Source organism: Pleurodeles waltl, chromosome 3_1 (assembly GCF_031143425.1).
Source record: "Pleurodeles waltl isolate 20211129_DDA chromosome 3_1, aPleWal1.hap1.20221129, whole genome shotgun sequence".
Taxonomy (NCBI): Eukaryota; Metazoa; Chordata; class Amphibia; order Caudata; family Salamandridae; genus Pleurodeles; species Pleurodeles waltl.
In genome coordinates this window covers 992,544,951-992,617,039 of record NC_090440.1, presented here as the reverse complement: position 1 = coordinate 992,617,039, position 72,089 = coordinate 992,544,951, and the positions used below count along the sequence as shown (strand labels likewise).

The 72,089-nt window shown below is 43.5% G+C and overlaps 1 long non-coding RNA gene across 1 annotated transcript; it reads right to left on the bottom strand.

The window, feature by feature from the left end:
- Positions 1 to 27,074: 27,074 nt before the first annotated feature.
- Positions 27,075 to 54,704, bottom strand: LOC138284885 (uncharacterized). Its single transcript, XR_011201468.1, has 2 exons — positions 48,885 to 54,704; positions 27,075 to 27,582 (listed from the first exon to the last, which is right to left on the bottom strand). It is a non-coding gene; the product is annotated as an uncharacterized lncRNA (long non-coding RNA).
- Between the last annotated feature and the right edge of the window lie 17,385 nt (positions 54,705 to 72,089).

Sequence of the window (72,089 nt, the reverse complement as noted above, 5' to 3'; positions counted from 1 at the left end):
TGTAATAAGAAATGTAGATGTATCCCTCTTTCCTTTGTTCCAAGAAGGATACGTACATCCTTGGATTTTATTTGGTGTTTACAGGTGGGGGGCACCAGCACTTATTTTTGGGAACTGGGAGTTCTTTTTTAACATCAGACTTTTACCCAGAGCACGAGAAAGGCTGGAAAGCAACAGAGCTTTTTCATGCAGAGAAAATGACAACAGCGTATCCTCAAAGTAGCTACAGAAAGGCCGACTGGGGTCGCCAGACCACACATATGTGGTTTGTTCCGAGAGGCCATATTATGATGTGCTTTGCTGGCTCAGCCAGAGCTGAGCATCTGTCCTATGCGCCTGGAGTACTTAAAGTGAATTAATTTAACCCAATATCTGCTTTATTTAAGCGCTTTAGCATAGCAAGAAAACAGCAAGTAAGGTTTGTTTCTGAGCCATGCTGTCTGAAAATCTGCTATGCTAATAAATAGCATACAACGCTGTGCACTGTGTGTGTGTGTGTGTGTGTGTGTGTGTATATATATATATATATATATATATATATATCTCCAAAATGAGAAAAGGAGCCATGTCCTTTGCCAGCAGGTCGTGACCCCCTCTAAATCTGTCCAAACTATTACTCCAGCCGAGCGAGGCATCTATCTCGTTAATCGGCAACATAAACTTGGGATAGACACCCCAGTCGGCTGGAGTAATAGTTTGGACAGATTTATATATATATAATTTGATCCTCAGGGGTATATAATTAAATAGATATCACATCTGTAGAATTGATCTACGTATTATTGTGAAGCAAGCTATCGCCCATGATGGGCAAAATTGCTGTTGAATAACGAGGGCCAGGCCAATATTGAGTATGCAGGTGTGTCACAATTAGAAAATGTTAAAATAGTTTGCCCATTGAGGGCGCTATGATAGCTATAGAACATAATTTGAAAGGATGCGGTTTTGTATTGTATTTGCATATTTAGATATAGTCAATCTTTGCGTAGTTTGCACATTAATGTATAGTAGATTTTTAATTTAAAATATTCTTAGCGATATTGCTGGACTTTGTATATATTTTTTTTTATAAATATATTGATTTTGATCATTGTGATCAGCAGATTATTAATTGTTTTCTTTATGGCATGGCCTTTTATGCCAATCCGAGTTGTTATGAACATATATGCATTGTGAAAACATTTTAAGTGAGCTTTGTATGCATGAATTGACAAACATGTTAGTATGTCTTTCATGACCATTGATCACATGAACAGTATTTAAATGGATGTTAGCAACATGGTATATATGTGAACAAGGCCAGGCTTAGCCAAAATGCCTTATGGTGGACATGCTGCAATAAAATGTGGAGAGAAGAAATTGGTGTCTGTGCCTTGTAGTTTTTGTTGGAGAGAAGGGATGGTTGAGATATATAAACCAAAGCAAACCAAAGTTTAAAGTATCATTATAGTTAGGTATGATAAATAGATCTGTGGGGTGTGTCCAGCAGCTGATGGAGTGAGACTGGCCTGCGGGGGCTCCTGGTGAGGCCCCTACATCCGACTTGTAGACGATAGCTGGCCCCAGGAGTCACTGACTCCTGCCTACACTGCTGGGATATTGGGGAACCTTCCAGGACTTTTCAAGACACAAACAACTTCGACGCCTGCCGGCCGTGCTCTCACTAACTGGGCTGTGCACTGCCTTATTCAAGTTGGCGATTCCCACGCTGGAATATCGCAGCCACCCGACTTCCTCCCCTGGGCAGTGCAGGACTGTGGGGAGTGCTTGGCGCCACCTGGGTGCCTCGTGGACCCTTGAGGCGGGTGTGGCTTGCAGGGGGCCCTTTGATGCTCGGCACCCTGCACAGCTGAGTGAAGACCCAGACATGCTGCCTGTTTTGTGTCTGACCTCGAAGGACTGTTGTGAGGTCCCCGGAGTGCTGCTGAGGCCTTGATCCCCTGTGATCGAGTGCAGAGCGACGGGTGGCCTCCTTAATGATTGAGGCCCACGCTTTGTGTGCACCTGCACCTGCTGACTGCTTTTGCTGGTGGCTCACAGCTTCTATCCCCCCTGCAGCACCTCAGCAGCTCCAGCAGTGGTGCTTCTGCAGACAGTGGGGGCTGACTCAGCACTTCTTTGGCAGCTGCTGGGGATTCGTTGGACTGCTGAAGCCCCTGCAGATTAGGAGGATGCTGTGCAGTGGTCTGTGTGGACCCCCAGAGCCTGAGGCTTGCTGCCTACATCCTAACCTGGCTATACTGCTTTTTGATCCTTTCCATCAGCCTATGGGTCCTCTTGTGCGCCCCCCGGCCTCCTATGGGCCTACCCGTTCTGCAGCACCTCTTCTGGAGCTGGACTGGCCCCCTGTGATGGTCACGGCCTCGTGCACTGCGGGGTGCTATTTTGTGGACCACTGCACAGGGCCTGGGGGAGCATCTCCCTGCTGCCGCCTGCTGTCTTCCATCGGTGATCCCTGGGGGTCTCTCGTGCTGCCAGGTGGCTCCCTTGTGATTGTAGACCTGGACTGCTGACAGATGGCTTGTGGATCTCCCCAGAGTGCCCATTATCAGGGTCTGGTGAAGATGCCTGTCTGTCTGCTTGTTCGTTGTTGCCACGTGTGCCTGCTGCCTGTAAGCCTTCTCGGACTCCTTTGTCCTGTTGGAAGTTTGTTTAATGTGTAGCCCTTCTCTGCTACAGCCGTCCCTGGGCCCTGCCTTCTTACTGTACTACAGATGCTGTGCCACAGAGGCACTTGAGGCCAACATTTACCGGAGCCTGACAAACACTTCTTGCATTTCACTATGTTGTCAGGGTTCCTCCTGTGCAATTCTTATAGCGAGTTCTCTTGTACTGCTCTAACTAACCTTCTACCGCTGCCTGATGACTTTCTTCTGGGCACTGCTAGACAAGTTGTGGGTGCATGCCAGAACGAGCTGCTACTAGTGACTGCTACCTTGCCGGCCACTCCTACCTGTTGGCGTCTCCTTACCTGAAGGCTTTGCCTTACCCCCTTCTTCTTCGTCCAGTGAAAGGCCAAGCCCTGGCTGTGGAAAGGAGGCCTAGGATCAGGTCCCAAAAATCCTCCTGGATCTAATGAAGAGATCTGCGTGTGCCCGGACTTGGTGCTGGCACCAAAGGACGAGTTGGACTCTATTCTTTTGACTAGTAAGGAATCTAAGGAAACTCTTGAACACAAAATCGACATGGTGGTGTTGGGCCTTAGGCTCCTGCAGGTCGACTATTGTAAGTTGGAGAAACACATTGCCGCTACTGAACCTACTGTACAGGAACTGGTCCCCACAACTCAGGATCTGACAGCCCGGAGAGCACCCAACCTTAGGGACAAAACATGCTCCTCATTTTACCAAGAAAAGAAAATAATGAAACACTTTCTGAAACAAACTACAGGTTTCAATACCTGTACCAACTGCTCAATTTGAAAACTGGGTCTTCCAAATCAGAAGAGGTTATCATCAATGACCAACATTTTTCAGTACGTCTCTTCATTAACTGTGAAAGTACCAACACAATATATTCCATCACCCGCCCATGTGACAAGGTAAACATAGGAAGTACAACAAGGGCCCTGAAAGAGAGAATACAAGTACACTATCGGAACATACAAAAGGATGATCTGAGACATCCATTGGTTGAACATTTTGTTGAATGCCTCCCGCTTACACGAACCTACACATTTTGTGGTCTTCTGAAACTTAAACAACATCACCCTGGGTGGCGACCTGGAACTGAACCTGAGACAATGTGAAAGTGCCATGATCATTCGCTTTGATACAGTCCGACATAGTCTCAACAAGGATGCAGAATGGCATTATTGGCTTCTTTAATGACTCAGTGGTTGTGATCTGACAAAATTGCCTTTTTCTAACGAGTACTGTGTAATCTTTATATATTTTTCTATTCTTCCAGTGAATAATGTAATATGAATTCTAATTAGATATGTACACCAAGGGGTTATACTTGACCACATGTAAATATTTTGACCCCAAGCAGACCTATACATGTATATGTCAAGACTCACACCCAATAGAACACATTCGTAAAATGTCTTCCTGGCCCTAAGGTCTAGGGATCCGTTTTGAACCATTGACATGTACAAAATATTTATGGTCCTATGAAGAAATAGGGTATCAACTTTTAGCCATGGTTGGTACCCACACTTGATATCTAGATTACACATTTTCCTCCCGTTTCTTACATCACATAGTACACAAACAACACCTGCACTTTCATTCCATGAGCTGAACCATCATATGAGGGCATGTGTCCTATATGTGGGACACAGCCAATTAAGTAGACCTTAATTATAAGCATGATCATAGATGGATCAACTATTTTATTTATTTTGATCTACAATGCCCATTTCTCGGAGCACGTAAAGACCATTGCTTTAGGAAAATTAGGGACTAATGGTAACCTTGAAACTCTACTGTTGGCTGCCATTTCTCTAATGTCTATATTTATTACGGTGACGTTACAAGCCCCAGTAGCTCTTTCATAAATGTACAAATTTTCCCCCTTTGCTATTAACCTGTTTCTCGTTCTTAACCCCTTCGCTGCCAGGCCTTTTCCCCCTCCTGTGCCGAGCCTTTTTTGGGCTATTTGGGGCAGTTTGCGCTCAGGCCCTCATAACGTTTTGTCCACATAAGCTAGCCAAGCCAAATTTGCGTCCTTTTTTCCAACATCCTTGGGATTCTAGAGGTACCCAGACTTTGTGGGTTCCCTTAAAGGAGGCCAAGAAATTAGCCAAAATACAGTGAAAATTTCGTTTTTTTAAAAGAAATGGGAAAAATGGTTGCAGAAGGAGGCTTGTGTTTTTTTCCCTGAAAATGGCATCAACAAAGGGTTTGCTGTGCTAAAATCACCAGCTTCCCAGCTTTCAGGAACAGGCAGACTTGAATCAGAAAACCCAATTTTTCAACACAAATTTGGTATTTTACTGGGACATACCCCATTTTTACATTTTTTTGTGTGTTCAGCCTCCTTCCAGTCAGTGACAGAAATGGGCGTGAAACCAATGCTGGATCCCAGAAACCTAAACATTTCTGAAAAGTAGACAAAATTCGGAATTCAGCAAGGGGTCATTGTGTAGATCCTACAAGGGTTTCCTACAGAAAATAAGAACTGAAAAAGAAAAATATTGAAATTGAGGTGAAAAAAACATCACTTTTTCTCTACGTTTTACTCTGTAACTTTTTCCTGCAATGTCAGATTTTCGAAAGCAATATACCGTTACGTCTGCTGGACTCTTCTGGTTGCGGGGATATATAGGGCTTGTAGGTTCATCAAGAATCCTAGGTACCCAGAGCCAATAAATGAGCTGCACCCTGCAGTGCATTTTCACTCTATACCGGGTATACAGCAATTCATTTGCTGAAATACAAAGAGTGAAAAATAGCTATCAAGAAAACCTTTGTATTTCCAGAAAGGGCACACGATAAGGTGTTTGAAGAGCAGTGGTTATTTGCACATCTCTGAATTCTGGGGTGACCATACTAGCATGTGAATTACAGGGCATTTCTCAAATAGATGTCTTTTTTACACACTCTCTTATATTTGGAAGGAAAAAATGTAGAGAAAGACAAGGGGCAATAACACTTGTTTTACTAATCTATGTTCCCCCAAGTCTCCCGATAGAAATGATACCTCACTTGTGTGGGTAGGCCTAGCGCCCGTGACAGGAAACGCCGCAACGTGGACACATCACATTTTTTTAAAAGAAAACAGAGGTGTTTTTTGCAAAGTGCCTAACTGTAGATTTTGGCCTCTAGCTCAGCCGGCACCTAGGGAAACCTACCAACCCTGTGCATTTTTGAAAAGTAGAGACCTACGGGCATCCAAGATGGGTGACTTGTGGGGCTCTGACCAGGTTCTGTTACCCAGAATCCTTTGCAAACCTCAAACTTTGGCTAAAAAAACACATTTTCCTCAAGTTTGGTGACAGAAAGTACTGGAATCAGAGAGGAGCCACAAATTTCCTTCCACCCAGTGTTCCCCCACGTCTCCCGATAAAAATGATACCTCACTTGTGTGGGTAGGCCTAGCGCCCGCAACAGGAAATGCCCCAAAACTCAACGTGGACACATGACATTTTTTGAAAGAAAACAGAGGTGTTTTTTGCAAAGTGCCTACCTGTAGATTTTGGCCTCTAGCTCAGCTGGCAGCTAGGGAAACCTACAAAACCTGTGCATTTTTTAAAACTAGAGACCTAGGGGAATCCAAGATGGGGTGACTTGTGGGGCTCTGATCAGGTTCTGTTACCCAGAATCCTTTGCAAACCTCAAAATTTGGCTAAAAAAACAAATTTTCCTCAAGTTTGGTGACAGAAAGTTCTGGAATCAGAGAGGAGCCACAAATTTCCTTCCACCCAGCGTTCCCCCAAGTCTCCGATACAAATGATACCTCACTTGTGTGGGTAAGCCTAGCGCCCGCGACAGGAAACGCCCCAAAACGCAACGTGGACACATCACATTTTTTGAAAGAAAACAGAGGTGTTTTTTGCAAAGTGCCTACCTGTAGATTTTGGCCTCTAGCTCAGCCGGCACCTAGGGAAACCTACCAACCCTGTGCCTTTTTGAAAAGTAGAGACCTAGGGGCATCCAAGATGGGTGACTTGTGGGGCTCTGACCAGGTTCTGTTACCCAGAATCCTTTGCAAACCTCAAACTTTGGCTAAAAAAACACATTTTCCTCAAGTTTGGTGACAGAAAGTTCTGCAATCAGAGAGGAGCCACAAATTTCCTTCCACCCAGTGTTCCCCCAAGTCTCCCGATAAAATGCTACCTCACTTGTGTGGGTGGGCCTAGCGCCCGCAACAGGAAATGCCCCAAAACTCAACGTGGACACATGACATTTTTTGAAAGAAAACAGAGGTGTTTTTTGCAAAGTGCCTACCTGTAGATTTTGGCCTCTAGCTCAGCTGGCACCTAGGGAAACCTACAAAACCTGTGCATTTGTTAAAACTAGAGACCTAGGGGAATCCAAGATGGGGTGACTTGTGGGGCTCTGACCAGGTTCTGTTACCCAGAATCCTTTGCAAACCTCAAAATTTGGCAAAAAAAAAACATTTTCCTCAAGTTTGGTGACAGAAAGTTCTGGAATCAGAGAGGAGCCACAAATTTCCTTCCACCCAGCGTTCCCCCAAGTCTCCGATACAAATGATACCTCACTTGTGTGGGTAAGCCTAGCGCCCGCGACAGGAAACGCCCCAAAACGCAACATGGACACATCACATTTTTTGAAAGAAAACAGAGGTGTTTTTTGCAAAGTGCCTACCTGTAGATTTTGGCCTCTAGCTCAGCCGGCACCTAGGGAAACCTACCAACCCTGTGCCTTTTTGAAAAGTAGAGACCTAGGGGCATCCAAGATGGGTGACTTGTGGGGCTCTGACCAGGTTCTGTTACCCAGAATCCTTTGCAAACCTCAAACTTTGGCTAAAAAAACACATTTTCCTCAAGTTTGGTGACAGAAAGTTCTGGAATCAGAGAGGAGCCACAAATTTCCTTCCACCCAGTGTTCCCCCAAGTCTCCCGATAAAATGCTACCTCACTTGTGTGGGTAGGCCTAGCGCCCGCAACAGGAAATGCCCCAAAACTCAACGTGGACACATGACATTTTTTGAAAGAAAACAGAGGTGTTTTTTGCAAAGTGCCTACCTGTAGATTTTGGCCTCTAGCTCAGCCGGCACCTAGGGACACCTACCAAACCTATGCATTTTTGAAAACTAGAGACCTAGGGGAATCCAAGATGGGGTGACTTGTGGGGCTCTGACCAGGTTCTGTTACCCAGAATCCTTTGCAAACCTCAAAATTTGGCTAACAAAACACATTTTCCTCACATTTTGGTGACAGAAAGTTCTGGAATCAGAGAGGAGCCACAAATTTCCTTCCACCCAGCGTTCCCCCAAGTCTCCCGATAACAATGATACCTCACTTGTGTGGGTAGGCCTAGCGCCCGCGACAGGAAATGCCTCAAAACGCAACATGGACACATCACATTTTTTTAAAGAAAACAGAGGTGTTTTTTGCAAAGTGCCTACCTGTAGATTTTGGCCTCTAGGTCAGCCGGCACCTAGGGAAACCTACCAAAGCTGTGCATTTGTGAAAACTAGAGACCTAGGGGAATCCAAGATGGGGTGACTTGTGGGGCTCTGACCAGGTTCTATTACCCAGAATCCTTTGCAAACCTCAAAATGTGGCTAAATAAACACATTTTCCTCACATTTTGGTGACAGAAAGTTCTGGAATCAGAGAGGAGCCACAAATTTCCTTCCACCCAGCTTTCCCCCAAGTCTCCCGATAAAAATGATATCTCACTTGTGTTGGTAGGCCTAGCGCCCGCCACAGGAAATGGCCTAAAACACAACGTGGACACATCACATTTTTTCATAGAAAACAGTGCCTACCTGTGGATTTTGGCCTCTAGCTCAGTCGGCACCTGGGGAAACCTAGCAAACCAGCGCATTTTTGAAAACTAGAAACCCAGGGGAATCCAAGATGGGTGGACTTGTGGGGCTCTGACCAGGTTCTGTTACCCAGAATCCTTTGCAAACCTCAAATTTGGCTAAAAAAACACGTTTTCCTCACATTTCGGTGACAGAAAGTTCTGGAATCCGAGAGGAGCCACAAATTTCCTTCCACCCAGCGTTCCCCCAAGTCTCCTGATAAAAATTATACCTCACTTGTGTAGGTAGGCCTAGCGCCCGCGACAGGAAATGGCCCAAAACACAACGTGGACACATCAAATTTTTTCATAGAAAACAGTGCCTACTTGTGGATTTTGGCCTCTAGCTCAGCCGGCCCCAGGGGGGGCAGAAATGGCCTAAAATAAATTCCCCCCCGCCCCTCCCCAGGAGCGACCCTTGCCTACGGGGTCGCTCCCCCTGCGTGACATTGGCGCCCAAAAAAAAATCCCCGGTGCCTAGTGGTTTCTGCCCCCTTGGGGGCAGATTGACCTAAAATCAGCCAATCTGCCCCCAAGGGGGGCAGAAATGGTCTAAATACAATTTGCCCCCCAGGGGAGCGACCCTTGCCTAATGGATCGCTCCCCATCTCTAAAAAAACAAAAACAAAAAAAAAACCACCAAAAAAGAATTTGCCCTGGCGCCAAGAGGTTTCTGCCCCCCTGGGGGCAGATCGGCCTAATAACAATAGGCTGATCTGCCCCCAGGGGGGGCAGAAATGGGCTCAAATAAATTTGATCCCCCCACCCCCTCAACCCCCCCCCCATGGGAGAGACCCTTGCCTACGGGGTCGCTCCCCCTGCGTGACATTGGCGCCCAAAAATAAATCCCCGGTGCCTAGTGGTTTCTGCCCCCCTTGGGGGCAGATTGGCGTAGCAAAAATCGGGCGATCTGCCCTAAATACAATTTTCCCCTCCAGGGGAGCGACACTCGTCCAAGGGGTCGCTCCCCATCTGTAAAACAAAAAAAAAAAATAATCCCTGGTGCCTAGTGGTTTCTGCCCCCCTTGGGGACAGATCAGCCTAATCAAAATAGGCTGATCTACCCCCCAGGGGGGCAGAAATGGCCTAAAATAATTCCCCCCCGGGGAGTGACCCTTGCCTAAGGGGTCGCTCCCCTTGCGTGAAATTCACGTAAAAAAAAAAACTCCCTGGTGTCTAGTGGTTTCTGTTTCCCTTGGGGGCAGATCGGCCTAATAACAATAGGCCGATCTGCCCCCAGGGGGGGCAGAAATGGCCTAAAATAAATTCCCCCCCAGCCCCCCCCCCCCCGGGAGAAACCCTTGCCTACGGGGTCGCTCCCCCTGCGTGACATTGGCGCAAAAAAAAAAATCCGCGGTGCCTAGTGGTTTCTGCCCCCTTGGGGGCAGATTGACCTAAAATCGGCCAATCTGCCCCCAAGGGGGGCAGAAATGGTTTAAATACAATTTGCCCCCTAGGGGAGTGACCCTTGCCTAATGGGTCGCTCCCCATCTCTGAAAAAGCAAACAAACAAAAAAAAAAAAAAATTGCCCTGGCGCCTAGAGGTTTCTGCCCCCCCGGGGGCAGATCGGCCTAATAACAATAGGCCGATCTGCCCCCGGGGGGCAGATATGGCCTAAAATAAATTTGGTCCCCACCCCCCCCAACACCCCGGGAGCGACCATTGCCTACAGGGTCGCTCCCCCTGCGTGACATTGGCGCCAAAAGAAAAATCCCCGGTGCCTAGTGGTTTCTGCCCCTTGGGGGCAGATTGACCTAAAATCGGCCAATCTGCCCCCAAGGGGGGCAGAAATGGTCTAAATACAATTTGCCCCCCAGGGGAGCGACCCTTGCGTAATGGGTCGCTCCCCATCTCTGAAAAAACAAACAAACAAAAAAAAACACAAAATAAAAATTTGCCCTGGCGCCTAGAGGTTTCTGGCCCCCCTTGGGGGCAGATCGGCCCAATAACAATAGGCCGATCTGCCCCCGGGGGGGCAGAAATGGGCTAAAATAAATTTGCCCCCCACCCCCTTAACACCCCCGGGAGCGACCCTTGCCTACGGGGTCGCTCCCCCTGCGTGACATTGGCACCAACAAAAAAAAAATCCCCGGTGCCTAGTGGTTTCTGCCCCCCTTGGGGGCAGATTGGCGTAGCAAAAATCGGCTGATCTGCCCCCAAAGGGGGCAGAAATGGCCTAAATACAATTTTCCCCTCCAGGGGAGCGACCCTTGTCCAAGGGGTCGCTCCCCATCTGTAAAACAAAAAAAACAAAAAATCCCTGGTGCCTAGTGGTTTCTGCCCCCCTTGGGGGAAGATCAGCCTAATCAAAATAGGGGGGCAGAAATGGCCTAATTATAATTTGCACCCTAGGGGAGTGACCCTTGCCCAAGGGGTCGCTCCCTTATGTCCTTTTCAAAAAAATAAATAAATCCCTGGTGTCTAGTGGGCGTTTGAAAAACCGGATTGCAAGCAATCCGGCTTTTGAAACGCTTGGAGAGACTTCAAAGGGAAGGAAATACATTTCCTTCCCTTTGAAGCCTCTCCTTGCCTCCCCCACGTGATCGAAAGAGAAATGCTCTGCATTTCTCTTTCGATCGCGCTGGAAGCTAAGCTTCCAGCGCGATAGGGGAGTCTCTGTGACATTCAGCGTGGCTTGCGCGCTGAAGTCACGGGGGATGGGGGGGGAAGGGCTTCCCCTTCCATCCCTGCCTTTGGGGGGGTTGGGGGAAGCACACAGAGGGAGCAAGAGCGCTGCCTCTGGGCTGTGTGCTGAGGACGTAGTGGTTACGTCCTCGGCACAGCAGCACTGTGCCGAAGGACGTTACCACTACGTCCTCGGCACAGAACCGGTTAAACACCTTTCCAGCATGGCCGCCGATACCACCAAACCGCAACTAGTGTCATCTGTGCTAATGAAACAAAGATAGGGTCAGGCCTCAGTCAAGATGGTGTGGGACTAACAAGCTGAGTTTCCGACGAGGGTAATAACCCAGGATGTCCTTTACCCGTATGAGACATTGCCGTATTTGCAGAAGCGGTAAGCGATTGACAAAATGGCCATGAGGCTTATCTTTTGGGGTCATTATGTAATGAAGATGGGCAAGACAGGTCCCGGCTGTTTCGTTTCATACCCTTGTATGGGACTAGCGCGTATAAGAATTCTATACTAACAAATGCCTCACTAATAGCTCAGTACCCCATTTGCAGAATCGACAAACGGGTCATTTATTATCCAACTAAGATGGGCAAGGGTTGTCCAGGTTTTTAGGGTCGAGCCTGCGTTGCATGCGCTCGCGCATGCGTATCACAGCGAGACTCTTTAGTGTTCAGAAAAGGGCTCGGAGCCCTGTCAACGTCACGTTAGTGATTTTTATTGGTTCATGGGCTTGCCTAATAAAATCTGCTTGCTTTCATTAGTCGAAGGCACGCATACGTCATGCCTTTTCCGGTGGCTAGCCCTCCTCGAGCGCAGCGACCAAGTACAGAAAACATGCGAGACTCGCTGTTTTCCATCGGGCTCGTGGACTTCTTTTTCTCTAATTTACGAGCGCGATCTCGCTTGGCAGAAGTCGAGCGCTTTACATAGTTAATTTCACTTTTTCGGGTTACCTATATAAATGCACTTTTGCCCGATAGGTGAAAAGTCGGGTTAGGAGTTTACAATGCTATCGGCTCTAACATGAGCAAACGTGAGACCTGTTGCATTGGAAATGCTTGTTTGCCTTCTGTTTCTTTCATACCCTTACATGGGTTTAGCGCACAGAAAAGTTCAGTATAAACAAATGGTGTACTAATGGCTCAATAACGCCATCTTAAACCAATTGTGGTCTCCTACTATTCAACCAAAAAGGACTATTCATATTCTCACGTAGAATTATTTTTTTGCTAGCTCAGTATATACTAATGCTTCACTAATGGTGCAATAGCGTTATTATGTATCATGTATGTTCTCGAAATAATTTTGAATGAAAGTTAATCCAATAAAGAAAATGTTCACCTTTACTTCCTTAAATAAGATTAGGGTGTATGAATGCCCAGTAGACAAAAATACTTTACTTATGGCCCAACAACTTTTACATGAATCATGGGTGTTTTTCAATCAACGTGAATACATTGATAAAATAAAAATCTATACAGGTTTCGATTAATTTATTGTCAGACTAGAAAAAATGTGTAGACATTTCTTTTTATATATAGTCTGAGAATATTGCCCAAATGTAGGGATCACTTAGATGTTTGATATTTGGTATGATGCTTCTGATCATGATCACCTTATCTGCATGCAGGAACGGAATAATTGCATTTGGTAATATACCCATTGAAAGAAATGCTACTTAACTGGACTATCTACACATTGAGCCAGCATCTGCTCCACATTTCGCGTGTTTTTAATCTGCATGGGCCACCAATGACTCTGGTAAATAACTCACTTCAGGATTTTCCTATTCCATCATATATTTCTCTATAAGTTTCACGAGAGGTGTTAGACTGCACATATCTTTCCCTTTCTTTTTTCTTTCACTTTTCACTGGATACACAAGGTCCATAGAGGCACTTCTCCCTTCCCACTGACATCACGGGTGATGCAGGAGAATAAAACCACTTTTTCCAATAGTCCTTAGTAACTGATTGCCTTGTTATTATTATTACAGCCTTGAAAAAGCCCCAAGTTGCTACACCGCAGGGGGGAAAACACGAATCGGCTTACAGTGGTTTTTTATGCATAAGTGCATCAATAAACAAAAAGTTTGGATTTATACTTCTTGACTCAATGTGTCAATTCTACATATTAAACCAACATATGTAATTATACCGGACCTTCACGCATTGGATATTTAGTGGGTCTATCAATCCTTTATAGCCTTGGATCTAATGAAGAGACCTGCGTGTGCCCGGACTCAGTGCTGGCACCACAGGACAAGTTGGAATCTATCCTTTTGGCTAGTAAGGAATCTAAGGAAACTCTTGAACACAAAATCGACATGATGGTGGTGGGCCATAGGCTCCTGCAGGCCAACCATCGTAAGTTGGAGGAGCACATTGCTGCTACAGAGCTTACTTTACAGGAACTAGCCCTCACAACTCAGGATCTGACAGCCCAGAAGGAGGGGGTGGTATGTCGTGTGTGTGTGTCCTTGAGGCCTTTACAGAGGACTTTGAGGTCATGCCCATAGCAATAATTTCCATGTAGTGGGTATGCCTGAGAGATCTGAGGGTACAGACATGGTGGTTTTTCTTGAAACGTGGCTACAGGAGAAAGTGGCACCAGAGGGCTTGTCCTCCTTCTTTGCACTGTAGAGAGCCCATAGGGTTCCAGCCCGCCACCCGCCTTCTGGTGGGGTGCCTTGGCCCATAGTGGCACATCTACTACACTTCAGGGACAGAGATATATACTTAAATGTGACAGGGACCTAGGAGAGTTTCAGTTTGATAACAGTGGAGTGATGCTCTTTCCAGATTTCACATTGGCAGTTCAGAGACAAAGGGCCTCATTCCCATAAGGCCAAAAGCAAACTTTGTGAATTGGATATGACATATGCCATTCTTCACCCTGCATGCCTGTGGGTAATCACTGATCAGGGCATGACATTTTTCCTATAGGTCTGCGAGGTATGAGGCTAGCTTGACCTGAGTCCAGAATTGCAGGGGCATTGTAGATCCTCAGAATCGGCCCTGGGACAAGCAGGGATGGAGGGGGCTCTCATGTTAGGCCAGGTGCATAGAGATCACCAGAGTGCTGTTGAGGCAGCAGCATAACTCACAACTTTCAGCTCTGACCAATGTGGTGTTTGTCCGATGAGGGTGCAGTGTCTGACACAGCTTGGAATCTGACTCTACCCTGCATACCAACCATAGCTGGGACCCACCGAGGTCACTCCACAAACTGCAGATATGGTGCATTAACTCATGTCATTTTGGTGATGTCTATTTACATGCTATGCAATTTGTTCCCTTGACGTTTATCTTTTTTTTTCTCTTGTGTACCTATGAGAGAGGCCATTACACTTTCCTCAATGAGGATCAGGGAATTCCCCTCCCCTAGTGAGGCCATGGGGGCTCCTGTTGGTTTGTTCATGGTTGTGAGTGGGGGTACCTTGTCCGAGGTGCCTTTCCTCTTCTAGTGGACCGTATCTCGCTTCCACCACCCCCTGCCTAAGCTATGGGTGTATTTCTGACCCGCAGAACAATTTAGTTTTATTTCTTAGTTTGGATAGGAATTTCTTGCCTTCCTATCCTGGGGAAGTGATGTTGGTTTGTGTTGTTGTTCGTTTGGGTTTTCTGGGGCATGTGGCTGGCTGCTTTTGCTCCCTCATGCCTTGTTATGGCTCTGTGGTCCCCTCCTGGGATGCATGTGCCCCGTGGGGTGGTTTTGAGCTTTACTGTTGTCTGATGGGGGAGGATACACATAACTACAAATTCCTCTCGTGGAATGTTTGAGGCATGCACAGCATGGTCAAGCCCTACAAGATGCTTGCCTACCTGAAATGCAGGAGAGTTCATGTGGTGTTAGTGCAGAAAAGGCACCTGAATTGTAAAGCGGGCGCTGCTCTACGCAAAAGGTGATGGAGACAAGGAATATTTGCCTCTTACTTGCCTTTGTCCAGGGTACCCTGAATTGGGTGAAACCTGGAGTTAAGTTTCAGCTTACTAGCAACATGACTGATATAGAGGGGCGCTACCCTGTCTTGACGGGCTAGTTGTATGGTCAAGATATTTCTTTGGTTAAGGTTTATGCCCCCAATATTGATCAATGTTTGTTTTTAGATAGTCTGTCCCAGGCGTTGGCTCCTCTGCTTCCTCTGGCGCTCATCATTGGTGGTGATTTCATCTATATGGCAAACACTGATCTAGATTGCTCACATCTTCCACTCTGTTACTCCCCTACTGTTCACTTGGCCCTGAGGTTGACTGCTTGCCAAGGTGACCAGAGCCTTATCGATGGCTGGCGGCATGGCCATCCGTTAGATAGGAACTACTCCTTCCACACAGTCTTGCATGCACTGCATGTACGGGTTGACTCCTTCTTATGCTCTCCAGATAATCTGGGGGCCATTTCATTCATTGAATATTTTGCCTGAAACCTCTCTGACCATAATCCCATGTTGATGACAATGGAATGGTGGGGGAACATGCTCAAGTAATCCTAATTGCCGCCTAAAGGCGGTGGACCTAGAGGACCCTGCTTTGCGTGAGACAATTCAAGAGGATATTCAGCAGTACTTTGACAAGAACGCCTGCTCTACCTTCTCTACACTCGTGAAGTGGGAGGCCTTTACGGTGGTCATTAGGGGGCACTGTTTCTAAGAATCTGCAGGGGTCTGATAGACTTTCTTGTAGGACATTGCCATTCACAAGCAGACCCTCAGGGATTTAGAGCAGCTGCATCCAGAGAGACTGGACCTGCAGCAGGAGATACTAGATGCCAAGGAAAAAGTAGCGGAACGTGGATCATCTTCGCTGTTTCGTTCACGAAGCCTATATGGTCAGAGCACACGCTGAAGGCGATAGGTCTGGTCCTTTCTTCCCTTGGCTGGCTAATCCCGTCCATCGTGGCTGAATGACTTTGGGGTTGGTAACTTAGGACAGTACTCGCCAATACACCCAAGGAGAGATCAACCACTTCTTTAAAGACTACTATTCTCACTTGCATGCAGCCCATGTGGCACCACGAGTCTGCATCATTAGTAGCTGGTTGGCAACTTTACCACCTTATGAACTGACCAGGGACATAGTGGATGTGCTAGGGAAGGATATGACTGAAGAGGAGATCAAGGCTGAGGTTCGGCACTTTGCCTGTGAGAGGGTTTCAGGGATCTATGGCCTTCTGGTGAAATATTATAGTGCATATCTTGATATTCTTGGCCCCCGCTAAGTGACCTTGTACCAGCATGCATGGTCCGCCAGGACATTGCCCCCTACTCTGCGAGAGGCCCTTATAGTCCCTTTACTTAAAGCAGGGAAGCCTGCCATGGATGTGACTGCTTCCGGTCCTTGTCAATGTTGAATGTTGGCTTATAAGGTTCTTAGTGGTGTGCTGGGGCACCACTTACTTTCCCTTATTCCAGGTCTGATTCACACTGCCCAGTCTGGGTTTATACCAGGCTAGTGTACAGCTCTTAATAACAGATGCCTACTGAAGATCTAAGGGGACAGCCCGGGCTGCTCAAACAGGCTGGGTGCGTGTTCATGGACATTGAGAAGGTATTTGACAGCCTAAATTGAGGCTTTCTTTGCGTTGTCATGCTTTGGATGGGATTGGGTCACCAGTTTGTTTCTTGGACATTCTTACTATTTACAGCTCCGGTTGCCAGGATCCATATGGGTCGCACAAACTCAGAGCAGTGTGTTGTGGGATGTGGCACTAGTCAGGGCTGGCCACTCTCCCCTCTGCTTTTTGCCATTGCAGTAGAACCATTAGCTTGCGAAGCATGTGTTGACCTGTCTTTTGCTGGCATTCAGTCCCACTGGGTATCTCATTTTATTTCCCTCCACCTAGGTAATATGGGGCTTTACCTACATGATCTCTGCAATGCCCATGCAGGCCAAATCACTGGAAACATCGTAATACAGCAACGGTGAGGCTGCCGGCTAGATGACTGCCTCACAACCACCGTATTGGAGTTGTGGCAGTTCAATCACCCAACTCCCAAGCAGGTCCTGAGTGTTTTGAAGTCCCTCTTGTGTCCTTCATTTGCGTCTTACCTGGGTTGAAATTCCACTGTTTTTGACCACTGGCACAGTCCATTACTCCTGATACCTCTGCCTCTGTATTCCATTGATCTCTGATGTCTTTTGGGGGGGTGCGAGATGACTTAGGGGATGTAAGATGAATATGTTTGTTTGCTTGTGGCTTCATTTGTTTTAACAGACATTTCTGTGGTTATTATTGTTGGTCCCTTTTGAAAACTGCTTGCGTTGTTGGATGCGTTCTGCTCTTTGTTTTTCCTACCACGTTTATTCATGTCTTTTCTTTTTGCTTAACTGCTGTGAGACCTTCACAACAACTGCTATACCATTGCTGATATCCATTGTGTTTGGATTATTTTTATTGCTGTACAAACAATAGTGCTGATATTTAATGTTTATTTCAATAAAATGTGTTTTAAAGAAATGATAAAAAGATGATTTTTAAAAAAAGTCAGAAAATCACTGAAAAAAACAAAGGTTGAAGTGACCTTATAGTTACGTGAATATGTCAGTGACAACCTCAATATTTTGAACTACAAAAAAACAGAAATTCACCACTTAAAGTTAGCGGAGCTTACCATAACTTTCGACCCCCCCATGCATTGCTTATAACTTCACATGTTACATTGCTCATCACATCCTCTATGACATCATTTATGATGTCAGGTGGGAGCAATATGTCTTTTTGTGGGCAGGGACACAGAACAGAAGTATGCTCCCAGCTTGTGGGAGTTTGTTTAAACCTCCCCAGGATACAGTAAGTGATCCGGCCCTGGGGATAGGGTCCCAAAGGCTTTTAAGGGCTCAGATAGGGGACCACATGGCTTCCCTCCCCTTTTTATTTATTAATCGGCCCGGGGAATGGGGTCCCTGGATCCTTAAATGGGTCGTTGGTGGCGGGGGGCCTTGCAGTTCCCCTCCCTTTTTCAAAAAAGAAATCAGCCCCAGGTAATTGGGCACCCAGGGTCTTTCCAAGCTCGAGGAGGGAGGCCATGTGACCCCCTTCCACTTTTTTATAATATCGGTCCTAGGGGCATTTCAAGGCTCGAGGAGGGTAGCTGCGCACTCCCTCTCCTTAATGAATATACTTTGCCCCGGGGGATTGTGTCCCCTGGGCACAAAATGGGCTTAGGGAGGGGGCCTTTAATCATGAGCCCTCCACATGAATTTAAAAATAAATTGTAGCTGCATTTTTTCTTTGTTTTTGCCACCAATTTTTATTTTTTTATTTTGGCACTGGGGTGTCTGTTGTGGTACCCCCGTAGGCCCTTCAAAGGCACAGTATCCTACCCTGTCCTTTATATTATTTTTATAATTTAACTACTAGAAAGGAGACTTAGGTGGTCATTCTGACCCTGGCGGTCTTTGACCGCCAGGGCGGAGGACCGCGGGAGCACCGCCGACAGGCCGGCGGTGCTCCAATGGGGATTCCGACCGCGGCGGTAAAGCCGCGGTCGGACCGGCACCACTGGCGGGCTCCCGCCAGTGTACCGCCGCCCCATTGAATCCTCCACGGCGGCGCAGCTTGCTGCACCGCTGCGGGGATTCCGACCCCCCCTACCGCCATCCAGATCCCGGCGGTCGGACCGCCGGGATCCGGATGGCGGTAGGGAGGGTCGCGGGGCCCCTGCAGTGCCCATGCCACTGGCATGGGCATTGCAGGGGCCCCCGTAAGAGGGCCCCTACATGTATTTCACTGTCTGCTGCGCAGACAGTGAAATACGCGACGGGTGCAACTGCACCCGTCGCACAGCTTCCACTCCGCCGGCTCGATTCTGAGCCGGCTTCATCGTGGAAGCCTCTTTCCCGCTGGGCTGGCGGGCGGTCTGAAGGCGACCGCCCGCCAGCCCAGCGGGAAAGTCAGAATGACCGCCGCGGTTTTTCGACCGCGGAACGGTAATCTGACGGCGGGACTTTGGCGGGCGGCCTCCGCCGCCCGCCAAGGTCAGAATGAGGGCCTTAGTCCCCAAGACCTGTAATGGCTGCCAGCAAAATTTTTCCCATGTTGCTGGCACCCAATCCGAGTGCTTGTTCCTGCAGGAGGATGACTCATTGGCCCATGGAAAAAAGCTCCCTGGGCCAATTAGAACACTCTATTTTTTAAAATTGGGTCCGAATGACACTTGCGGGAGTCCCTTTAACCTAACCATCCAGAAATGCAAATATTTTTAAATCCTAATATCTCAAATACTACTGAATATATTTACACTAAATCACACAAACATGCTTTTTGCACCAAAGATCTAGCTGCCTGCCAAATTTGGTGTATTTCTGTTCAGCAGTTTTTGCAGTAGTGCTGTCTAAAGTCTATGGAAGGTGAATGTGAATTTTGTGTTTTGGACCCCTCCACCCCCCCTTTTTCTCGGCCCCTTCTTGGTATATCACCCCAAAACTTTCCATGCATAAACTAAACAACTCACAAACATACTCACACACATATGAATGTGTATTATATATATATATATATATATGTGTGTGTGTTTGTGTGGTAAATCAAAGGTTTAAATGATCTTATAGTTAGGAGGCATGGCAAACCAAAGGTTAAAGTGATGGTATAATCAGGAGGCATAGTAGTATCTTATTTAACATTTAAAAAAACTTAGAAAGTCTGTGAAAAAACATTAAATTGAGCAAAAATAGCAGTTAAAAATAGCATTTTAAACTCAAAACCCCACTGAAATTCCTCAGTTATAGTCAACTGATATAAATATAACTTATACACTTGCCATGCACAGTGTCATTAATGATGTCATTTCAGAAGTCACCAGTAATACTATCAATGATATCATAGAATATTTTAGAGTGATGTAATATGTGAGGTTATAAGCCGTAATCAACTGCACATATATAGTTACTTCAGTTAATTATAACTTGTGAGTTTCAATGTTTTTGTTTGAATTTAAAATAGTATTTTTGTAACTGACACGAGCAATACAAGCCTCTCCTAGAAAACCATGTGGAAGAATAAAACAGACACTGAGAACACATCGGAAACAACTAACAACCTGGCCCGAAGGAGACAGTCCCAAAAGCAAGGAGCAAATCCTTACCCATGTCAATCGTAGTTCCACTCTCCAAATGCTGTCAGCAGCCATAGTTAACCAGAACTGTCGATCCCAACTGTATTGGTTCGGCTCTGGAAATTCACCCCGCAAGATCTCAAGAAGATCTCCCACACTGGACAGGAGACTCGTGCCATTGCTCGGTTGATTCTCGTACAAGGCAAGGGTTGGGAGACCTGGAGGACCCTGTCAGTAGATCATACACCACTTCAGAGTGCTGGACTTAGTAAGCACACAGATAGGTTTGATAAGGACTCTCTAAAAAGAGAATGTGAAGCTGACAAATATTTTGGAGGCAAGTTATGAAAAGCAAGCTGTGTGGATGACTAGTGCAGCTTCCTCTCTCAAAGCATACATAGTAGGTTGTTATCTGAGGAGGAATATTTTTGATTGAGATTGGTCTGGAAAACCATATGTTTATAAACAGTCATTATTTGTAATTTTAGGTCTGGAATGACAGTTCAGGAGTCTCCATACCTTATGTGTTTAACTAAAGTAGAGCTTTTCAGAATCATACTTTGAGAGGGGCATATGCTCCACCCGCATGTTAGTCTCCATCAGTGCAGGATTTGATTAGGCGGAAAATATGTTCTTCCACTGAAAAGAGTGCTTGTAGTGCATTTTGTTTGGCTTTTGGAACAACTTATAGTCAACACAGAAAGACTGAGTTGGTTTGGGAGGGCAAGCAAATGATCATGGCTTTAGGCCTGGTCTGTGTATTATGAAATGTTGTGGAAAAGGTTGTTTTTTATACCTTTGTTATTTTATAACAGTGTGCCTGATGGTTTCCTTATGGGAAAGCTTACACTCAAAACAGAAGGCCTGAGTAGGTTATGGTGACAAACTACACGCCTGTTTGGAGAGCTAGGAAAAAGTGAAGTCCAGTACCATAGTTTCTGATCTACCTATTATGAAAGCTTGTGACAAAGGCAGTAGGCATAGCTTATTTATTGGGAAAGGAATTTGTTAGAGACAGTAGGCCTTTCACAATGTGTTGTTATCACATTATGTTATGGGTTATAGAAAGGTATTTTGTGACATCTAATTTCACAGTTTTCCATAATAGGGAAGGGTTTTGGTGTTGGCCATCCACTACGACAAACCCTAGGGGTTTTCTCTGTGATGAATCTTGTTAGGCCCTCTTGAGAGGAGTTGTAGACTGTTTAGCAAAATGTATTGTTCTATATATTTGTACGTTTATAGATGTATTCAAGATGTTTGTCATTTTGTGTGCACTTGAATAGGCCAGTGTTGGTTATAGTGTCAAGCCAAAGGTAACGGCTACGGGGCTTATCGGTTTATTGGTTGTGCTAGATTCCATAGGTTTGATCTGTTTATTATGAATTGTTATAACAAAGCCAGTAGTCATAACTTACTTTTTGTGAAAACATGGATTAAAGGTAATAGGCTTTTAATGATGGATTGTTATTACACTGTGCTTGACCCTGTAGGAAGGTATGCTATGTAGAATCTCACAGATTACTGGAGTAGGCTGTTTTTGTATAGGTGACCCACCCAAATAAACTGTGGGATAGACAATGTGCACTGCGATAGTTCCTATGAGGCTCTCTTCTGAGGAATTCTACATTGTTTTGACAACTATAATTTTGGTTGTGTTTTGTAATTTTGGCACAATATACCTAGTGGTTATTGTTGGAAAGCTGTTGTGCAACACAGTAGATCTGAGATGGTTTTGGTGATGAGCCAATGGTAAAGGTAATAGGGCTTATTGTTTGTTATGAAAAGGTATGATAAAGCACTAAGCTTGACATATTTATTTTAAAAAGCATATGCTAAAACCAATGATCAGGTATGGGTGGATTGTTATTTCTTCCTAAAGGTAGTCACTTTGGTATGTGAATTCTCACGAATTACTGTATTAGGCAAGGGTTTTAGTGATGTTAACCACAACCGTCAGTATAAAAGATTTGTGAAGTGAGAATACTTTGTTACACCCTTTTAAGAGAGATAGTATTTTGCTTCGCCAAATGTAATTTTGTGTACATTTTTATTTTATGTCTGTATGTCTGTTGGTTGCCTTGTGAAAAACCTTCAGTTCAAAATAGTAGGCTTGAGACAGTTATGGTGACAAACCAACGATAATGGTTATATGCTCGATTGATTCCGTAGGAAGAGGTATTTCAGATGCCGTAGGTCTGATCTGTTTATTATTAAAAGCTATGACATAGGCAATAGGCCTGACTTCTTTACTATATAACACATATGTTAAGGCCAATACGCTTTTAAGGATAGATTGTTTTTGCGCTGGGTTAAAGGTTGCAGTCAGGTATTGTTTTACACAAGACCTCTCTCAAATTATCTTTGAAGGGAAGGATTTTGGGTGGATCTTGTAATAAAAAACATTAAATAATACATACATCATACATATAAATATACATCAAAATAGCTACCTAGAGGGTTTTTGGGTCAGCCTGCTTCTGTCATTGGTTTGTTTCAGTGTCATTTACATTCTGTTTCCACCCATGACAAAGTACTACCTGGGGTAATGGTTCCGCCCACATCAGACACTGCCCTTTGCACAGTGAATGACTGCATTTTCTGATCACAAATGCACAGCCATCTGAAATTGAGTGTCCTCCAGTGTCAGGGATGGTTGACCAATCCTTTAGTTTTCGGTTTCTCCTGCTATAGCTCTTGTTTCATTTGCTTTTACTCTGTTTATTTTAATTTTTCTTAAGATTATATTACAGCTTCAAATGCAGTGCTAGCTGGCCACTTGTTTGCTGCACTTTTCATCTGCAGTGAGGCCACTTCCACTAAACCAGGCAACCATTATGGAGTACTTACTTGTATTAATAGTGTATCATTGTTTAACCACTCCAAGATGGCCACCAGATTAGTTTTAAATGTAGCAGCCATGCTAGAACTTTAAAACAACAATAGACTACATACAGAACCACTGCAAAATGGACACCTGCTTCTATATTTGGCTTTATTATTGCAACAATATGTCCACTGTGGTTAAACAGCAGCATGTTTTTTTCTACTTGTATTACCTACATTTTTCTTGTATATGTTGTTGAGCTTGTATGTGTTTTACTGTGGTTATTTAAGAGTGTGAATGCAAAAATGAGTCAGAGGAAGGATGAATGGAGTGTAAAGATGAGTGACGGTGTGGATGTATGATGACTTGTGGAGTGCCTAAACTCATCAATGGCACAAAAGACACTTGCATTCGTAAGCGAGACCTATTGGCTTTGCTATTGCTACATTGGCATTTTCTAATTTGAATACCTTGCAGAATATAGCAGAGAGATCTTGTGATAAAGTACATAGCGTTTGAGTCAAATGGTGAAAACATGGGTAGTGACACATGGGAAAAGAACGTATAGTTCAGAGGGTGGGGCATTGACATAACCAAGTGGATTTTATTGGGGGGAGAAGCAACATAGACGTTAGGCCTAAACATTATTATTTACATTATGTTGGAGGGAGGGAAGGAGTTTCAATTTATCACAAGTTCATTTGGCATTCATCTTACAAAGTAATGGGTTAATTGACTTGGAAGAAACCCAGATGCCTCTCCTGCGTAGAGTGTCATTTCCCTGTCTGCTGTCTATAAACTAGCTAAGGACTCCTTTTTCCTCTATGATTCTGAAGCAAATTAGTTGCAGCATGGAAGGTTCAGTGAGACTTGGGAGACCTTTGCAAGTTGATGTAACTAACAAGAAAGTCAAAGCCTTTTTTCAGTGGCTCATTTTAAAACTGGTAAAGGGAAAGGGTCTGCTCCTGAGTCTGGGAGCGTACATTGAGTAATTTAGTTGCTGTGTGTTTTAGCCATATAATTTTTTGGGCAGGGCCAAGGTTTAGCTCCACCGTGTTTGGCATGGTTAGAGGCTGAGGGCAAGTTTGCCAGGTTTCCTGTTCTCTTTAGAATAATCCTGTGAAAATGCCAGAGCAAACCTTGAAGAGGTTGCACATCTGAAGCCTAGATATACCAGGCAGAAGATTTTTCAGCTGGGGTGACCTCCTCAGCTTTCCAAAGTCTTCTGTGAGCCTCCCCCTTATGATGCGGAGAAGACCCACTGATAGACTCGGACCTGGATGCTTCAGTGTAAATCCCTGAAGTGCGGAGGACTGAGTGTTCGCGTCCATGACATCACTGCAGAGTGATGTAAGGTCAACGAGTCTCACTGACCCTATCTTACTTTGTGACAAGTATGGGGCTGCCGCTTGTCCTTCAACCAACTGCAGGAGGTGGCAGTCCCAATCCTCCAGGAACCACACTGGCCTCCCTCCTGCCACCCGGGATGCAACCTGGTAACGTTTTTCCTAATGTAGGGTGCATATGTATGTGTTTGAATGTTTGTGTGTGCATGCTTTCAATAGGTGTGTGTGTGTTGTGTGTGTGTGCTGGGTGTGAGTATGTGTGTGGAAGAGAGTGTGTGTGTGCCTGCCCCACCCTTGTTGACATTAGGGGCCGCCACAGTTGGGGGGATGTGTTTGAGATATGCAGCCAGGATTGAGTGAGGGCCTAACAGGACTTCATTGTTGGCAGGATGACATTCTGAGTTGGACTTTGGCGTCACCGGCTTACTGATGTAACACAATGCCTAAGTGTGCAAATAGAATTTATCTGCAATACCAAGTTAAAATCACTGTAACCTAAAATATTTGGACTTTTCTCTCTTGCCCTCAGTCCAAGTTTGTACATGTAAGATTGGAACACCTCCAAATCTTTCAAACTCAGTTTTGGACCTTGTAGGAAAGCAAGGATGTGGATTGGTTAGTGTGAAGAACCTTGAAGCAGGCATGTCACCCAAGCCTGTCTCTCCATATTCAAGAAATATGGTTGATTTGGGCTGGGAGGCAAGAGCATTCAGTGGACTGTGAACTAAATGGATCTCAGGCAAATACGTTAATACCAGGCTTGTGTTGTGCAGGGTGAGTGCAGCAAGGGTGTCCGACAGGGTCCAGAGGGATTTGGGGGTGAATTATATGTTTCTACAAGAAAATTGTGTGAGGTTCCTCTTGGCTGTTTGCCAGACTAGAACTCTGATGACCCTTTCATGCATTAGCGTTAAAAGCAGCCTCCTGGTCCTCATGGGATTTCTTTGCATCACATATGGGGAGTCCAGTACTTAAGTTGTTCATGTGCACATGTTACACTGGACACAATCAGAAGATCTTGTAAACGAATCTGAGTCAACCCCGAATAATAAATAGTTGGCTAAATTTCTCATTATAAAAATCAATACTTCCAAAATGATTCACGTTTAGTGATTTGTAAATATATCAGTGATTTATTTATTTTGTGTTAAGGAATGATTGGTGAAGCAGGGTGAATACTATTGATGGGAGGGATGTGGTTTAAGCTACCTAAAATTCTACTACAAATTGCTAGGAGGAATCTTTTTTTTTTTTCACGAAGGAGGGATTTTCCAAAAATCGAAACGGACCTGGTGATGTTAAAGATTTAGTGCCTGATCTAGAGTTTAGGAGGCAGACTACTCCACCACAAACATGGCAGATATCCCATCTGCCTTATTGTAAGTGCCACAGGACAGTAAGTCTTAACCTTCCGACTTCTGTGGACCCTCACTTAATCACTACTGGAACCCGGTTACCACTGACTCACTGAATCCAGGGACCCCTACTGAGTCATTACTAGAAGCCGGGGACCCCAGCCTAAGCATTTACTATAACTTGAACCACAAAACAAGCACTCATCAAACAAATATACAAAGTCTGAAATATTGTATTTAACTCAGACAAATTAAAACAAAGCAACATTTTAATTTTAATGGGAAGGGTGGAGCTGTTCTAAATTCGATTAGGCCACTCATCCTCCATAGTATATTCTGTTTGTTGCACTTGCACTGCTCCCACGAATGAATCTCATGATACTAACCTAATTTTTACCCTAAAATTTCAAATTCCTAACACATTTACGGAATTTTATACAATTTAAAATTCGACATTTTGATGCTTTATTTAAATGGACTGTATTAATCTGTCATTATTATTTTATGCCTTAGCAGTCGCAGACCCCATGAGTAGGATTAAGGGACCACCAGGGGTCCCCGGACCACAGGTTAAGAACCACTAGGCTAGGCTACATTACACTTGTAATACGGTGGATGGGATATCTGCATGTTTGGGACTGAATATCCTGTCAGCCAAACTCCGAATCAAGCCCTCAATGAGATTGTGAAAAAGGTTTGAATCATGTAGTATTGAATTGGGCTGTTGCTCCAATGATTTTACTCTATGTCATCATGTTCAGTGGTGTTCTTAAATAAGTCAAGTGAAAAGATGAATGGAAAGTTAATAGCGCTCTTAATATGAGAACATTTTTATATGTGGAACCTTCTAGAAGAATCTCCTACATCTCAAAGGAAATATCTCCTGCAGGGATCCTTATCAAAGAGGATTAATGTCAGGTTTCCATTAAGTTGCAACGTTTATCATCTGTGGTAAACTTCATCTGAAGAATACTAATTTCTCACACACCCTTTTGGAACATAAACCGCGACAGGAAACAAAGGAGGAAAGCACTAGGCCCTTTAAAAACAAGGACATTTGAAAATGTAAGTAAATGCATTTATCGCGTTTCTCTTTTGACTCTTTTTTTTGTTTTTTTTGTCAAATACCAGGTAACTTCCAACACCCTAAAAGCTGGCGTCAGATTGATGATTTTGAATGCCTTTACACTAAGTGTAGGAGTTTTTGTCGGTGACTGACAGTGTGGCCCTTTACCTAACGTTGCAACGGGGGCGGTGGCTTTACTCAGATGGTTCACACTCTAGGATGACAGCTTCCCATAGACAGTCAAGTAAGGAAGCTCCCCCCACACGCCCCTCCGACGTGAACTGTAGCGACGCCATATTTAAAAAAATGCAATCAATTGAAGCAGTACAAATTAGTCGAGGCAAAGAATCAGTTGGATTACCATATCTTTATTCATCATTTTTATTGATCGAGTTGAGATCGAAAAATACTTCCATAGGTACCTAGGTAACCGATCAGAAGCAACTCATGCTTAGATGCAAACTAAATACGTAATTTGTAAAAAATGAAATAAAATAAAATAAATAAAAAGGCCTAAAATATGCAACAAAAGATAAAGATCAGTTTTATTAATCCTTGAGAACATTCTTCAATTAATAGGTTTCAAACAGCCACTTTCTTTTCTAATGCATAGCTGGTTCTGCAAGAATTTTAATTGACCGTTCTTGCAACCAATTTCAAAATTAACTGTCAACTAGCCACAATGCTCAAAACTGGAATTAACTTGATCCCTTAAAATATGAAATTAGATTTTTCTTGCAGGCATTCTTCTCTCCTTCTGTGGCAGCCTACTTTACCTTTATTCCCGATTTCAGAGGCGAAGCTCAATCACAGGTTCGAACCGCCACTGACTCCACGCAACTGTTTTCTCCATAGACTGTAAAAAAAAAAGCAATGCCACTGAGTTGGGTAGTAATAACATCTGATATTTCAGCAGTAGAAGACAACAGAGTGAATACATGGCCTATATTATTACAAGCAGTACTTTTCATCTCCTGATCTTTAGTAGAAGTTAAACACACTGCTTGAGTTATCCTATTAAAGACCACAACTCTCTTTTAACTGCACTTACATTTGAAATCTGGATAGATGTCCCTTCGTGAGTGTGGGAAGTCCTATGGCTAGTGAGGTAAAAGGATGTTGCATCGCCCGCCACGCAATGTGACATAGATAGGCTCTGATGTTCTAGCGCTGTGAAGGGTAGTGGATGTCAGTCGCGGTGTGTGTCGGCGAGGGATTTGCTGTGTGTTCCTCGAGACACTACTCCTGTGTCCCTCCTGCTCTGGCCTCTTCCCAGTGTCCCCAGGTAGGGGCTGACGGCTACTGCTAGCTACACTTAAGGTGTGTCAGTGTAGGGGACATCGAACTAAACCTATGTGAGGGTTGGTTGGCAAGCTTTACTTTCACACTATAGTGAGGTGTAAATCAAGACAGCATTGATTATGAGCCCTTATTATCGAAATGTGCCACACACTAAGGGGCATATTTATAATGCCCTTGGCCCAACCTGCGCCACATTAACAGCATTATTTTTTATATCAATGTGGCCCAGCAACGGAATCCCCACAACGTATTCACAGAGTGGCCCAATGCATGCATTGCGCCACTCTGTAACCCTTTTGCATACATCATGCCTGTGCCAGGCATAATGTATGCAAAGGGGGCGTTACTCCGCTAGGGGAGCTTGAAAAATGGAGTAAGGAAATCTATGAGATTTCCTTGTGTCATTTTTTCCGGCACTTTTAACGCCTGCTCAGAGCAGGCACTAAAGCATGAGGAATTACGCTGTTGCGCCCTAACCTGCGCCATGGGGCGCCGTATTTTAAATACAGCGCCCACATGGTGGCGGTATGAGGGTGTTAAGGGGCGCAGGGAAAGTGGCGCTCCACTGGGTGCAGCGGCACTTTCCATAAATCTGCCCCTGAGGGTCTCCGAGGATAGACATCAAACCCCTTACTGACTATTGGTCACATCATTTAATGGTACGATCGGCTACACTCCAGGCAGGACCCCTGCACAGCGCTTAACATAAGTGTGGGGGGCGGGGTGCTACTTTTTCTCTAATAATATCTCTCACTCCATCTTACATTTATGAACAAAATTAATGATCCTACCGCAAAAATGCAAAACAAAATTCCAAACATTTTAAACAATACGTTGTGTTAAGGGGCATTGTATTTTTGCAACAGTGCTGGTCTCAGAATATCCATTTGAGCACTTAAATGACCTCCCTCAAATCAAAAAATGTTCCTTTTTAAGTTCAATGACTTAAATGTTTACAATCATCAAAAGGCTCGGTGTTCTGGCTAATATTGGCCTTCTGACTTATGAAGCCAGCAGCGGTTCCCTCTTTGGGAATGCAAGACAAAAATATACATTTACCAGTTAGGTAGCATTGTAAGTTTGCTTTGATATTGTTCTTGCAAAAGCAAAAGTGGGCTTCAAAAGACATTTGATAAGGTACCAAAAAACATCTCCATAATGTAGGGAGAAAAACATAATTTCTGTATTTAGAATAGATTTTAACCAGTGGGAGGCCAAGGAAATTAGTCCCGCAGTCTGATTCCCTTTGCAGAAACTAATCACTCGTGACAGTGTCTCCAAAGAATAAACACATCACAACACATGGCTCGGCCTCATCAGTGCCGTTTGTTTTCGATGAGTTTTCCACCAATCAAAGGTAAAGAGAACAAAAAATGTGCAATCAGCAGCCGTCGCAGATGCAATGGTAAAACCCCTCACCCCTGTGGGCAACATTTGGTTGGAAACAACATAAAGTGTCATCAGTAAAATGAAATCCGTGGACATAAATCAACAGTTTTATATTCTTTACCAAATATCCTAGGCCAACCACCAACTAACTGCTTTCAATTAATTTCTCCTATGCGATGAAGACTGGGCACCGTGTGTGGGCACCCCGTGCCCTAAAACCAACAAGGAAAACTGGCACACCTGCTGTCTGGCTGGGTGGTGAAAGACAGTCATAGCCCGGGTGCAGTGGCCACCTTCAGTGTGTGACACCAATGATATCTATGCCTTTGGCCCTGTGCCCCAAGCGCAGTGCTCACGTGAGTACCTTTCATCCTGGGTTTTTATTTCAGTAAAAAAATACAGCATTAGACAAAAAAAAATCACGGGCAAGAAATTTGTTAGTGGAAAGTTGTGTCTTTTACTATCTTAAGAAAATGAAGTCTGGAAATGCTGGAATTCCTAAATGCATTGTTCATGACATCACTTGTGATGTCACATGAAATTACAGATAATTGGTGATATGACATTTCAAACCATCTTTGATATCAATAATGGCATCAATAAAAGCACTTGGATGATAGTGCATTGAACACAAGTGTGGCTGAAAGCCAGGGCTTCTACCCAAAATGTGCACGTAAAATCTGTCAGGAGCTAAGCAGCACAGTGTGTCAAATAAATACACCGATCCCGTGTTAAATCAACCTGACACAAGAAGTCAGTCGAAAAAAAGTACAAAAATAACCAGAGAAGGTAGGACTCTATTTATTTATTAACGTCATCGGCTTCCTTGGACTGAACAAAGCAGTTGTTAATTTGTAAGTAAAAACGTGCCTTCCTCAAAGGTTTCCTCTTAAACACGCGGCTGCTGCATTTAAATGTGTGAGCACAGAACGCTGAGGCAGCGTGATCCTGAAGCCATCTCGGGCCTCTTTAATCCATTTACAGACACTCCCTGCCCCTTCCGCTCACTCTCGCAGCTTTCTCCGTTCCCCCTTTCTTTGCCTTTCCGTCTTTCTCTTCGTCCGCCTTTCCCGTATGTGTCTTTTGCTCGCCGTAATTGCCTGAGGCAGAAAAATAAGTGCCGACCCTGAGAAATAAGTGCCGGTGCCCCGCACCAGAATCCACCGGCTCAAATTAAACACTGGAACATAGAAAGTAATTTCAGGAGAGGCTCGATAATTCACTGTAGACATTTACATATAGCTCTTGCCACCAGACACCTGCAAGTGCACAGGTTGGCGGCTGAAGGAATTTCAGAAGATTTGAGTGTATGCAGCCGAAAAGTTGAAGCTGAAACGCGCCCTTTGGAATTTAGTGTTTGGCATGGTTTCCTGCACTTTGCAGTTTTGAATTGATATCAAACTGCGCAGTGGAGCATGTTCGCCGCCACCATCTCCGCCTCCACCCGTAGCTGCGCTTAGAAGCGGCCATTACACAGCTCGCGCACTCTTCATGTCGAGGCTTGTGAAGGGAGTTACTCTGGCATCAGTGGGGCACCCACGAGAGCTTCAGTCCCCCAGATCCACCACCGACCGCCCTTTCCCACCGAGATACGAGCTGCACTTCTGTTTCCCTTACACAGCTCTCTGCATCCCTTACACAGCACAAACTGGACTGCGGTGGTAGCTTGCAATGTGGCCCTACACAGTAATATAAAATACAATGTTCGGGTTTGGTTTACATTCTGAAAAAAATGTTAATTAATAAAAGGGCAGAGTAGTTGAGGCTTCATTTTGATGAGAAAAAAATATTCACAGGTTTAAGTGAAATATATCACAGGATCCCAAGAAACATTTTCCATATGTGAAGTATAGGCTTTGCACAACTGTATGGTGTGTAATAAAAACATTCAACGCTGTGATCAATAGTCGCCAACCCTCAACAGCATCACATAATACAATACTTTTATTCTGCGTGAAGTATTCTGTTTGCATACTAGGACATTCTTTTAAAAGTACCTTAACGAGTGCATTAAATTTCTTTCACGGCGTATCTGCTTTAAATATTGTTTTTAATATCTGTAGCTCTCGCTGAAAACATTTTGTTCATTCGATTTTTTTTAATCTGTAACTGCCACTGACAACATTTTTTCAAATTATTTATGACTAAGCACAGTAAATACGGCGTTGTTTCCTCCTAATATGTATTCGTTCGCCCCTTTTTTAGTGGTACTCATTTAATGTTGTATCTTTCGCTATTAATCTAATTTTTGATAGTCTGCTGACTTGTTTATTAACTGGAATTGATTAGACCACTCTCAACCTAAGTGCTTTCCAAACTTAATGAAATGGTACAGTACTTAATAACATAATTTCAAAATAATAGCAAGGAAACCAAACAGAAAAAGACCATCGAAAAACCAGAGCAAACAGAATAAAGAGAATCTAACAGAAGGCCATTCGTTCATATTATGGTCATGCAGGTTTATTTAACTCCTGTGCATTTCATGCTGTGTGCGCACTGCACGGGAACGTACATTAAATGACACGTCTGTGTTTTTTCACTTTCATGTGTTTGGGTAGCTAATGAAGTGTGTTTCACCCTCGCTTCATTGCCTACTGAGCCTGCTATAACGCCCGAGTAGTATCTGAACATGGTCTCTGCCAGCTATTCATGGCACCTTTTCCTGGAACTCCCTGAATATGATTTGTTTTGTTCTGTACATGCCCCGATTATGTATAAATAAAGACATTATTTTATCACCATTTTCCTCCAAAAAAGCTTCGTCCCTGTACATGTTTTCTTTTACTTCAACTATAGAATTCTTGGCCAATTTTCCCCAAACTTCAGGGACAAACCCATGGTGGTCTGTGCTTACTATTTTCATGGGGTAGTAGTAGTTCAAGGGGAGGTATTTTTTCGTTTTCTACAGAGAGTAATCTTTATTGTACAGGCTCAAGAGCTCCCGCCATTGTTTGTCTGTCTGTCTATCTATCTATCTATCTATCTATCTATCTATCTATCTATCTATCTATCCTATCTATCTATCTATCTATCTATCTCATGTATGTGTATATTTATTTGTCTATCTATCTATTGCTATAATATATATATATATATATATATCGAATTAAGCTGCCACAATGGGTAAACCCCATCATTTGACAGAATGTTTCCTGGATAAGGCTTCTTGTTGCGGTATTGTGGCCGCCAGCTGTGGCTGCCCTGAAGCTCTTTGAGATGATTATTTCCAATGACATGGGCTGGTGCTCCCCATATCATTGCCATTCTCGGCACGTCGCTGTCACTGCTGCTGTAAACACGCCTATAGAGCTTCTGTAATGTATTTTTTAATAGGATTGGGCCATGTTTTCAGTCTCGCTGATATTTTACTCCCAATCGGACACATCCTAAAAATGCATCCCCTACCCCATCCATTTCACACATAAATTGCTTTGTGGCTGCTGTATGAATGTGTCCACGCTGCAATTCTCTTCCCAAGCTGGCTACTTGGAAAGGCCGTAAGCGGCCATTTTATGTGGGACCCCATACCTTACAACGACAGCCAGAAATTAATGAAGAACTACAGATGGGTGCATACAGTCTGATCAGGAATTAATTCTACATTGTTCGCATGCTACAAATACCATTACTGCACTGACTAGGTGTGCACATAACATTTTTCCTATTTTCTCACATAAAAATAAATTAATTGGAAGTTAGTCGGGTCTGATGGTTGATTGGACTAATGCATCCACTACAGGAGTCTGTCTGACTTTGTGGTCATGGTCACAGGTTCTAATTTTTGTGGGTGGACCCAGTTTTTCTTCTTTTCTCTGTTCAATAAAATATGCACCATTGAGTGGTATTCAAGTTTACCAATATTTATGTTTTCTTGCAACCCAATGTCACCAATAGAATGCACATTCGAAAAGAAATAATGTTTCATGATTCTGGACCTAATGAAGGTCTCAACTTGTTATTTGCCTTCAGACAAGGAAACACATTTTTAGGCAACCATGATACACTAACTACAGAACAACCTAACACAAATACACAGGAAATGGACAACGAAGTATCCTTGCAACCTGAGATAGGCGGCAATGTCCGGAGCACTCACTCTAACACAGACACAACACTTCAAATTCTGTAGTCGAGAATAACAAGTGCTTTTCCCTTAAAGCCAAGAGGAATCAACTCTACACACATCACTGAGCAGATCCATTGTCACACCATTCCGGAATTGCATTTGTCACCGAGAAAACCCCAGGATCGTGTGGAACCTATTTCTAGACTTGCGAGAAAGCTATGAGGCCACACAAACAGCCAGAAATGCTCAGGACAATGCTAACCTCATGACATGACAACCTGCATATAAATTGAACACATTATTCAAACTATTAATTTGGCTAAATATCAGGCTGTTGTGATCAGCAATTATTCAGAAGGGTCCAGTGATTTCATTGTCTTCCATTCTTCCTTTGTTGCATCAAGCACATAGCTCTTTTGTGCTCGAAGCATGGCAGAGAGATTGATGTTTAGAGGTGCTGCTAGCTGTAACTGCACTCGTAGATTTTATTTTAACCTTCAAAATCTTCCACTCACACAGCATTTCTGTGAGTTCTCAATGCATAGGATCTGGCTTCCATGAGTGTCATTCTATAATTTGAACCTCTCATCCTCTGTGCTGGCATCAAACTCTGATGACTCCCTGTACCTAGTTGGAATTTATACAATCATGTCTACCTTTCACCGTCTGTTCTTAAGATGAAAGCAGACCTCTTTGTCTTCTCCTTTGTGATGTGGGTTGTCCAGCTACCTGCAATGTATTACCGCAACTTTTCACAGCGTTACAGGCAAAAAATGTCACATCCTAGTGATAACTTGGCATTTTTTTCTAGATCTCCCTTTAATGTAAATGATGCCCTTCACCAGTCGTGGAATATTATTTTGACTAAGTTGCCTGCTTGGTTTAGGCCGTGATGGTTTTTCATATAAGACCAGAACGCAAAGGGTTAAATGAGTTCAGTGCGAAACATCCCTCTGTCTATAGGCTTTGTGAGCTTCTGCCTTGTTGTTTTCCGATGTAAGGTGACTTCTGCTCGGAATATGTCAGGAATTCAGCTGTGATCTTTTGCAGGACTTGGTATAATTTTTCTCCTTGTTCCCCCTCCTCCGCAACTTTCTTTCCCACATCCCATCCTTTTCTCCCTATGCTCACTCAGTCGTACATATATGTATATATATTTTTTTCTTTACAATAAGACTTTTTATTGCAGTATTGAGGCTCACCCTCTAAGTCTCGAACAACCCCCTCCACCTCAGGCCCAGTGTATGCCGTACAGACACATCCAAGGCCGTGACCTTCAAAAGGGCTGCTTTAGAATGTGTATGGGGATCAGACTGATGCTGAAAAATACCATTAATATCGGGATTGCACACCAGGGCACAAACTGATGCATACACAGCTGAATTTTCACACCCAAAGAGTGCCTGTGACACGATGGCAAGTGCACTTGAGCGTTCGCCCTCATCTGTCAGTTTATTTTTAGCCCCAGTTCATTAATGTTTTATTTGGAACCTGCCTGAGGAAGTGACAGTTGTCAGGAAAACTTGCAAACAATTTATTGGCCTAATTAAAGTATGCATTAATTACTTCCTTTAGAAAAATATTTATATTATTTTCAACAAATTATATTTATATGCTGTTCAATAAATGTTATTTATATTTTGTTCAATAAATGATATTTGTATTTTGTCCGGCTCATAAAAATGCAGAATCCGATCCTTTCTCCCTGTCTTTCTGGCTCCATGCTCATTCTCGGCCTTTCACATCAATGCAGTCTGATCGTAGGGTCACTGGTGCTCTCATCCCCGTGTAATTAATATAGGTGTGAACAAAGGCACCGATACAGACCACAATCTGCCATGACTCAGGCTCCCAATCTTATGGCATTTTGTTGGCTTATCCACGTTTGTTTATATCAACGCATAGTGTGTGCTCTGTAAAAATATCGATGTGTAGCCAGTATACTTCCATGTCCTGCACCTTGTAGCGCACTCTCGGTATAAGCACTTGTAATGCAATACGCGCGCCTAGAAGCATTCCTAAGGCAGAACGAACATGCACAACCGCTGCTTCTTAAGAAAAATGCATTTCTCTTTTTAACTTCGGGCGCTGTCAGTCTGCACAAACGTTGGCTGCAGCTCATGACTGACAGCAATGTGAGCCGCACAACCGAAGACAAACTTACCGCATACTTCTGCTTTTAAAAAATAAATACAGACAGGGAATCCTGTTATGTTTAATATGTATTATTGTTTGAAAATCTGTAGCAATGGGACGTTGATCACAGCTTATTTTCGTCTCCTTGAGAGTGAAAACCTGGCGTTACCTCTTGTTCCGTGGCTTCACGAGCCAGTGTTGAGCTGTTCACGGGGCGCCGTGCCTGGACCTCCGTTTGGAGGTTGGTATAGGTAAGTGGAGCCGAGGCAGTGTAAAAACCTATTTCTAACACACATCTGCACCCTCCCCCCACCCCCCTCGTTGTTCCGGTCAATCTTCACAGACACCGTATCTTCCAATAACGCGTTTAAGGTAATATGACCCTGACGTTTGCAAATCGCCCCTCAAAGCGCAATTCTTTAGCAACTGCGTCATTTCACGCTTTTACGCTCTAAAAGCTTTTTTGCCTTACCTGAGTTTACAGCGTTTACATTTCATGGGGTTTCGACAGCAGGAGCGTGGCTCTCGTATGCTTGATCATTAAGATTGGGGGGTGGCGAGCTTCACGTTATCCAACAATCACACTGGCATACAATGTAAAATACATTATACGACTAGCAGTGCGCACGAGAGGGGCCAAAGGGGCAGCAGAAAGGGAGACAAATGCGAATTGGCAGGGGTACTAAGTGAGAGAAAATACAATATTTTGTAAAGTAACCAACATTGTTGAAGACTTCCAAAGCAAGGGAGAGTGTGTGTGCGTTTTTGTCTGTGTTTATGTAAAAAAAAAAACACGTTGTGAAATCCGACAGGCACCTTACCATACCCAACTTAAAGCACCTGCAAACAACTATTTTCCAGAAAAGACATCTTGGGGGGGAGTAACGCACCCAACAACCCCCTGAAGCTACGCCCCTGGATCATTGGTGCAGCCAGTGCCCTGCACCAAGGCCCAAGGCCTACACAGGCTACTGGTATTTTTGAGGCCACAATCCAGAATTTATTAAAAACAGAGTCCATCTGGGGCGTCACTGTTCAGGGAGGATGGGTGGTGTTTGAAGGGAGTGGAGGGAATGGAGGGAAAGAGAGAAGTGGAGAAGAGAGGGGAAAGGGATGACAGTGTCAGAGAGGGTAGAAAAAAGAAAGGGGAGGAGGAGAGGAATAAATAAAGATATGGGGAAAGGGGCTACGGATAAAAAAGAAAGGAGACGAGAATGAGCCAGGGGCAGTGGCCACTGAACAGCGGCAGCGGGGCGGGACCGGACATTGTGCGAAGGGCTGGGGGGTCGGGTCTTAATAAATAAATAAATAAATGTAAAAAAACGACAACAAAAAACTTCCCTTCGAGGGGAGAAGTGTTCGTCTCCCCTCCGTCCTCTTCCGGCTGCACAGACTCCCAGCCAAGCACAACGCTGTGTTGTGATTGGTCTGAGCAGCCTGCTTCGCCGCTCAGACTGGCAATGGGAGCCTGCGCATGTTCTCTATTCGGCTGTGCTAAACAGCCGGGCAGAGAACATGCAAAGTGTGCATGTGGCCGAACACGGCCGGCCAAAAAGACATACACACTTTGTGTGCACATAGCCCTCCTCGGGCCCCTCCCTCCACCCAGCCCCACCCCGCCCTACAAGGATAAATCACATGATATTAACGTAGTGTACGTTATTGTCATTTGATTTTTCCTTTTTGGGAAAACCAGTGGGGCGACGCTCCTTCGCCTTAGCGGAGGAGCTGCCCCTGGCCAGAGGTGCACGTGAGGAGAAGGTTGTCAGGGAGGAAGGAGATAAAAGTGAGTGAGGGACAGAAGCGTCAACCACAGCCATCAGAATTAAGAAGCCACGCATAATGAGGGCCTAGAAGGAGGATATGGAAGATCGGTCCTTGCCTCCCAGAACCACCATCTTCTCTGTGACTGAGCACTGAACCAGCCCTCATCTCTCCAACCCTACTCTGTCCTCCACAGACCCTTCTTCAACCTCGCTGACCCTCCTATCACAGCCGAAGTGGTCCTGCCTGTAACTCCGAACTACACCCACTCTCATCCTATGTGCATCTATTTCCTTTGTACCACACTTCAATTTGTTGCAGCTGAGTTCGCGCCACACAATATTTATACAGGTGTGTAGAAGTGCACCTAAAGAAACTGGAAAATATATTCTCGGTGTAAGTGACCAAATCAGTAAACACATTTCAGTACTAAGCATATTTTATTCTCTATATTTTCACATTGTCCAGTTAACACCGAGAGGTTGGTGAAGGCCAAGGTGACAGCTGTTCACTAGATTTTGAGTCATTAAATCCTGAAATGAAAATTCAGGTCTTTGGAAATGTATAGAGGAACATATGGTCTGCATTACAGTCCCAATGTATTTTTCATTATCGCTTCCTAAATCTGTAATATGTACAAAATATAGACAGTTGGTGTTTTTTGCTGATGTTCGTAAACATCGCTTCCTGTACAAGCCTAAGAAAATCAGGAAGAAATATGCCGAAATGAGATTGCCATTACTGTTCAATATTTCCTCCTGTTTATGAACTGACAGTCACAAAATAAGGCATACCATGCAGTAACACCGTTACCACAAATGTCTCCTCTTTTTTGTTGCTCAGTGTTACCAGCCAGCCTTCTGCATGTAGTAGCGACTCACAGAAGTACTGCTCAATATGGCAGTAATACTGCATCACTGATGCAGTGATTGAGAATCACACATGCAATTTTACAACGTTCCTCTAAATAAGTGTTGATAGGTAAATGTGTGAGAGTCAGATTAGCAAACCTTTTTGCACATAACCCAGTGTGAGAGTCAGATTTTGCACATAACCCAGTGTGAGAGTCAGATTAGCAAACCTTTTTGCACACAACCCAGTGTGAGAGCCAGATTAGCAAACCTTTTTGCACACAACCCAGTGTGAGAGTCAGATTAGCAAACCTTTTTGCGCATAACCCAGTCTGAGAGTCAGATTAGCAAACCTTTTTGCGCATAACCCAGTGTGAGAGTCAGATTAGCAAACCTTTGTGCACATAACCCAGTCTGGCGGATAGCTAAGTGACCCTGACCAAGGTATTGGACTCGGTGAGGGTATCACACGGCCCAATGTGGCGCCACACCTACTACAGAAATGTGCTGAGGCCAGGAGTTTTATTACCACACTGTCAAATTTAAACTGAAAAGTGTATTTAGAAGCATTATCAGAATGTAAAATGCAGTATTTTTGAAGTGTGCGTCTGTTTTCTTTACAGAGTCAGTCAGTGTGCCTACCCCAGAAATTGTAATAGTTTTCATATTATATGTAGGGCTCCCTGTTTTATGGCATTTATTTTCTCAACATTTTTGTCTGTATTTATCCATATTTATTTTTTGGCCATCTAATTGATGTTTTTCCATATTAATTTTGTGTTTTAAGAGTAAATGGAGACGGAAAATTGAATATTTCTGCATTTATTTAAGTGATAATTACACACACATACTTTGATACCTGTCACGTTTTTAGCTAATTAAGCAGGCAAATTTAACATAACGCTACTCCATCGGGTAAGTATTTGCATTTTATATAAATATTTGTTAACATATGCCTGTATTTAGAGAACTTAAATTTGATGCTGTGTTTTTTAACTCTCTATGACGTCTATCCGGTCAACTGTTGGCATAGAATTCATGAAGGACAGCACAGAGAGTCACTCAAAGAAAGCAAACCTTTCTGTATTTTTCCTTTTTAAAAAAAAAAAAAATACAGACAGGAAACACGTTGTATTCATCTGTAAAAAACAGTAAAAATGTAAAACTGGGAGCCTTAATTATATGTTGATTAGTTTGAAGGCCGATGCTACATTAAAGCCACTGTGATTAGTTGCCTTTCAGCATCACCACAAACAGCCACAAGGGGGTGCAAGGTCACACAAATTTGTTTCAAAAAAGGCAATTGTTGCTAGGGGAAAGGGAGTGCACAAACAGTAAATTCTTACTTTGTCCTGGGCACCCAAACTTCCTGCACTGGTGCTGTTGATTTAAGAAAGGGGGAGTTTGAAAGGGGCTTTTTCGAATTATTGAGAAAAATCATACAGCATAGCCTGTGGAGTCACATTCATTTGTTTCCAAAAGATTAGACTTTCCCAATTCTCTCCGGCATCATATGTTGAAGGCTGAGCTTTTCTTGAAGGAGAAAGTCACAACAAATTCTCTAGATGCAATAGTCTTACAGTCCCTCATCGCATCCATACGGCCACCCACACAATTTAGTCAGATACTATATCTTGGTCTTCCCTCTAGCCACAACCGGCCATTATGGACAGGCAGCAAATATAGTGGCTGAGTTCCTCGCTTGGCCGACAAGCACAAATACAGTGGCAGCTCACTCCCTGAAAGGAGTGATAGTGAAACCTCTGTTTTTCTTCAGGCCTTCCTTCTGTCAAGAACCATTTTTCAAGTGAGCAAACTCAACAAATATATCTCAATGTCTTTATTATTCCATTTGCTTATGCTTGTGATTCTCCAACCCCACACCATGCTGCCACAATTTACGTAAAGGAGGCTGTGCTTTTGTATTGTTGGCAACTACACTCTGGAACTATCACTGCACCAAGACCTGATGTTATAATATCCCCAACCTCAGACTTGTATCTATCTCTATAACCATGATAGATTTCTCCCCAAACAACATATGCTCCATTGTGGAGAAAGCCTTTTCTGTGGGCCTCTATGAAATACAGTGGTTATCCCTTTTCTTTTCCATTCTGAAAAGGCACTTACTCCTGCCTTGAGGAAGTGTGCTTGTTTCCAGAGTGAGGTGCTGCCGCCAAACATTTTGGCACGCATTCAAAAATGTCCATATTTGTGTGTTTCAATTGAATTTAGCATAGATATCCTCCCTTTCCCACTCCGTAATTTATGATTGTGTGGAATCGGCCTCTCTACAACATACTACAATATTCTTCGATCTCAAAGAAAGATTAGTTGGGCCCACTTTGAATGTATTATTTGAATCATGGCGTGATTTTGAAAAGATAGAAGCACTCCATTTTTTTTCAAACATCATTCTCAGTATGAAACCTCAGATGTATATTTATAGTTTTCCTCTCTATATTTTTTTTATATTTTCACTTCGCATATAATCAATGTTATATTTCGCTATTTTCTGTATGAACATTTGTTTTTTGAAGATTTGTGATCGTTTGTCTGTAAGATCATCCACCAGTCAATCGGGAATATAATTAGCAAATTCAATGATATCATGAATTGTCAATGATGGCTTTCATAATGATGTTAGTTGCTCGTATCATTCTTGCCAGCAATACATCAAAAGAATTAAGGTTATATTGGTCTCTTACTTCAGGTTTTCTTAATTTCCGGTGTTTGTTACATAACGTTAAGATAGTTTTAACTGAATTTTATTAAATTTAATTTACAGTTTTAGTAAAACGCTTGCGTTTTTGTCATATTTTGCATTATAAGTAGAAGTGCTACTGTCACAATTTTTTTTCCAAGGGTTTCACTTATTTTCTTTTAATATCGCTCACAGAATTCGAAGCAGTGGCTGCTAATGGCAAATTGTTGGCTGTGTCATTGCCAAGTACCAATGACATCAACTTTAAACTTTTGTAGGTTAAGGGCTACAATTATTTAACCAGTATTAATTCACTAAATATATATAAACATGCAGGAGTGACTCCTCTGCTGAAACGGAGGAGCGTCATCCTGCTGCTTTCAGTTGAAGAAAAATAAAATGATAATAACGGATCATTATTATCATTTTATTTTTAGCTGAGGCAGCAGGATAGGGCGGGACTTGAGGGGGCTGGAGTGAGGAGCGGTTTGTGCAGATTAAGTGCGCATGTATGTTTGGCCAGCAGCGGTGGGCCGCCAAACCGGCATGCGTACTTTGCATTTCTCCACCTGGCTGAATGGAACAGCCGGGAAGAGGAAGTCCACTCCCTCTGAGAGCGCCGAAGCAGGGCGCTCAGATCAATCACGTGGCTACTGTCATGCTGGTGACCACAGCTTGTTGATTGGTGGAGGGGAGCCTGGGAGCCTGTGCGAGGAGACGGAGGAGACAGACCCGGTGGACAAGGTAAGTGTTTTTTTTAAATATAGATTTTTTTTTTATCTCCGCCCCACCACCTCTGTTCCGTGGCAGCCGCCACTGTAAACATGTATAAATGTATAGATATGTATGTGTAGATATATGTGTGTGCTCTAGCATCACAGTACTATGTAGTAAAGAATACAAGAGACTATCTTTGGGTTGACGTCTGAAGAATGTTTACTTGTTTGTCAGGTTTAGGAGGACACGGCAAGGAAGAAGAAAATGTTACTGTACGTTCTGAGAAAGCTGCTTTTTATTGTGTACCACTGAGATATCCACGGTACCTCCACAGGGCTCTATTAGTGCATAAATAAAACATAAAATGCTGAACGGATCTTAGTCAACTTTGGGATTCCATAAAAGCATACATTAGCCTAAATCTCTTTTTGAGATCTGTAAAATTGAATTTAATGGATTTAAAGGTTTTTCCCCAAAAAGTATTTTTACTGTTCCTTTGAACAATATGTTTAATCAGATTTGATTTTACCCCACAGACTGAGGATGTGATTGGTTAAAAGCTGATAAAGGAGCCACCATATTGTCTTTGCGAATCCCACCACAGATTTAAAAGTACCTGAAAAACATACAGAGCGTCAAACTGTATGGCCCACTTTCTAAGGTTTTGCCAGAACACCACAGTTGTGATAGACACGGGGTACGGTTATACCAGCTTGCAGTTCTACTGCATTGCTGCAAGTCTGGTAATGAGGATGAAAATTATCACGAGAATCAATGTACGCACACCGATTTCCATGGATTGTTCCACTAATCTGTGCATTTTTCCCATGGACTTTTGAACAGGTCTTTCCAGGCGCAATGAGCTTGTGGGGAAATGCAAAGAAGCATTGTTCACGCACAATCTCTTGAAGTACCGCTGTTGTGGAATCCTCTGCCTTTGCCAAAATTGGAACTGCATTGAACCTCATAATACGTTCCTGCGCCTGGCACCACGCTGACATGTTTGCTAATGTCTTCTGCTAATACATGCACACACATTCTCCCTCTCTGTCACATCATAAATGTGTCACGTGAGACTTACATCTTACTCACGCATCACGCTCCCTGCACATATTCCTGGATCTTACTAAGAAATTAGCAAAGCCTTTGGTGGGGTGAGTGGGTGAGGGCTACCAGAAGACCGGGAGCGGAATGCGAGCTAGGGTTGAGTGGGCACCTTAACTGGCAGCATTAACATCATTCTGCCCCCGTATTTCCATTGATTTACGTCATATGTCACTATGCTGTGGCATGTCAAACTGTGTGAACTCTCTTGTTTGCAGGCTTTCACAACCAGTTAGATCCATGTAAACCATTGCATAGAAATCATGTTGTTAGATCAATTTATCAAGGTATTACTTTCTTCAAACAAATATGATTTCTACTATGCCTGGCTAACAAAATACACTTAGCCTGGCTAACAAAGTACACTTAATGTGAACTCTCACCCCTCCATCCTTCTGTCCATCTGTTTCTACAGTCATTCGACAAACGTCTGTCTGACCCAGCCAGCCACCCGTCCTATGCAACCCATCAGTCTATCCATTCAGCCTATGCACCTGTCTGTCTATCCACTCAGCCTATGCACCCACCCTTCCAGCGCATCTGCCAATCCATTGATTCATCCACCCATTCATCAATGCAGGCTATTCACTGCAAGCAGCAGTGATTAAGGCAGCAGTGAATGCTGCAATGCAGTTGCGACTTTCCTTTGTACTCTGTACCATGCCTTTCATAAACACCACCCCGTAAGGAAATACAACTCTTTTTCATTGGATGAAGGACAGTGTGTCTTTATTTGGACACTAAATTAACAAGCATTGGCAAAGACAATAGGTCTCTCCTTTAAGACCTTTTGGCTCTACCAATGTATTTATTAGTATATATGTAGATCGTACCTAGCTAGTAAGCAACGGAGCGTGGTACATTACTTGTGGTAGTGGGAGATGCAATTCATACATTACATTTCTTTTGGCACAGGGAGATTAAGTTATTTGCCCAAATTCACACTAGGTGCTGTCAACCTCGGAGGCCCGGTTTCGAACCGGTGTCCCCAGGCTTCAAACTGTCAGCTCTAGCTAGGCCACATCTCCTCTCCAATACCTTTACTTCATGATGTACAGCATTGTCAAAATTGATGATTGTGTACAACATGAAAAAAGGAAAATAAAAAAGACGGATTTTTAAGGTACCTGAACAGAGATGGATCGGTAAATAAAATTAATATATGAAAATTAAGTTGCGTGAAAATACATCGATTTGTAAAGTGGAAGAAGTGGCAGTAATTTGATGCCTGACTCTCTAAAAAAATAAGCACAAATTATTTTCAGGTCGCAGGGGTGCTGCAGGGACGACGACTGAGGAGCAGGGCAGGAAGCAGGTGAGAAGAAGAGAACGGAAGCACATGTGGGAGGGAGCAACAAGGAGGGCAGGAGAAGATGCACACTAGGGAGAGACCTATACATCGCCAAAGGGAGAAACACATGGGCAAGGGTAACACTGGGGGCAAGGGTAACACTGGGGGCGAGGGGAGAGAATTACATGGAGAGAGAAAGCAATATGTAGAGTGGGGGAGGAAAGCACGAGACAGCTGGCAAAAAACATATTCACTCTCATGGAGTGCATAGGCAAAAAGAAAAAAATAGTCCCCTAAAAGTGAACAGTGGAAGGACACATGTAAGGAGACTATGCTCCAAGGGAGAGACAAACACAAGATGGACAGGGCAAACAATCCACAAGAGGCAATGAAATAGCAGCAACAATGGAGCCAAATATGATGAGCAATGGACGGGCATAAGCCCACTGTAAGTTATTGGTGAACTGACAATAGATCTTTTGCAACCAGTGTTGTCTGGCCGCATGACCTAAAGAAAACGTAACAACATCCGTCAGGAGTAAATACATCATATTTTCTATTCTCACTGTATATATTAACAAAGAACAGTTTTTTTTAACATTGATTTGTAACACAATAGAAAGTAACAATTATAGCATCTATCAATGCGCTTTTTTGAAAAATGTTCAGGATTTGGGACTTTTGAAGGTCAGACTGCGTCAGTTGGAGTCTGAAACCACCCCTGCCAATTTCATACATGTAAGTGCCACGTGTGAGCACGGAGGCAGGCACTTTGCTTTGTTTCTACAGCACTCAGTTTGACTATTTTCTGGAAACAAAATGGCCGCTCCTCCCATGAGGCAGAGAGACTTTCAGGGAGTTGAAGAGATTTTCCTTTAGGCTAACGACTCTGGACTGACAGGAGTGATGTAAAACTAGTCAAATGTCAGGCAGGTCAGAGAGCCTTTAAAAGACATCCGCCTACGAGGAACCTCCTGATTTCCATATAGGCCTGAACACCATTGCTCCTCTAAGGGAGACAGGTACGGAGGATTGAAGCATATGTTGTATGTTGTTTTGCAAAAAATGTGATTTTAAACTGCCTTCCACCTCATGGTTAAATGTACCATTTTTGCACCAAGGAACACGGGATAATCTTTTCCTGTACACTCAGGGGATGCATGGGAGTGATCTGTGCTATTCAATAAAGTATGGCAGATGTTCTTTTACAAGTAGCTCGTCATTCAATTGCACTCACAACCTACTCTGACTAGCACAATTTTTTTTAAATATTTTTATATGTTGACTTGAATTTATGCGAGTTAATTAGTTCCGTTGGATTGCGTCATTTCTGTCTGGGGCATTTTGAAAATCTGTCAGTTTAGAATGTCCGACGTGCTCTATGGCTGTTTATTGGCTTTGCCTGGGCTCTATAGCAAATGCTTGCTTTTTACCAGGTATTATGTAAAGCGTGCTACCGTGAATTTACAGTTTCTCACACTGCAACATTTTCGATTTGTTATTCCCCTTACTCGTTTAGATACATTTAATTGACCCCAGAACGGTGAAAGGATGAACTGGCCCTGGTGGGATTAAGACCTACGTGTTTCAGACAGAGTTATGCAACTGAGATGTTATAGTATTAAGCTACCCAGAATGCTATTTCACTGGTCCTTAAGATTCTCACGATCCCTGTAACTACGGAAAAGTTGCATTTATATTTTTGCTTTCCTTTTGTTCTCTTTTGTCGCTTTGCAACTCTTCTGCTCATTTAAAATTTCTAAATTGATATCTGTGCTTAACAAAAAGTACAAAAGTAGTTGCTTTGGGTACCGATTAATGTTATTATTATTACACAAGTAAATTTGAATATACACGTTATAAGTAATTCAACTTTGTAGAGATTGGTAGTGATTAAGTTAACATCATTTTACAAAAATTGTCAAGCGATTGATGAGGATCTGCTTTTCAATGCAGGAATTTATTCTCACTCAGCACATTTTGGCAATATTATACCTAGGAGGGAATATTGCTTTCTTGGGGAATCAATATTTTCCTGCGGCACACCTCATTTGCAGTCTATATTTTCATAAATATATAGCTGATTCTGCACTGCTGCAAGGCTGTATTTAATTTCCCTTGAGGGCTTGGTTTTCCATCAGTCCGGCAAGGCAGTGGCCCGAACTGTAGGGACATAGGAACCATTTCGTCATAGGCCGTTTCCTCTGACAGGCATTTAAGGCCTTTATCATCAATATTTCGAATATAGAGCAAATCTGATTTAGACTGGAGTTTCAGTAGTGATAAGCAGTCTGTTTTGGGGCCTAAAACGAAGCCTGTATAGCCTTGTACCGCAGAGTAGGCCATACATATAGCCTTTATTTTAGCATTTAAAGCTTGGTGATACAAATATTCAGTTTATGGTTCCCTGTGTGCTTTTCGTGTCCACTATTTACATTGAAATTAATCAAAGGTGAGTAATCTCGGAGTGATAAACCCCAGCCTCCTATATGTATTATTATTATGTATTAGTTTCCACAATTTTAAATCTTTAAATCAGGAAACGTGAGATGTCTTTTATGTTTATTTTATTACAGAGGAGACCACCGGTACCCTACATTTCCCGAACAGAACCCATTACCCTTTATCCCTCTTAACTGTAACACTTACCTATACCATTCCCATTTTTAGGGGGCCCTCGTACCCCATTTTCCTTGACACTATAACTTATCTTTGACATTGCTTTTATTATTGATGGCTGTTGTTACCTGACCTTCCTCTTTTCTGTATTCAATTCTTTAACTTCCCATTTCAATCACCTTGAGATTCTTGTAACACAAAATAATGAACCTAAGACATAGAAATGTCAATGTTTTAAAATTTGTATAAGTAAATGTGCATCACAGAAACCACCCCATGAGAAATCGGAACACATAAATTGTGATGTCCTGATGATAATATAGATATTGAGACATCAGCAAAGTGAAAACACAAATCAATATTTTAATACTTGGTAAAAGTCTTGATAATCAGAGTTATAGTGCCTACGCAACATTATCAAATGTACCCCTTTACTCAACAGAGGAGATTGTATAGACAAGTGAATTTTAAAGCTAAAAATATCTTGATGTTTATGGGTATTTTCAGGTATTCTTATGGTTTTCAGGGTGATATAACATTATTTTATTTTTTTAGGGAACATTGTGACCTTCTTGTTTCTACAATTACAATGCAGGCAGGAAATTGGTTTTAAATGCATTTGATAAGGAACTTATTTATTTCAAAGATCTATAAAATCAGTAAGTAGAATTTCACCTTTTCGAAAGATGAAACTAAGGGCCAGATAAAAAAAAGTCACTTTGCAACTGCAAACCCTGTGATTTGAAAAATCACGGAATTACAATCTCAAAATATTTTTTTATGTACAAAAGCCCTTTTTCAAGTCTGAAATTTCTTTCTGATGCGTAAAAAGACTTTTGCGATACTTTCAAAATCGCAAAGAGGTGGAACGTGCAAGGGGTGCAGCCACCGTATTTCTGATTCAGAAAGGAAATCAATGTTTTACGACCACAAGTGCGCTTGCAAGCTATTGATGAGGTACTGATCCCAAGCTGGGGTCGTAACTGATTTGCTAAGGAGAATCGGTGAACTTAGGGTACTTTCCCCTTTGGGAATTGTGTTGTCAGTCTGAGGGGAGTAGGCAGTGTTCCAAAGAGCCACTGCTCAGTTTTCCATAATGAAAAACATTTTTATTTAAAATCAGCACTGAATTCTTTAAGGAGCAAGGGTTATGCCAAAAAATATATTCTGTTTTAAAATTCAATAATAGGTATGATTGTCTGCTGTCCCTTGCAGACCACCATTCCTGTGAATGCAGCCAATCACAAGTGATAGCAAATTGTGATATGCATCATGAATATGAATTAGGGAGGTCGTACTGGGACCACCAGCAATTCCATATTTTGAGACTCAACTTACTAATAAAAAAATAGGTTTGCAAAATACGATCTAATTCACAAAAAGCCAGTGCGCAATTTGAGACCACTTTTTGCAACTGGAATAATAGTACACCAGACTCTAGATTTAGTATAAGTGCTGACTGAATAAAACGTTTGGGGGTCTTTCCTTTTGTTGGTAACCACACAATTCCTCACCCATCCACTCTCCTGTCATGACATCACATCCTTAATTATGGATTTTGAATACACTGCTTTTTTTGCATTAACTTGTCTCCAGCTTATGCTGCCTAACAACAGAATAAGGTTATTTGATAAGGTATTGAGTACCCACAAAATGGCGGTCATTTGTTTCCAATTACTTGTGGAAGGCCTAAGGTTGAGCACGTAATTTTCAACACCTGTATAGCTGAACAAAGTCAATGAACTTTTTAAACAAAATGCCAAGTTTCCCATCTGCTCCTGAAGCATCATAGGTTCACTTTGCCATTCCGACCCATTCCTGGCATCTGGCATTCCCATTGAATATGAATGTAATGTTGGCATAGGTTTTCAAAACATCACAAATTTGCTATATTCATGACTTTTTAACTCTCCTCACTCCTAATAAAGACTATACACAGTACAAATGTAGATATGAAGATCTCACAATCAATAGCATCAGCGGAGAATGGAGGACCTGATTTAGAATTCAGTCAGCGGGTTACTTTGTCACAAATGTAATGGACCACCTTATTTCAAATGTATTATATTCTAAGCACTCGTAATAGGGTGGACAGGATACCTGTCACTATTGTGAAGGCGTAACCCATTCCCCTGAAATCTAAATCAGGTCCTTATTCTTCTTTGTGGTCTTTATACTTTTTGAAAGGTTTAAAAACATAGTCTGTTTTTACCTCTGCTGTAGGGACAGTGGAGCTGGTCGGGCAGTCTGATGTCCACTCTTCTCCTGATTTGAACCTCAGGGCATCTTCTGCTCTCTCTGTAATACCAGCAGTAGAAGAGGGTTTGTGGCTGCATTGGTGGGTGTCTGCACCTAGTTCTCGGGTTTGATCCATTTATAGAGTCGTTCCATTGGCTAGCATCTCAGCTGGAAAAAGAAACAGAATCAAAGTAGAACTCATGAGGCTGTTGCTTTATTTTTTTACCTGCATGAAAATCACAAGTAGGCCTCCAGGGTGTTTGTCTATGAGCTGAAACATGCTTCACAGATATATGAGCCACCTGACCGTGGTGTATATTTGTGTATTTATTTCTAGAGCCACTGTCTCTGAAAAGAATCCAATCTGGTGCAATGTATAGACAGAATAAATGGTGATGTCTGCGCATTGCCAGTCTAAAATTCCATTGAGTTGTTCTGTTGACAGAGTAAATCACAAGACCCAGGGCAGAATGGTCTATTAATGACCACAGATCCACAACATTGCATTATTGGCTTGTATGTTACAATAAAATACACCTTTTCTGTGTGTAAAATCGTGATTTGTGCCCTTATGGTCATCGTATAGCCACAATGTAAAGAAATAGTCTGTAAGCTTCTGAATTGTACTACAGTATTGTGTTATTTTCAGCCAGCCCAACATCTGGGGGATTGGCAGTGATGTAAATATGATATAACCCTGTCAGCTGCCTATATTGACCTATATATTGTGTCTGCTTGTTAGCCGTTCTGTTTTTCCCTTGTTAATGTATCCTGTTGCTCATTTGTACTCTCTGTCTCCCAGCCGCAGCTCCTCCCTTTGTTCGCTATCTCACTAGTGTTTAATAGAAGTTAACGGCGATGATTATAAAATGTGTGGAGAAAAAAAGTCCAAAACCCTGAAATTCCCAAAATACCACATCGTAGTGCTATAAAAACAGAAAAAATAAACACCCAAATACAAATTTAAATCACATTGAAAAAATGTATTGTCTCATTTGTGTTGTGGTGTACGGATATATTTTAAGAGAGAGTTAAGTTTATAATTGTGTGCTCATGTGTTTTATGTTTGATGGGATTTTTTGGTCCAGATCTACAAGAAAGTGGCGCATCAATCCTGATGCGTCACTTTTCTTTCGCCGCCCTTAGTCCCACTAATGTCACCATGGTAGCGCTGTATTTGCAACACAGCGCACATTAGCAGAATAGCATCAGAATTTATGAACGCTATTGGTGCTTTGCTGGATTAGTGCTATTAATTATGGCGCTAGTCCAGCAAGGCACTAGGGAGGCCCATAGGTTATTATGGGCCCGTCACTTTCACATCTGCAATGTGCAGGCGTTAAAAATGATGGAAAAAATGACGCAGTGAAGTCTTGTAGATTTCACTGCGCCATTTTTTGCTGCCTCCCTGTGGGGGAACGCCCTCCTTGCGTACATTAAGCCTGCGCAAGCATAATGTGGCACAAGGGAATGCTAACGTTGTGCCACTTTGTAAATATGGCACGTCAGAAATGCCTACCTAATGCCACATTAGCATAAACAATGATGCTAATGCCCTTTGTATCTTAACTGATACATTTCAGTACTGCTTAGATTTTTTAAAAGTTGTATACTTCCTGTTTTTCAATTAATTTTCATTTTTTGATCTGAATAATTGCGTAGTAAGCAGGCTTTTGTACTGCACAGTATAAAGGTGTGCTGATGAATACGCATTTCTTCCATTTCTTTGGTGATCTTTATTTGTTGAGGTGAATGTACTTTGAGAGAAAATGATCACTCAGTTTTGAATGTACATATGTTGGTGTGATCGTCCTCTAGTTTGGGATCAGTGGGTTGTCTTTTGGAAAATGAATGACTTGGACTTAATCCCTGCTCTGTTACCATAATGGACTAGCACTTTGGCGGGTGAGTACTTGGCTATATTGAGTATTGCATATTCCATTCTAGTTTGCTGACACTCAGCATGACTTTGCTCATTCTGTGCTGTAAGGGGTTTGTCTCTAAAACGACCAATTGTTGTCATTTTAGATGTGCTCACTAAACCAGACAATTCTAGGCGTTAATCAAACCTGGCGAAATTTGATATGAAGAGTTTTTGCCACGTGTTGTAGAAGAGGTTGAATGGACAGCCAATCGTCATGGAAGTGGTTCTAACGAGAGTCTTGTGCTAAAATAGTATTCAAAGCCAATTAAAAACAAGTTTAAAGTGTGTAATTCATGTTCAATTTTAACCAGACTTGCAATGTGTATGTGGCCACCAGCAACACTCACTTCTCATCACATGCGTTTATGGAGCATTTTTTCAACTATTGAGCAGATGGTACTGTAGTGACATTGAGGAGAAATATATTATATTGGCATAAACGCAGAAAACACCAATCACTTTTGTGTTTTAACAGCAGCAATCGTACGGGAGACATGAAAGCACGCTGACCTGCAGTGTAATCATATTAGGGACATGAAAACCCACTACTTTACCATGCAGTCTTAAGTGGGACATGAAAAAGCACTATGTACAGTGTAGTCCTAATGGGCACATGAGAAAAACACCTACTTGCTAATCAGTTCAATGTGGGATAAGAAAAAACGTTGACTTTCAATGCAAACCTATAGGGGCTGTAGAAGAACACTGAAGATCAGTGTAGCCCTATCGGAGACGTGAAAGAACACGGCATAAAGAGAAGACCCAAGCGAGATATGGAAAACCGCTGACTTTCAATGCAATGCAATTTTATCTGTGGCATAGTGGGCCAAAAATCATAATTTTACTGCATAGTTTTAGGTATATATTGGTTTAAAAAGCATCAGGCTTTACAGACAGCTTCTGAAGATAAATTTTCTGGGTAGATGACTGAAGCCCCCCCACTTCACTCATTCCGGGAAGCAGACCCTTGTCCTCCAGCCCACCAGAGAATTCCCTCTGCCCTTATGACCATTCCGACTCTCAACCGAAGAGAGCAGTCAAGGGGATTGCCCCACACCGAAAGCTGTAAAAACATAATGGTGCTTTTGCCTTTGAAAATGCAGCAGCCTGGTAGGTATCTCCCTGATCGGAGCCACTACCCTGCCTCTGATTTGTGTAATACACTGTATAACGCCACACTTTCTAAGTCATATTTAGTAGCAGAGGAAGGCATCACGATGAGCCCTTGGGACAAGGTTAACCCTTAAGGGAACTTCTACCAGAAGGGCTGGGATGATGTGTAGAGTACACATCTATTTGAACCCCGAGCATGCAATTGTGGGTGCTTATTAAATTCAAGGGTACCTTGGTTAGGCGACCAGTCAGTAGGCCATGATCTTGCAGGGAAACGACTACATGGCATATTTACAAAATAATGATGCAGCCCGGCGCCGCAAGCCATCTTGTAGTGCCGAGCTACGCCATTAGGAAAGTGCAGGGATGCGTCGTATTTACAGCAATATGACGCATCCCTGTACTTTCCTCAGTATTGGTGCACAATTGGCAGCCTAGGGCCAACGCAGGCACCCTTGCACCCTGGTGCAAGGGTGCCTGAATTGCAGGGATGATTGCTTATGTGCAGGAAGGGACACCTTGCTGCACATAAACAATTATAGATGGTGTTTTCCTCCTTCTATAAAGCTATTTCTCCTTGTTGTGCCATGTTTACACCACCCCTGGGGTGGGTGGGAATCTGACACATTCCCAGCCTTGTAAATCTGGGAATGCATCAGATTCCATGGGGTTTGCATGAGAATGCCCCTTTCACACACAGTAATGCGTGGAAGGGGGTTAAAATGTACATGGCCATGAAAAGCCACGCAAGGTGACTTTGCATGGCCTTGTAAATATGGGTCAGCACACTGCGCCACTGGAGTATCAAAAAAGTGTCACTTTGGTGGCACTAGGAGCTTGTAAATGTGCCCCTATGTCTGTTACCAGGCGCATTACAAGTCACCCATGGATCACAGTGGCTGGCTCTGCAAGTCAGGCTGTAGATTGAAGTGGGCCAGGAACAAGCCATACCTCATAGATATACAGATATGTAAATACATTTACATAAGTTTAATCCAAACTGAACTCATTAAATCTAGGTTGGGTCTGAACTCTGTTCAGACATCTCTACCCCGTGGATACCGTTTCACTAAAATATAGGGGTAGTGGAAGTGGTATGTGCAATATTCCCTCTCCTTGATGATTTCACAGGGCTTACTCATTGTTCCACCTTTCACCCCAGTGATTTACTTCTAATGACCTGGGGAGAGCTATAAGTGGACACCAAATGCAGGAATACCAGTTTCTGATCCTTTCTCCGAACCCTGAGACAGGAGCTGCAGGGCAGTGGCAAGGGTACCTGAGGGAATTCAGGCAAACAAACCAGCTGGTACGAGTGAGGGGTAGTAGCTGCTACCTCTTGCTACTCCTAATTGATGTCCAAACCCATTTAACAGGAATAGAGATGATCACATTCTTCCGTGGTGCTAGGCGAGGGGGTGTTAAAGAATCCTTGCCCAGAATTCTATCAGAACAAGCAGAATGTTTGAAAGGACCTGTAACAAAACCATTTCACAGACCACAGAACACACCAGGTGAATACCATCTATGCCATAGCCTAATTGCACTCAGGAGAACCAGGCAAACTTTTATCGTTTAAACCGATGGTTGCAACACAGCACCCACGATGATATAGGCTAGATATGTGTTTGGCCGCCGCTTGTCTCTTTCTAGGAGGCATATAGAAGCAAGTCAAAAACAGTATTTTTTTGTTTTATCCTAGCCCTTTGAATGGCTGCTGCTATAAAATGTTGCTATTATATAGATGTTATATAAATGTATTCTGCAAAAAAATGTATATTATATTATAGTATATTATATCTATATTATATTTCATTTATATAAATTGTAGATCATTTACTTTTATTGTATATCATAGATAGACAATAGATAGATAGATAGATGGATAGATAGATAGATAGACAATGTGGACATGGTAGCGTCTAATATATTATTACATTTCTTGTTACTTATTGAAGAAGATTGTTATGTCAAAAGTGTATCATGTGCCAGGAGTAGGTTTGTATAGTATAGGCTGAGATAACCTATCTCACCTCCTGTACCCTGTATTTAAGAAAAATCTTTCAACAATGCCACACTAAACAGTAACTACGTTTTACATCACAGTAGTGAGTGTGGTAATTTATCCTAGTCATAGGACATTATTTTTTTAAAATATAGATTAATCTACTTGTAGGCCTAGTTTCATTCTGGTCTTTCCTCCAGCTAATTAGTCTATGATCATGATAATGCATTTAGATAATTAGAGCCAGAGGCGCTCTGCTAAGCTTTACCATTGTAATTTCTTTAATCACCTTCTTCTTCATGAAAAGTAAACAAAACCTGGGCATTCTAATTGAAATAAGGTACATTGTTAGATAGACCTTGGAGACCGCATTTTATTAAATATCCTTCCTCTATAGACAGAATGTCTGTTTGAAAAAGCAAGACCTGTTTTTGCTAAAAACATTATATTCTTCACCACCTAATTGCATATTTGTTCTATTTTAATAAATTGTTTTAGCTAAAACCTACCTTCTTAACTACATAATTCAATATTTTCTTTTCTTTCTACTATAAACACTAAAATGACATAGTCAAATGTATCATTCACTATTATGTGTAAACATTTCAGTTTGAAACAAACACATATTTTTCTTAACAAGTGCACATAATTAGAATGTATTATTTAAAAAAAATATAATAATTGGTAAGATTGTAAAATGATCCCATATGACCATTTTTTTTTTTTTTTTAGTCATTTGCAAACTGCATGGTCTTCGCCCTAATGGTTTATAGTATCCTATCTCAATAACACAGCAATATAGGTTCACGGATATATATATATATATATATATATATATATATATATATATATATATATATATATATATATATACATATATATATATATATATATATACATATACACACACATATGGTGCCGACTCCATTGTGTCTCTGTCTTTGTACATGTATGTATTGATCTATACATACTTGCCATGCCAGTGAATATGAATGTAGCCCAACAATGTTATTTAGAGCAGCTACACCAGTAAGTCCACATTAACACATTACCACAGTGTAAAGCTCAAATCCGATGTTATTACCACACCACATCACATCTAAATGGCCATGAGAAAAACAATGTTTTCTACCTCGTAACTTGCATATTGCAAAGAAATGGCACAGGGAGACAAGCCTGCTAATAGTCTTAGGGCCTTTTCAGTTTCATTTTAGTGCACTGCACAAATGTTCAAATGCTCTTGCGTCCTGCTTTGCCTTATTTTTTAAACAATACATATGAAAAAGCGCCACGGCGTAAACACCATACATGCGGAGTGCAATGTCTTATTTATTACCGTTGTTGATTGAGGTGGGAGGCATGATGACCTGCTTCAGGCTTCACCTCCCATGAGTCATGACTCCTCCCACGCTCAGCAATGGTAATAAACCTCATATTACATCGGTGTATACATACACATCCTACCTCAGGTGCTCACCTCTCGAATGGATTCACATCCTCCCACGAGCTCATGGCCTCGCGCTTGCAGTGGGTCCCGGGGGGAGCGCTCAGTTCCGGTCTCCAGGAGCCCTCGAGGTGATGGGGGGATACTTGGTCCAGCTGAGGGTCTGAGCTCCTCTCTTAGCATTCACCGCGTGCCTTAATTGTATGACATTAAATCAAGGTCCACTGTGAACACGCAGAGCTGAAGCCAGGGGGCAGGACGGGGCTCGAGGCGCGGGCCCCGGTGAACTCAGACTGCGAGGAGAGGGAGCGGGCACCGAGGAGACGCGCAGAGGCAAGGGCTGCGCAATGGTGGCTGAAGAGTAGGCAAGCACTGAAGAGAGACAGGGAACGAGGAGAAACGGGGGACAGAAGCTTCGAACGAAGGAGAGGGACAACCTCTAGCGAGACAGGAGACAATATGGATAATGTCTGGTGAGACAAGCAGTAAGAAGCGCGAGGGAGAACAGGCAGCAGGGGCATGCACTGAAAAAGAGGCAAAAGAGAGGAATAGGCAAGGAGAGGACACCCATCGAAGAGTGTGGACGAGAGATAAAGACAAGGGATGACGCAGGAGACAGCTACTGGAGTGAGAGACTGGTTGGAACAAAGGACAGACCGTCAGAGACAAACAAAGCAGGCATGGAAGGCCCCAGAGGCAAAAGTAGACAGTCACCGTCGCTGATGAACAGTTGAGCAGGCAGGCGGACATGCAGAAATGCAGTAGGAGCAAGTCCGACACATGAATCCAGAGAGAAGAGGCCATCGTTAAAGTTATGCGATAAATCTGCACCTGGAATTACCTCAATATCACGAATAATGCCCTAAGCAATGGGGGATAGCGCTAGAAATCGATGTGCCGCACTGATTTCCATATCATTCCTACATTGCACTGGGGGCCATTTCTAGGGTCTCTAGGTCTGTGCTGACGAGTATGCCCACACAAAACACCCACGGGAATTTACATGCGGTTAATACTACGTACACAATTGACCTCAGTATTTGTTATACTGATATGGTCAGCAACTCCCAGTTAGGCCCTGCTCAGTATTAAGAGGCCATTCAGGATAGCGGCCAACACTGGCACACACGAAGCGTCCAGACCGTCGGCTCGAGACAGGCAGACAGTACTGCCTGCACCAGTCTCTGTCTGCAGCGGCCTGGCCTGCCTGCATCAGTCTATCTACCTGGCGGACAGACAGACAAACAGACGGATCGCATATACTTACATTACATACAGGAAGGAGAAATAATCGCAGGCAGACAGACAAGCATGCAGATACACAGACAGCACAAGACACACAGACCCAAGAGACGAGGCGGGAGAAAGAGCAGCACGAAGACCAGCAGGCGGATGCAAACATACACACATACAGCGCATCCTTACATATAGGCAGGCAGTAACAAAGAGAGCGAGAACTAATGTCCACTAGATAGGCAGGTAGAGGGACTGACAGAGGCAGGCAAGGCCTGCTGGTTGGACAGGTCCGCTGACAGACAGATAAGTTCAGGTACATAGATGGTTGCAGGAAGGTAGACCTGCGCAGGCAGGCATAGACAGGTGCGCACAGAGAGACTGGTGCAGACACACAGACTCTGGTGCAGGCAGAGAGACTGCAGACACACAGACAGGTGCGCACAGAGAGACTGGCGGAGGCACACAGACTCTGGTACAGGCAGAGAGACTGCAGACACACAGACAGGTGCGCACAGAGAGACTGGTGCAGGCACACAGAATCTGGTGCAGGCAGAGACTGGTGCAGACACACAGACTCTGGTGCAGGCAGAGAGACTGGTGCAGACACAGACTCTGGTGCAGGCAGACACAGAGACTGGTGCAGACACACAGGTACTGACACAGGCTCACAGAATGTGGTGCAGACAGAGAGACTGGTGCAGACATAGACCGGTGCGGACAGAGACATTGATGCAGACACACAGACTCTGGTGCTGACAGACAGAGAGACTGGAGCAGACACACAGACTCTGGTGCAGGCAGAGAGACTGCAGACACACAGACTCTGGTGCTGGCAGACAGAGAGACTGGAGCAGACACACAGACTCTGGTGGAGGCAGAGAGACTGCAGACACACAGACTCTGGTGCTGGCTGACAGAGAGACTGGTGCCGAAACACAGACTCTGGTGCAGGCTCAGAGACTCTGGTGTAGACAGAGACTGGTGCAGACACACAGACTCTGATGCAGACTCACAGACTCTGGTGCTGGCAGACAGAGAGACTGATGCAGACACACAGATTCTGGTGCAGGCAGAGAGACAGGTGCAGACACATACACTCTGGTACAGACTCACAGACTCTGGTGCAGGCAGACAGAGAGACTGGTGCAGACACACAGACTCTGGTGCAGGCAGGCAGAGAGACAGGTGCAGACACATACACTCTGGTACAGACTCACAGACTCTGGTGCAGGCAGACAGAGAGACTGGTGCAGACACACAGACTGGTGCAGGCAGGCAGAGAGACAGGTGCAGACACAAAAACTCTGCTGCAGACTCACAGACTCTGGTGCAGGCAGACAGAGAGACTGGTGCAGACAAACAGATTCTGGTGCAGGCAGGCAGAGAGACAGATACAGACCTTCAGACTCTGGTGCAGGACGATAGAGAGACCGGTGCAGATACACAGACTCTGTTGCAGTCACACACTCTGGTACAGGCAGGCAGACTGGCTCAGAAAAACTGGTGCAGGCAGACTCGGACTGGGAGAGGCAGAGTGGTACAGACATTTTGGCGCAGACACACAGACAGGCTGGCAGAGGGACGTGCGTAGAATGCTCATGGCGAAGAAGGAGCGGTGTCCGGTACCACGTTACACCTGGAAAACAGAGCGAGCAGAGTTCATAGACGATTAGAGCGGGAACTAAGGAGTGAGGAATGGAGAAGGGAATGAGGGGAGGATGATTGGGAAGTAACAGAGACGACGGGAATAAAATAGATTAGGGGATTGATTAGCGGAGAAGAGGAAAGAAAAGAAGAAGCGATAGAAAAAGATAGCAGAGCAGAAGAGAAGAGAAAAGGGGACGTTAGAAAGGGATCAAAAAGGAGCGGAAGTGAAAAGGGAAAAAAGAAAAGAAGGAGAGTAAGAGTAAAGGATTGGAAGAAAAGGATGGATTAGAAATGGGTAAAATGAGAGAAAGCAAAAGGGACATATTAGAAACAAAAATAAAAGAGCAAGTATGGTGGAGGAAGGGTGAAGAATGTGAAGAAAAAAGTGCTGAAGGAAGGAATCCAGGGTCGGAGGATGAAAGAGAAAATTAAAATGGAAGTGATGGAATGGAAGGAGGGAAGGGTATAGCAGAAATAAGTCATTAGAGGAAAGGAGAGAGACACATGAGAGGAAAGGTAGGCAGCTCAGGGCGAAGGGGAGCAAGTGTGTAAAGAGTGAGTACTGCAGCATCATGTTTCTGAGAGCAGCTCCTGGGGACTCACGAACACCTCCGGGTACTTGCCTACATCTCCAGGTTACTCACTTGCAGCTTCGGGGGACTCTCATGCAGCCGCAGGGGACTCGCATGCAATGTCTATAGGCTCCTACCCACATCCCAGGTACTAAGATGCAACAACCCTCAGGTACTGACAGGTATATGCCAGGTGCTTATACACATCTCCAGAGTATTCATAAGCAGCTCCAGGCTCCCCTGTACTCGCACACAGCTCTGTGGTACTTGCACACTCCATGGTACTCTCATGAACCGCCAGGAAACTGGTGTGCAGCTGTAGGGCACATCCAAGCACCTCCGTGGTACTCACAAGCATCTCCGTGGTATTCAAATGCAGCTCCAGGGGTCTCAGGTGCAGATCCCTGGTACTCACACTCAGATCCCATTTACTCACATTCAGTGCTATAGTACTTCTGAGCAATTCTAGGGTTCTCGCGTGCAGTCACCACATACACAATTGCAGCTCGGGGGTACTCGTGAGCAGCTCAGGTTACTCAGATAAAGCTTTGGGGGAGCAGGGGAGGTGTCGCAGGCAGGTCCCATGTACTCACAGCAGCTGCAGGATGCTCTCAAGCACATTATGTGCTCAAAGGTACTCCGGGGCACTCACTGACTGCTCCATGGAACTTTCAGGTATTTCAGCCAGTGTACTCACACTCCAGGGTATATAATTACATACACCGTGAATGTATTCCAGCTACATTTTAATTACGTGCACGTTAATCACATGTATGTCCTAGTTACTCCCATACAGTTCCCAGAAAGCCACATGCATTTTAATGGCGCTCGCATGCAACTACCAGATACTTACCTTCAGTGGTTGCTACTTGTACGTAGCTGTATGCTGCGTTCACGCAGAAACATGATACATGTATGATACATATATACACTGGGCTAAGGAGCAGCTGAAAGTTTCTCACATGCACATCATCCTCCATGCATACCTATGGTACTCGTGTATATTTCCATGTACAAATAGGCCGCTCACAGGTGCCCAGACGCAGCTGCATCGTGCTCAGGTGCACAGCCTTACCCCTCGCATGCATTTCTGTGGCACTCGTGTGCTGCTAACGGATACGCACAGCAGCTCCGCGGAATTAGTGTGAATATCCGGGGCACTCAGATGCCGCTCGCGCGGGTACTCACCTGCAGCATCACGGCATCATCTGCATTTCCACGGTGCTGGTCTGCGGCTCGCGCCCGCTCATGCAGCTTCATCGTACTCACGTGCACGTCCTGAGGAGCCGCGCGCCGCACCTGCGGGACCTTGGAATCACGCTTCTGGCGCACCTCAGCCGTCAGCCCGGGGGATGCAGGAGGGTTGTCGCAGGACCTTTCTCGTGTGAATCGCTCTCATGCTCCCGCTCGTTGTGTCCCCTCCCACAGACGCCGTCTCTGCTGCCCCGCGGCCCTCAGCCTCCCGCCCCGCAGCCTTCTGCTGTCTCCTGCACCTACTTGCCTTGTCCTGCAGTCCCCTCGCTACAGCCCCCCCCCCAGTCTCGTCGACAGCCACTTACCCAGAAGCCCCCCGCTTTCTTGTAGCCTCATTGTGTCATGAAGCCTCTCTGAGACCGGCCTTCTCCTCAGCCCCCCTCCTCCTGTACCGTATGTCCTCTCTGCAGTTTCCTGCTGTCCCGCGGCCCTCTTTGCAGCCTTCTGCGGACCCCTTCTGCAGACCCCCCGTCAGTTCGTTCCCTCCCTCTCCTCATCGGCATCTTCCCCCGCTGTTCGTAGTCTCTCCCGGTCCAAACGCCTCTTCCCCTGCAGCGTCCCACTGATGCTAGGACCCTTCTCTGCAGCCTCCCTCCGTCCGGTGTCCTCCTACTCTCCTCAGCAGCCTCCACCCTCTGCCCTGCAGCCTCCCAGGGTACCACAGAATTCCTCTCGCCCGCCCCTCTCTCCTCCTCTGCAGCCTCCCTCCCACTGTCCTGCAGCCTTCTTGGGTACCACGGAATGCTTCGCCCCCTCCCCCCTCCTCCAGCCCGGGACACGAGGACCAGTCACATCAGCCGGCTGCCCCTCTGCCTGCCTTTGGGGGAGGGGCCGGGCTCAGCATCTTAAACCGGCTCCTTCCTTTGTGTTCTGCTGCAGCCCCCTCTCTCGCACGCGTGTCTTACACCATTGCTTCAGCTGCTGACAGCCCCCCACTTTCCATCTGCCTCTTCAAGTGCCGGGTGGGGGAGGAGCCCTGTTCAAAGCACAGCTCACGATGCTGAAAGGTCTTGGTTGGGGCTGCGTTTCCCCCTCCCCCAACCCCCTGCACCTGCTGGGGTGACCTGCCACCAGAGAATATTGAGTGCAAATGGAACCAAAAGTCGGGGTGACAAAGAGGACCCTCGCTCTCTGTTCCTTTTCCCCACCCAAAGCGACGCCTCACTGCGGCTGAACTAAATTTCCTCTACCCGGGGCCTAGCTGTGCCAGGGAGAGAACCTGCACATTTGGATGAAAGAGCTTTTTTGGTGTGCGCGCGTGTGTGGTTGGGGGGGGGGGGGGGGGGGGGGGGGGTGGTGATAGGGCAGGGGAGGTAGAGTTGAGGCGGCAAAAATATCACCGTTTGAGAGTCCGTTCGACACCTTTGATAGAAAATGTGGTACCATGGGCCCTTCCCCCTCGTCATGAATCCCTTCAAGCTTCCACACTGATCGGCAGCCCTCCACCCCACACAATCTTCCTCACCATTTCTGCATAAATCACCTGGCAATAAGGAATGGAATATACTACGGTTGGCATCGAAGTCCTCTCGTCGCTTTCTTTAAAGTAGTCCTTTAGAGTAAAAAAATGCGGCATTGTCCTCCATTTTCTTTTTTTCGGCCCGAAAATGTCCTCAAACGCTTTCTTTTTAAATTTTTCTCCAAGCCGTTTTTTCTGCTTTCCCTCCTCACAAGGCATGTCCCTCTCTTCTCCGGCAAGGATGTAGGGTGCTTTTCTTTTCTCTGCACTGTCCCCCTCGACGTTTGCACGGCTGAGTATGGTGGAAGCAGTGATGCTGCAGAAACGTCTAGAAGCCGAAGGCAGGGGAGGCGGTGGCACCGACAGTGGCGTAAAGATGTCGCGTGCTCCAATTTATGTGGGCATTGCTTTTGACCCCCTCCCTTCTCGGCCTCCCCCTCGCCCCGACCTAGCAGATGATCCGGCCTGTCAGGTTAAGACGAGGGTCCCAGCTGCTCCAGCTTAAGAGGGGCTCCTGGGACATCCTGCGACAACCCCAGATGGGCACATGCAAATTTTCTGGACAGACGAAAAAAGGGCATCAAGATCCTATTCAGAAGAAAGGGGGGTGGGTGACAGGGGGCGGCATCCCGTTTTTTATGCCATTGTAGATATTTGATATCCAGTTGGGCCTACCTCAACGGTTGACCGTCGGAGAGCTTATCCGTTTTCCGTTTATGCAAACTGAAGAGGGCTCTTCAGAAAAATCCATCATGGTAGCAGGAAAATTCTGCTTTTGCACCTTAGTGAAAAACTGTACCTAACGGCATGTAAATTGCACACAAATGTGGCTATGGAAACCTAATTTCCCTTTTGACAAAAAACTGTATCTATTGCTCTCTGTCTTCCAACCTGTGGTCTCATATTAGCTTACATGTTTAGAACATCCATAGTGCAGGTTTATCTCCATAACCCCACAAAGGCTAAAAATCGCATGGTGAAAAGGAAATGATGGTATTTCCAATGCGTAAGCTTTGGATGGTGTAATGATGCGCAACATAATTGTGTTATTTCAGTTTATTTCTTTGTGGATCAATTTTTATTTTTAAATTGAACAATTTGAAATTAACTTAAAGAGACTTTGTGTGTTTGGGTGCACACACACTCACATATATATTTAATGGAAAAAACTACTGTAAGAGATGTTAGATAAAAAGCCTAATTACAACTGAAATTGACCATCTACAATTATCGTAATCACCTCAAGCCCAGGGTTGGAATATCTGTTTTTTTTCTTATGGTTTGCATCTTCATGTATTATTATCAGAGGGTGGCAATAACCTAATTTATAGTTTTAATGTCTTAACTATAACTTTCCTTAATGCTCATTTTTTGAGTTATTTTTTTGGTTTTAATTCTATATTATTTGTTATTTTTCAGAAAGTGCACACAGTATTTGATCTGTGGATATGGATTCCTGGTATAGGAACCACTAGTGATCACAATAACTATAAATCTCGAGGTGGTTTGTGAGCATAACATGATCGTAATCAGCGTTTGGTTCATGATGCTATTTCTTTGGGGTTGAGGGAGGTGTGTGCTGTCATCCCTAGTATGGTTCATTCAGATAGCTGCTAGTTGCGTTACCCTAAAGGTTTTTGTAATGCTTAGCTCGTGAACCCACGGACCTTTTCCGAGCACCATGGAATGCCTGTCAGAGAATAAAAATATATGTGTGTGTGTGTGTGTGTGTATATATATATATTTATTTATATATATATATATATATATATATATATACATATATATATATATATATATATATATATATATATATATATATAAAAAAAACAATTTTTTGTGTATGGTTGGATGAGACTGTTTATAGAGTGGGAAGTATTGGCTGTTGTGTGTGAGATTTAGCGGGTGCCCCAGCCATTTGGAACTCATGGTGGGTTTGGAGGATCTTATTCTGTATATATATATATATATATATATATATATATATATACACACCCACACACACACACACAGAAGTGTAATATACTATTTATTACCCTTTGTTGTGTGTGGAGAGTGGTGATAATTCAGGAAGTACAAAGCCTTGAGTGGAATTTGCTGCACATCCCTTCCATCAACAATGTTCATAATATATGGTTTACATTATGGCATTTTTCATATGTATTTGTTTTACAAAATGCATTTAACAGAAACCAGAATGCAAGGAACTACAGGCCATATATATGAAGCCATTTAGCATTTATTAACAGACCAATTAACTATTTCAGGCTGGTAAGAAATGCCAAATGAGTTTTTCATATGTTCCAAAGCAGAAATGCGGTAGCAAATTGGAATTTCTACTCTATAGAAATCGCAATTTGTGGTTACCAAAATAGGAAATCGTAAATAGGGAATTCCTGTTTGCGATTGGTATAACCATGTGCAAAATATAAAAAGGCACCCAAAACTGCAGTTTTGGCAGGGCCACAGAGTGCCCACTTAGCCCTAGGGCACTCGAGCGCTTTACATGTGCACCACTTTATTGGGGGCGGGGGGGTTAAGGAGGGCCTTAGGCCCATAGGTACCCTTGGTTTAGCATTTCCAAATTTGTGATTCAGAAATTACAAATTTGGAAATGCAAAACCGTTCGTACCTATGGGCCTTGGGTTTTTTGTTCTTAGTGCATTTTGTTTGATTGGTATGCATTCCCCAACAAGATGGCTTTGATTGAGGAGATGAACACATTTCTGTTTGTCGGTGCAGTTCAGCTTTTCAGCTTCTACTTTTCCACCAAAAGTACTTAATTCACCAGTCTCCCCAACCCAGCCTGCACATACATGGCGCTCTCTGCTTTTCATCACTGCATTAAATAACATAATGGAGCAGCCAGGACTAGTATTAGAAGGACGTTTTCTTGATATAATCTCTGTGCATTCCTCAAGCTGTGCGGCACTAATATACCTTATTATGTAGTCAGTCATAACATTAACGTCAACAAGGGATGGGTTGTGATATCCCATTCCCAAAAGCGAGGTACTGGAGATGGCAAATTGACCTTGGTTCGCTGTTGCAATAGTTGACTGCCTACATTACATGGCTGCACTGATGTCGGTGGACTGTTGCACGTTATTCGCTTATTTGTATGTCGCAAAATAGACATTTATACTGCAAGAAAAGTGCTAAAACGGATGGTTAAAATTATGTTTCTGCTATTGCTTCCTGCATAATTTGTGAACACTGGTGCAAACCATGCAGTCTGGCTGGACCCTGGTATCATGTCTGGAAAAATAGATTTTGCACCAACACAAGTCTTTAATATGCCCATGATTTTTTAGCTCCATGTTTGTAGACCCTACTGCCCAGCCCCTTGTCTCCCTCCTCTCTCCTAGCACCCCTTAGTTTCCGTCTCCATCACGAAGTCTCATATATTTCCTCACAACCAGTGCTGTCCTGCGCTCTGTATCCCTCCCCATCCTATGTCCTCCAGATCTGCCACCCCTTATTTCTCAGCATCAACCTCAAGACCCAGCTACCCACTGCCTCCCTCCCCCTCTCTCTCTGCCCTCCGTGTGGTTCCAAGCTCCATCTCCCAGCCCCCACTATCTGTGAGCCCCTACTGCCTCCCAGCATGCACCTGCTGCCGGCTTCTGTTATAACTTAGCCCTAGTATCTACCGGGCCCCGAGGTCTTTTCACACCCCCTCGGTTTCTCGCACTCTCTCTCTCTCTCATCATAACTCCTCCCTTATTTCCAGATTCAATTTTTTAGGCCTTATTTTCTCCCAACATTTCCCATCTTCAGCCCTCCTCTATCTCCCAGCATCTACCAAATGCCTCACTACCTGACAGCTGCCCCCTCCAGCAGTTTACTGAGTCTGTACCTTCTAAGCTGCAAGGCCGGATTACTGGGAATGGACTGATCTGCAGGAGAATTATGTATTAAGCTTCTCTGAAAGGAGGAAGCACACTTTTAGAAAAATGTGACCTTAAATGAGTAGAGGAAGGCTGTAGCTGTCTCCCCGTGCCTCTGTGGCGCTGCCCGTCCAGGCCCCCAGGGTGGAACCCCTTTGACTCAGCGCTCATGTGTCTTATTTTATCATTACTTGGGAAGGCCACGTAATATTTCTTGTGCTGGTGACCCATTTCATGAATATTTGGACAAAAGACCTTTTATTCATTTAAGTTTTATATTGAGCACACTATGTCAAGCGCAAAAGAATGAGACTTTAGTGCAGCGTATCACTACAATGTATATATAAAGCTTAACATAGGGAAGCTAAAAATCCTTTCTGAAAATCAATAGTACGGATAGCAATTGTCACAGAAAGTGGGCACAAAAGGAGCGCAGTAGAATACTGTATAAAGATTTGTACATATTCAAAACTAAATACTAGGGTCACCTATAGATGAAGGGATGGGAGTGAGAATGCAGTTAAATATTCAAATATTAGGATTTAGCGCAGAAGCTGACATGTCGAGAGCGAAGATGGAGCTACAGAGGTAATTTTCGGGGGCGTAGCTCGGCCAGTAAGACTGGGGTGGGGGGTGAGCTTCAGATTTCCCAACAGTCCCGCTGGGCTATCCTCTAAAAATACATTATATGAGAAGTAAGACATGAGGAGGGCTTAAGGTGAAACGAAAAGAGAGAGGAATGACCATTGTTAGGGGTACCTAAAACACAATATTTTTCAAACTAACAATTTTTAAGGCCTTCAAGACCGACACAAGAGTGTGTGTGTGCATGTTCTTGTCAGTGTGGCCATGTAAAAATCCCAGGTGAAATCCGGCAGACACCACACTATACCCAACTGAAAGCACTTGTACCTAACTATTTACTATATAATACATTTATTAGGGGGGTGTGTAACACCGCAAACACTCCTCTGAAACTATGCCTCTGGTAGTTTTATAGTTGGATAGGAGAAGTTAATTCCTCTCCTAAACATAATGTGCAAATGAGCCCTCCTCAGTTCTGGTGGAATGCACATCACCAGACCGTACAGCTCCAGAAGGAGCCAATTGAGTGATCTCAAGACCAGTGAGATGCATTCAGATTTCTTTGTGTTTGTGATTTGTCTTGTTGTAGAGTTCAGTGCTTTTGGAGTCTTTAACCTAGATTTAGGAAAAAAGCCTGGTGAGTAAGATGTACTGTTGTCCATTCTGGGGTTAAACAAACACTGGACTATTGTTTGCAGATCCTGTTCAGAAATCAGGTATTGGGGTTCCAAATGTTGCGCAACACCATAGAGTGTTTCCTGCAATGTTGCTTACATGACTTATTAGTGAGAGTTGGTTATTGAGCCTAAAATCCAGGGGCTCAGCTTTACTTACTGCTGTTGGCTAACTCCACAGTGTTTGAGTCCAGTAGCTATATGGAGACAGGCATCATGCTGGCTGGGAGCAGGAGAAGGAATTCAGGTTTGTGAGGTTTAGGATTTAGAAAGTGTTTGGATAGAAAGGTCTCTGTTATTTCTAGGCCTTTCTTTAGATCAACAGTGTTTTGTTCAGATCTAATTTTGAGATAGAGCTCAAAATGGTAAGCACATTGATGAATATTAAGAACTAGTTTTCTACTTTTACCCAAGCTTTTTATGTAGGGGGTCAAATTGGGGTGGGAAATTGGTATTGAATACTGCAGAACAACTCTACAAAAATGGTTCCAAAGGCTTTGGCTTGGATCGAGACCACTACGAGGTGTAAGATTGATTCACAGTTCTGGAGGCAGTATAATATATTCTCTCATAAAGTCATAAGGGGTGCTACTTTAAAAGTATGTCTTTTTTGTAAAATGGATTCTCTATTATACACCCTCTCGTGTCAGGAAAATGTTTCCTTCAGTCTCGGGGGAATGCTTTAGATGGAAACTCAGGTTGGGAGATTGTTCACATGTGTGTTGTACCTTTCGGGTCTTAGCAGAGTTTTGGGGCAGAGTGTTCCAGTGGCTCAGCATTAAAGTACAGGAGTCTTCAACTCCGGACCCCTGTGGGGCTCTTTTTGGAATCTCCAGCTGTCCAAATATATCTATTCAATCAAAACAGATCTTTTTCATTGCTTCTTTAATAGCAAAGTCACTAATATTACAACAATAGAGAACAGTGCCCCCCCATCATACGAACTTTGGGAACGCAAGATGAAATGAGTACGGTCAAAACAACAACTTTATGTTCAGAGAACAGGTGCAATTCAGAAGCATCGCAGCATCTGGGGGGAGGCATGAGCCATAAAAGTCCCGAGGAGATCATAGGGATAAACTGGTGCATATTTATATATGTATGTATACGTAGGTATGTTTATGTATTACTATGTGTGTTTAATCAATTCCAATCATGTTGACATTACATATGAATTTTGTTCTTATGGAAACCTTTTTATCTTCTCTACCTGCAAAATATATCAAATAAAGCATTACAAAAAAACTAGTTTGCTCATATTTTCATTGAGTGGCTCAACGTGTAACTTAAGTAGTGTAGGCACCAGAATGGAGCCTTGTGCCACACCAGGAGAGGAAGGTGAAGTATCCGCGGAGAAGTTTCCCATTTGAACAGTCTTAGATCTGTTTTCCAGAAAAAAACTTATAGCTTAATGGATAGTTCCATCCATTCCCATCCTTTCCTGGAATATGTTGAGAAGGGCCTTGTGGTGGACCCTTTGAGATGTTGCTATAATTTGAAGAGAACTAGTAGCCGTGACTCTCCTTTGTCTATAATCTTTAATACATCATCAACAACTTGTAGGGTTGCTGTTTCAGTGCTTCATCCTTCAATGAAAACTGCTTGGTTTGAGTATAATAGTACAGTAGTAGTTGCACTTCTTAATTTGAAAATTTAGGGCCTGATTTAGAACTCTGCTGATGGGTTACTCCTTCACAACAGTGACAGATATCCTGTCTGCCAAAATCTAAATCCCATAGCATTGATACTCAAAGTACGGCTTGGGTGGCGCATGCGGACCTCCTGACCTTATAATTGAGTGAAATTTCAATAATTTTACACAAAATTCTGTGTAATTGCAGGAGATGCAAATCCATCAATTTGCAGTCTATTTAAGGTTGAAACTTTATTCTATTCTTTATATTCTTGCAGTCCTATATAGGCCTACCAGTGCTGCCCAAGACAATGAAGAAGTCGGACAGTGGTTACAAAAATCAGCTCGTAATTTGAAATTCACAAAACAAAGCAATTTATGTAGGTGTAATTTAAATTTTGCCCAGGCCTAATCCAAACCTGCAGTCTATCACTTAGATAACATTGACAGTTCTGCGCTCAAGACCATCACGAGTGGTGTTCCACAAGCAGTATGGATGGCCAGGTGAGAAGGGTGGTGGCAGGTAGCGTAGCTCAGTGATGGGCAAAGGATGTCAAACTTGGGCTTTTTCATGAGTAACAAATGGATCCTATGAGATCAAAGAAAGGGGCATGGATGAACCATATAAATTCCCCTTTCCAAGATGGTGATCTGTCCATAGGATTATATCTAAGGTTCTCAATTACAGATAAAGGGCAGTCTGTTCCTATTTGAAATATCTATAAGGAGACATTTACATGTGATGGATGACTCGTGACTAATTTGTTCCCTTATTTGTCAATTAACTCTTCATTTACTAGCTACTATTTATTTGCCTGATTTTTGTTTCTTTCAGTTGGAATGTCTACTCGGTCAACTTCTGCATGTAGCCTTCCTTGATGGTTTTTGATTGGTTCCTCTACTCTGATGTTGGGGGTGAGTTTGAGGATGTTGGTGCCTTAGTATTAACTTGTATGTCAATCTTCATGTTCATTTAAAGTACAAGATTTCCAAGGTTTTTTTTTTGTTACACTTTGTGTTTTTTCCGGCTAACAGGTACCTACTGATGGAGGCACTTTACAGCTTTCATGTACACTGTTAAGTGCAGGGTATTACTTTGGCTACTGAGAAGGGTTGCCTTTTTCTCAGGCAATGAAGAAGAGGACTCATCAGAATTTAGGGCCAGATGTATCAAGCCTTTTAGCATTCGCAAACGGTGCGAATGCCCGTTTGCGAATGCAAAAATGCCTTTCAGTATTTATAAGAGGCATTCGCAACTCAAATTTAAGGAATCGCTAAAATAGCGATTCCTTAAATTTGCAAGCCCATTTAGAGAATCGCAAATTGCGATTCTCTAAATAAGAAATCGCAAATAAGGAATCCTTATTTGCGATTTCTAAACCACATGTATCAAGCAATTCCTTAATGCAAATTTGGCATTAAGGAATCGCAATTACCACCAAGTATGTGCAAATTTTAAAAATGCATTAAAATGCATTTTTAAAATTGACTGTAATACACACATGCCCATTTGGCATGTGTGCACCTTACATGTCCATAAAAACGTTTTGGGGTGCAACAGAGGGAGCCTTAGGCCCCCAGCACCCTGGGGTTTTGCATTTCCAAAATTGCGAATTCCAGTTAGGAATTCGCTATTTGGGGAATGCAAAAAAACACAAATATGGGCCTACAGGCCCACAGGTGCGAATGGGGGCTGTATCGTAATTTGCGATTCGGTAATAGCATTTGCGATTTTTAAGAAATCGCTATTAGCGAATCGTAAATATGATGCAGCTCTTAGGGTGTAGGGTGGGTACTGTTTTTTTGGGTGGTAAGGGCATTTTTAGATTTTAGGGTTGGTATCGGTTTTGGAGTGGAAAGGAGGTTTTAGATTTTAAGGTGGGCAAGGGGTTTTGAGAGTGAAGGGCATTATTAGGTTTGAGGGTGGGTATGGGTTTTGGAGTGGTAAGGGATTTTTAGGTTTTAGAATGGGTATGGGTTTTTGGGTAGTAAGGGCCTTTTTAGGCCTTAGGGCGGGTACAGTTTTTTGGGTAGTAAGGGCATTTTTAGTTTTTGGTGTGGGTATGGTTTTTGGGTGGTAAGGGCATTTTTAGGTTTTAGGATGGGTATGGGTTTTTGGGTGGTAAGGACATTTTTAGGTTTTAGGGTGGGTATGGGTTTTTGTGCGGTAAGGGCATTTTTAGGTTTTAGGGTGGGTATGGGTTTTTAGGTGGAAAGAGGTTTTTAGGTTTTATAATGGTTATGGGTTTTTGGGTGGTAAAGGGTTTTTAGGTTTTAGGGAGGGTAGGGGTTTTGGGTGGCAAGAAAGTTTTTTGGGTGGGTATGGGTTTTTGGGCGATATGAGCATTTTTAGGATTTAGGGTGGTTATGGGTTTTTGGGAGGCAAGGGATTTTTAGGTTTTAGGGTGGGTGTGGGTTTTGGGTGGTAAGGACCTTTTTAGCCTTTAGGGTGTTATGGGTTTTTGGGTGGTAAGGGCATTTTTAGGGTTTAGGGTGGGTATGGGTTTTTGGGTGGTAAGGGGTTTTTAGGGTTGGTATGGGATTTAGGGTGGTAAGGTTATTTTTGTGCTTTAGGGTGGCTATGGGTTATTGGGAGTTAAGGGGTTTTTAGGTTCTAGGGTGGGTTATGGATTTTTGGGTGTCAATGTGATTATATATATATATATATATATATATATATATATATATATACATATATATATATATATATATATATATATATATATAAAAACGCTCTTTCTATAGAAACTGGGTCCTAACTATAACTACCTAGTGGCAACAGTCACTAGATGATATATATATATATATATATATATATATGGGTTATACTTACCACTTTAGTTTTTACCACGCATATGTCTTTACCAACCATGCTTTTACAACAACATTTTCATGGTAAAGGCATATGCGTGGTTAAAAACTTTCATTATAAATGCATGCATGGTAAACGCATGTGTGGTTCCGTCATACATCCTGTTAAGGGCCTCTCCTAAATATATTGAATCATTTAAGTATGTATTAATGTTTGGTACCAAAATCCGAGCATAAAACATTAATATTTTACCACCTTTTCAAAGGAGGTGGTAAGCCATTCGCAAATGGAAAGGAGTCCCCAAGGGACTCCCTTCTGTTTAGTCAAAGTGTGCTAACATTTTGAGGAGCAGGCAGTGGTGCCTGTGACCACTGCCTACTCCTAAAAAGGGTCCTAAAAAGTGTTTGCAAAATGTTACATTTTTTTAAAGCATCCCGTTTTCCTTTTAGGAAAATGGGCTCCATTCTTTTTTTTTTGCATTTCTTTGTTGGTTAACTTAAAGCACTTAAAGCATCACAATACATAGGAAGGGGAAAAAAAACCTCCAAAAAGAAAACATCAAAGGACATCAGAGGACAAATACAGAGCAGTTTGGCCCAGCATCAGAGACCGGATTATAGATGGATGCAAGTCATAGATTTTCATGCGCAATTGTAAAACTGCGTTCCATACATGAGGGAGGGACGGATTTAGGGAATGTATCTTTTGGGAAGGCTGCTAGTTTAACAGCTCGGTTGCAAGTGGACGGTTGTCTTGAGGCAAAGGGAGAAAAACAGAGGTGGGGCAGTAGTGACGCTGAAAGGGGGGTAGGACATGATCAGTGTCAAGGTGTTTGTGTCCAGTATACTGGGGAAAGGGGAAGAGTGCCAAGTAGGGGGGCTGGGGGCATTGGGGGAGGGGATGACGGAAGGAAGGAAAACGAAGAGGTGCA